The sequence below is a fragment of the Lolium perenne genome, chromosome 7 (genome assembly GCF_019359855.2).
Source record: "Lolium perenne isolate Kyuss_39 chromosome 7, Kyuss_2.0, whole genome shotgun sequence".
Classification (NCBI taxonomy): domain Eukaryota; kingdom Viridiplantae; phylum Streptophyta; class Magnoliopsida; order Poales; family Poaceae; genus Lolium; species Lolium perenne.
The window spans coordinates 8679083-8740030 of NC_067250.2; the positions used below are offsets into that span (position 1 = coordinate 8679083).

The window sequence follows — 60948 nt, forward strand, 5'->3', positions numbered from 1 at the left end:
CATATTTAACTGTCCAAACCCAAGCAAAAGCGGCGTAAGGCCTAAACAAATCTCATAACTCACCGGAACAAGTGGTGGTGCGATGGACGCCGGCGAGATACACGCGTTCGGGTGCCGGAGCATGCATCTCATGCTGCACATCGCCTCGTTCGGCCTGCTGACGAGCACCAACTAACGACGATCGAGGTCACGTGCCAGAACCTGAATATTGAAGCTGAAACCTGTCCGTTAGCAGCACCAATCTGCCGACAATCGATCTAAGTAATCCGGCACGGCAGCTAACGCGGGAGATAAAAGGAAAGGAATCGCTCCATGGGATGACCTGTAGTACTGGATCTCAGAGATCGTCCGCAATCCTTTCAAACTTGTCATACACGATCTCAGATTCTTGCCTTTTCTCAGCCTTTAAATACCAGAGCATCATTGATTGCCCTGCATCAAATCAAAACAATCTAATTCTCTCCGAAGACAACAACGTTGAGATCATGCATAAGCCGGCGGCATTATCGCATCCACCACATGATGTGATTGTGTCGAGAAATTGACGACGACGGGGGATTTCACATTGGGGCAGCCAGAGGATCGAGCGTGAGATACCGTTCTTCGGCATCACCGCATCAGCGACGGCATGATCCGCGCGGCGCTGTCTTGGCCGCCATCATGGAGCTTCGACTTGAGGATGCTGGGTATGTGTGCTTACCGACCTCTGTGGCGTCTGGGCCGCTCCCAGAATCCAGCCTCCTAATCTATGGGTTGAGACCGCCGATGCGGTAGAATCGGCAACTCTAGTAGCATGTGCAACCGGCACGCAAAGCAGGCTTAATCCAGGAGCGATATGTCTAACAGCATAAACTGAAAGATCGAATGATAAGTAAAATATGAGGCAGTCCTTTAGTTATCCAGAGCAAGCTAGATCACCATACACATATAAAGAGTATGCTTCAGCCATACCTGGCCATGGGCAGCCCGGCCCGAGGCCCGGCCCGAAGCCCGGCCTGAAAAACTTGGGCCTGGGTCTGAAATTGTTGGCCCGACAGCCGGGCCGGGCCTGGGTAGCCTGAAAACACGATTTTGCACTACGGCCCAGCCCGCGGCCCGACGGCCCGACAGGCTTGTGGGTATTTGGTTAGGTCAGGCCGGGCTTGGGCCTATTTTCTCAGCATCGGGCTTTCCCCGGCCCGGCCCGACACATGCACAGGTATAGCTTCAGCTACCACACGAATTATTTAGTGAAGTATTCCCGAGCCCACACATTGACGACCTAGGAGCTGGTTTGTGTATTCATGTTTGTTCACACCATTGTTTCTTTTTAGCTTCCATATGAACCGTACAATATAATATGTAGATCTTTTTTAATCTTTGCAAGATATGGAAATAATGATCCGCAAAGTGATTTATTCGAGAAAATGACATAAACAAAATGCCAGTTCATAAGAAATTATGTAGTCATTATCGTTTCCAAACCATAGTCGTAGTTGCTCCGGCATCTTCAACTTCAAGAGCTTAATCATCGAATATTATTTTCAATTTAGCCCATCTCGCATTTGTAAATTTCATTAAAGGTAACATATCCTTGTTGTTGGTCAAGGATTAAAAATACAATTATAAAGATTGAAACTAATAAGTATAACAAACTAAAGTAACATTTGAATTATTAACGATTAATGATTTATTTTATGTAATTTTTAGTGTTATATGAATTAGTATTTTTGATTTGGTAGTTACGAAAATTAATTAAATGTAGATCCGTGAAATATATAAAATTAGAATTAGAGTTGCAATTTTTTTCAAAGAGCTCTCTCCCAAAGGACATAAATTTCTTGCTTCACTTGGCCTTGATATAAGGAGAGAAGCCACCACTCGTCCTATGCTCCGAAGAGTTTTTGTTGCAATTCCGTTGGGCGTTGGCTAGGTGTGGTGACCCAGCATACCACTGCATGGTGTAGTATGCAAGTCGTTGACATAACACTAATGAAACACTGTTCCACTACTATTACATCCCTCACAGTGGTACAACAGAAACATATACGGATCGAAGGCATGTCTATAGAATTACAATACAAACTCTTCACAGAAGATCAACACAGCCTCCTACTTTACAATGAGGTAAAGCTGCAAATAAACTCTAGAAGAATAACTCGTAGTCTAATCTATCACGAACTCTATCTAGAGAGGTACTTGGCTTATTACATAACTATAGATCAACTCTATCTATTTAGGTTCTAGGATTAGGGAAAAGATTTCCTTCTACTGTTAATCTAGGTTTTCGCCAAGGTGGATGTGGTGTTGGACTCCTCTGGCAGGATCCTGTCTCTTGAAGTAATTGGTTGACTCCTCGGTCTTCGAGACCACTGTAGATCCTCCTTTAATGCCTTCAGATCTAAGCAGGGGATTTTAAAGAGGGATGAGTACGAGCGTATTCAACAAGTTTATTATAGGAAATAGGTGTTTAATGCACTAGCTACAGCCATGAACCAGAAAGTCGTAGGCAATGCAAGTTTTTGTAAACATTTCTTCAAAAGGTTGCTTTTATTCTGAAGAACTATGTCCATCAGCCTTCACCGGGTGTCTAGAACTTTATGGAGTTCCTTTCTAGCGGCGTTCGCAGTTCCAAACCCAGAACATGGAGTGACAAGCCACAATTTGATACACTCTACAGAGGTGTGTTTCTGTACCCATAAAAGATCTTATCCTTATTGCTCAACCAAGTCATGAGCTTGTCCACACTTCCTTGGTATGGGGCCAGGTATAAGTGAGAGTGAAAGGACACGGATGTCGCCTAGAGGGGGTGTGAATAGGCGGTTTAAAACTTTTACGAGATGGGCTTAACAAACGCGGAATAAAACTAGCGTTTACTTTGTCAAGCCCAAAGCCTATATGTTATGGTTCACCTAAGTGCACCAACAACTTATGCTAAGCAATACAAGCAACTATGTGATAACAAGATATATAACTTCAAACACGATGGCTATCACAGAGTAAAGTGCATAAGTAAAAAGCTCGGGTATAGAGATAACCGAGCCACGCGGGAGACGATGATTTAACCCTGAGTTCACACTCTTGCGAGTGCTAATCTCCGTTGGAGAGGTGCGGTGGCTTAGTGCTCCCGAACGCCACAAGAGGCCTCACCTTGAGGTGTGGTTGCTCGATGCACACCAATGCCACAAAGGCCTCACCCCAAGATGCGGTACTCACACCACACACCGAACGCCACGAAGGCGCCTCACCTTATTCTCCGGTGACCCTCGCCACAAAGGCCTAGGTCACGGTTCCACTAAGGGATTTCCTTCGAGGCGGAAATCGGGCCTTACACAAAGCTTGGGGCACGCATCCACAACTTAATTGGAGGCTCTCAAGAAATCGCCACTAAGGCCTAGAATCCGTATAGGGTTCCAAGAACCCAAGAGTAACAACCTTCTTGCTTTCACTTCCACGAATCACCGTGGAGAACTCAAACCTATGCACCAAATGCAATGACAAGAACACCACAAAGATGCTCAAGTCCTTCTCTCTCAAATTCCAACAAAGCTACAAAAGCTATTGGGGGAATAAGATAGGAAGAACAAAGAGGAGAACACAAAATTCTCCAAGATCTAGATCCCAAAAATTCACTCACAAAGAGATGATATGGTTTGGTCAAAGTGTGGATCTAGATCGCCTCTCTCTTTTCCCTCAAAAGGGGGCGAGAATCATGGAGGGATAGAGAGATAGGGCAAGCTTCTCAAGATCAACAATGGAGGAGAGAGTGGGAGAAGCTCCAGCCCAAGGAGGAAGAAGGGGGGTATATAAATACCCCCCCCCCCCGAAAAATCGAGCCATTGCAGGATATTTGGGGGCGGATAATCCGGTCGAAGTGAGGGCCGAATTATCCGCCCCCCCCCCCCCCCCCGCGGAAAATCCGGCCTTCTGAAAAAGTCTGGCCAAAAATCTGGCCTGGATCCATGGGGTTACTGGGGAGCTCGCTGATACGTCCAAAACGTATCTACTTTCCCGAACACTTTTGCTATTGTTTTGCCTCTAATTTGTGTATTTTGGATACAACTAACGCGGACTAACGTTGTTTTCAGCAGAATTGCTCTGGTGTCTTGTTTTTGTGCAGAAATTCAACTTTCGGGAAAATCCTCGGAATTTATACCAATGGGCCTATTTTACCAGAAGACTCACAGAGCCAGAAGGGCAAGCTAGGTGGAGGCCCGAGGGCCCCACACACCAGGTCGGCGCGGCCCAGGGGGGCGCGCCGCCCTAGTGTGTGGCCCCCTCGGCTGGCCTCTGACGCCCCCCTCTGGACTATAAAAAGGTTTCGATCTAAAAATCGCGAGGACGAAGTCGAAGTCACCAGAAACCCTCCAGAACGCCGCCACATCGCGAAACTCCGTCTCGGGGGCCAGAAACTCCGTTCTGGCACTCCGCCGGGACGGGGAATTGGAGGAGATCTTCGCCATTATCACCACCGATGCCTCTCCATCGACCAGCAATGCTTCCCCCATCCATGTGTGAGTAATTCCCCCGCTGTAGGCTGAAGGGGATGGTAGGGATTGGATGAGATTGGTCATGTAATAGCATAAGATTGTTAGGGCATAGTGCCTAGTGTCCGTAATTGGTACTTTGATGATATTGTTGCAACTTGTTATGCTTAATGCTTGTCACTAGGGCCCGAGTGCCATGATCTCAGATCTGAACATGTTATTATTTCATCATGATATGCATTGTTTTATGATCTTACCTGCAAGTTGTATACACATGCGCTGTCTGGAACCAAAGGCCCCGAAGTGACAGAAATCGGGACAACCATAGGGGATGGTAGTGATGTGAGGATCACATGTGTTCACGGAGTGTTAATGCTTTGCTCCGGTACTCTATTAAAAGGAGTACCTTAATATCCAGTAGATTCCCTAGAGGCCCGGCTGCCACCGGCTGGTAGGAGAAAAGATGTTGTGCAAGTTTCTCATTGCGAGCACGTACGACTATATATGGAACACATGCCTATTAATTGCTTTGTACTTGGACACCGTTTTATTATTATCTGCAAATGCCCTGCTTTGATTGTTACATGAGTTTCTCTCATCCATGCAACGCCCGTCATCCATCCATGTGCCTACAGTATTTTAATCCTGCTGTTTACTATAATTACTACTGCTGTCTCTGTTACTCACTTTGTTATTTCACTATCAAGCTATCGCTATAAAACTGTTACTACTGATAAACTCTTGCGAGCAAGTCTGTTTCCAGGTGCAGCTGAATTGACAACTCCGCTGTTAAGGCTTTCAAGTATTCTTTGTCTCCCCTTGTGTCGAATCAATAAATTGGGTTTTACTTCCCACGAAGACTATTGCGATCCCCTATACTTGTGGGTTATCAAGACTGTTTTCTGGCGCTGTTGCCGGGGAGCATAGCTTTATTTGGAAGTTCACTTGGATTGATATTGTTCGCTGCAAATTCTCCATCATGGGTAAATCTCGCGATCCTAAAGTCGCCATATTACCATCCACTACAAGAAAAGGTACAACTCTGAGTACCTCTGTTACTCTTGATTCACCATCTGTGATAAGTCAACTTGTTTCACCGCCGCAAGCTTCACTTGCTGGTAATTCTGCTGAATCTGAAAACTCTCATAATATTGATAATGTTTCTGCTGTGCTTGATGATAGTGGTTCATTGGGATCCTTTCTAGATGCTACAATTGCTAGGTCTAGACAAATTGAAAATACTGAAACTCCTAATGCTGCTACACCTGTTAATTCACCTGAACTTGATTATTCTAGTGATGATCCTGATGAGGATTATGTGGAGCTTAATGATGATTTTATTAATAGATGCAATGCTACTGCTGATGCAAGAAAAATTAAAAAATTTCTCGCACAATACACTGTAAGACATAAGTTATCTCCTGATCCTAAATTTGCCACATCTCCTATAAACATTAAGGATAAAGATTATGATTTTTCTCTTGATCTATCTCATATAGCTATTGTAGAGAAAGCACCCTTTTGTGGTACTGAAAAAGAAAGTGTTGTAGAACACATGAATGAACTTTCTTCTATGAGTAGCTTGTTTTCTGATGATGTTAAGATGCGTACTTATTTCGTTGCTAAATTTTTTCCTTTCTCATTAAAGGATGATGCTAAAACTTGGTATAATAATTTGCCTCCTGGTTCTATTAAAAGTCCAGGTGATTTGCTTGATGTTTTCTTTCGGAAATACCTTCCTGCTAGTGCTCAACATGCTGCTTTACAGAAAATTTATAGCTTTGACCAGGAAGATGGAGAGAAATTGCCTGAAGCATGGGCAAGATTTTTCTCTCTCATCAGGGCTCGACCTAGACATGATTTGGAAAAGCATGATTTACTTGATATATTCTATAGTGGACTAACCGTTGAGTCTAAGGCATATTTGGATAGTTGTGCTGGTTGTGTTTTCAGGAAAAGAACTCCAGACGAAGCTGAAGAATTATTGGCTAAAATAGGCCGGAATCATGATGATTGGACTACACCTGAACCAACTTCAACGCAAATATTGAAGAAGAGGGGTTTAATTAAATTAAATGATGAAGATATGAGGGAAGCCAAGAAGTATCTTAAGGAGAAAGGTATTAAATCTGAAGATGTGAAGAATCTACCTCCCATAGAAGATTTATGTGAGATAATTCCCCCTTCATCCATGATTGAGGTAAACTCCCTTCAACGCTTTACTAGGGAAGATATTCCGTATTCAAAACCTCCTGCTCAATGCTTAGATGAGTTTGATAATTATATTGTTAAGCAAGAAAATTTTAATATGAGAGTAGAGAATCATCTAATGGAAAATTCTCAAGCTATTAGCAATTTGCATGATATTGTGGAGAGAACCTCCAATGATGTTAAGATGCTTGTTAAACATTTTCAAATGGTTCAAACTCAAATTGATCAACTCACTAAAGTGCAAAATGACTTGTTAAAAAATAATTCTAAAGAGAAACATGCTTATGAAGTAACAACTAGAGGTGGTGTCTCTACCCAGGATCCTCTATATCCTGAAGGGCATCCCAAAAGAGTTGAACAAGATTCTCAACGAATTGAAACTAGTGCCCCTTCTAAGAAAAAGAAGAAGAAACATAAAAATGTTGTAGAATCCTCTGAACCTGTTAATGATCCTAATAGTATTTCTATTTCCGATGCTGAAACTGAAAGTGGTAATGAACATGAAAATGATAATGATAAGAATGATGCTTCTGATAAAGAAGAGGTTGAAGATGAACCTGAAAAGCATGCTAAAAATAAAAAGTATACTAAAGAAGATTTTATTGCTAAGAAACATGGTAATGAAAGGGAACCTTGGGTGCAAAAGCAAATGCCTTTTCCTGCTAAGAAACTAAAATCAAAGGAAGAAGAACACTATAATAAATTTTGTGATTGGATGAAACCTTTATTCTTGCAAATCCCTTTGACTGATGCTATTAAATTGCCTCCTTATTCAAAGTATATGAAAGATATTGTCACTAACAAAAGGAAAATCCCCAATGAGGAAATTTCCACTATGCTTGCTAATTACTCTTTCAATGGCAAAGTTCCAAAGAAGTTGGGCGACCCAGGTATACCTACTATTCCTTGTTCTATTAAGAATAATTATGTTAAAACTGCTCTATGTGATTTGGGAGCCGGTGTTAGTGTTATGCCTTTTTCTCTTTATAAGAGACTTTATTTAGATAAGTTGATACCTACTGATATATCTTTGCAAATGGCTGATAAATCTACTGCTATTCCTGTTGGTATATGTGAGGATGTTCCTGTTCAAGTTACTAATAACTGCTTGATATTAACTGATTTTGTTGTGTTGGAAATGCCTGAAGATGATAATATGTCTATTATTCTTGGGAGACCTTTTCTTAACACCGCAGGGGCTGTTATTGATTGCAATAAAGGAAAAGTTACTTTCAATGTTGATGATAAGGAGCATACCGTCTATTTCCCCAAGAGGATTGATAAAGTACCTGAACCAACTTCAACACCAATATTGAAGAAGAGGGGTTTAATTAAATTAAATGATGAAGATATGAGGGAAGCCAAGAAGTATCTTAAGGAGAAAGGTATTAAATCCGAAGATGTGAAGAATCTACCTCCCATAGAAGATTTATGTGAGATAATTCCCCCTTCATCCATGATTGAGGTAAACTCCCTTCAACGCTTTACTAGGGAAGATATTCCGTATTCAAAACCTCCTGCTCAATGCTTAGATGAGTTTGATAATTATATTGTTAAGCAAGAAAATTTTAATATGAGAGTAGAGAATCATCTAATGGAAAATTCTCAAGCTATTAGCAATTTGCATGATATTGTGGAGAGAACCTCCAATGATGTTAAGATGCTTGTTAAACATTTTAAAATGGTTCAAACTCAAATTGATCAACTCACTAAAGTGCAAAATGACTTGTTAAAAAATAATTCTAAAGAGAAACATGTTTATGAAGTAACAACTAGAGGTGGTGTCTCTACCCAGGATCCTCTATATCCTGAAGGGCATCCCAAAAGAGTTGAACAAGATTCTCAACGAATTGAAACTAGTGCCCCTTCTAAGAAAAAGAAGAAGAAACATAAAAATGTTGTAGAATCCTCTGAACCTGTTAATGATCCTAATAGTATTTCTATTTCCGATGCTGAAACTGAAAGTGGTAATGAACATGAAAATGATAATGATAAGAATGATGCTTCTGATAAAGAAGAGGTTGAAGATGAACCTGAAAAGCATGCTAAAAATAAAAAGTATACTAAAGAAGATTTTATTGCTAAGAAACATGGTAATGAAAGGGAACCTTGGGTGCAAAAGCAAATGCCTTTTCCTGCTAAGAAACTAAAATCAAAGGAAGAAGAACACTATAATAAATTTTGTGATTGGATGAAACCTTTATTCTTGCAAATCCCTTTGACTGATGCTATTAAATTGCCTCCTTATTCAAAGTATATGAAAGATATTGTCACTAACAAAAGGAAAATCCCCAATGAGGAAATTTCCACTATGCTTGCTAATTACTCTTTCAATGGCAAAGTTCCAAAGAAGTTGGGCGACCCAGGTATACCTACTATTCCTTGTTCTATTAAGAATAATTATGTTAAAACTGCTCTATGTGATTTGGGAGCCGGTGTTAGTGTTATGCCTTTTTCTCTTTATAAGAGACTTTATTTAGATAAGTTGATACCTACTGATATATCTTTGCAAATGGCTGATAAATCTACTGCTATTCCTGTTGGTATATGTGAGGATGTTCCTGTTCAAGTTACTAATAACTGCTTGATATTAACTGATTTTGTTGTGTTGGAAATGCCTGAAGATGATAATATGTCTATTATTCTTGGGAGACCTTTTCTTAACACCGCAGGGGCTGTTATTGATTGCAATAAAGGAAAAGTTACTTTCAATGTTGATGATAAGGAGCATACCGTCTATTTCCCCAAGAGGATTGATAAAGTACCTGAACCAACTTCAACACCAATATTGAAGAAGAGGGGTTTAATTAAATTAAATGATGAAGATATGAGGGAAGCCAAGAAGTATCTTAAGGAGAAAGGTATTAAATCCGAAGATGTGAAGAATCTACCTCCCATAGAAGATTTATGTGAGATAATTCCCCCTTCATCCATGATTGAGGTAAACTCCCTTCAACTCTTTACTAGGGAAGATATTCCGTATTCAAAACCTCCTGCTCAATGCTTAGATGAGTTTGATAATTATATTGTTAAGCAAGAAAATTTTAATATGAGAGTAGAGAATCATCTAATGGAAAATTCTCAAGCTATTAGCAATTTGCATGATATTGTGGAGAGAACCTCCAATGATGTTAAGATGCTTGTTAAACATTTTAAAATGGTTCAAACTCAAATTGATCAACTCACTAAAGTGCAAAATGACTTGTTAAAAAATAATTCTAAAGAGAAACATGTTTATGAAGTAACAACTAGAGGTGGTGTCTCTACCCAGGATCCTCTATATCCTGAAGGGCATCCCAAAAGAGTTGAACAAGATTCTCAACGAATTGAAACTAGTGCCCCTTCTAAGAAAAAGAAGAAGAAACATAAAAATGTTGTAGAATCCTCTGAACCTCGTTAATGATCCTAATAGTATTTCTATTTCCGATGCTGAAACTGAAAGTGGTAATGAACATGAAAATGATAATGATAAGAATGATGCTTCTGATAAAGAAGAGGTTGAAGATGAACACGAAAAGCATGCTAAAAATAAAAAGTATACTAAAGAAGATTTTATTGCTAAGAAACATGGTAATGAAAGAGAACCTTGGGTGCAAAAGCAAATGCCTTTTCCTGCTAAGAAACTAAAATCAAAGGAAGAAGAACACTATAATAAATTTTGTGATTGGATGAAACCTTTATTCTTGCAAATCCCTTTGACTGATGCTATTAAATTGCCTCCTTATTCAAAGTATATGAAAGATATTGTCACTAACAAAAGGAAAATCCCCAATGAGGAAATTTCCACTATGCTTGCTAATTACTCTTTCAATGGCAAAGTTCCAAAGAAGTTGGGCGACCCAGGTATACCTACTATTCCTTGTTCTATTAAGAATAATTATGTTAAAACTGCTCTATGTGATTTGGGAGCCGGTGTTAGTGTTATGCCTTTTTCTCTTTATAAGAGACTTTATTTAGATAAGTTGATACCTACTGATATATCTTTGCAAATGGCTGATAAATCTACTGCTATTCCTGTTGGTATATGTGAGGATGTTCCTGTTCAAGTTACTAATAATCGCTTGATATTAACTGATTTTGTTGTGTTGGAAATGCACTGAAGATGATAATATGTCTATTATTCTTGGGAGACCTTTTCTTAACACCGCAGGGCTGTTATTGATTGCAATAAAGGAAAAGTTACTTTCAATGTTGATGATAAGGAGCATACCGTCTATTTCCCCAAGAGGATTGATAAAGTACAGAACCAACTTCAACACCAATATTGAAGAAGAGGGGTTTAATTAAATTAAATGATGAAGATATGAGGGAAGCCAAGAAGTATCTTAAGGAGAAAGGTATTAAATCCGAAGATGTGAAGAATCTACCTCCCATAGAAGATTTATGTGAGATAATTCCCCCTTCATCCATGATTGAGGTAAACTCCCTTCAACGCTTTACTAGGGAAGATATTCCGTATTCAAAACCTCCTGCTCAATGCTTAGATGAGTTTGATAATTATATTGTTAAGCAAGAAAATTTTAATATGAGAGTAGAGAATCATCTAATGGAAAATTCTCAAGCTATTAGCAATTTGCATGATATTGTGGAGAGAACCTCCAATGATGTTAAGATGCTTGTTAAACATTTTAAAATGGTTCAAACTCAAATTGATCAACTCACTAAAGTGCAAAATGACTTGTTAAAAAATAATTCTAAAGAGAAACATGTTTATGAAGTAACAACTAGAGGTGGTGTCTTTACCCAGGATCCTCTATATCCTGAAGGGCATCCCAAAAGAGTTGAACAAGATTCTCAACGAATTGAAACTAGTGCCCCTTCTAAGAAAAAGAAGAAGAAACATAAAAATGTTGTAGAATCCTCTGAACCTGTTAATGATCCTAATAGTATTTCTATTTCCGATGCTGAAACTGAAAGTGGTAATGAACATGAAAATGATAATGATAAGAATGATGCTTCTGATAAAGAAGAGGTTGAAGATGAACCTGAAAAGCATGCTAAAAATAAAAAGTATACTAAAGAAGATTTTATTGCTAAGAAACATGGTAATGAAAGAGAACCTTGGGTGCAAAAGCAAATGCCTTTTCCTGCTAAGAAACTAAAATCAAAGGAAGAAGAACACTATAATAAATTTTGTGATTGGATGAAACCTTTATTCTTGCAAATCCCTTTGACTGATGCTATTAAATTGCCTCCTTATTCAAAGTATATGAAAGATATTGTCACTAACAAAAGGAAAATCCCCAATGAGGAAATTTCCACTATGCTTGCTAATTACTCTTTCAATGGCAAAGTTCCAAAGAAGTTGGGCGACCCAGGTATACCTACTATTCCTTGTTCTATTAAGAATAATTATGTTAAAACTGCTCTATGTGATTTGGGAGCCGGTGTTAGTGTTATGCCTTTTTCCCTTTATAAGAGACTTTATTTAGATAAGTTGATACCTACTGATATATCTTTGCAAATGGCTGATAAATCTACTGCTATTCCTGTTGGTATATGTGAGGATGTTCCTGTTCAAGTTACTAATAACTGCTTGATATTAACTGATTTTGTTGTGTTGGAAATGCCTGAAGATGATAATATGTCTATTATTCTTGGGAGACCTTTTCTTAACACCGCAGGGGCTGTTATTGATTGCAATAAAGGAAAAGTTACTTTCAATGTTGATGATAAGGAGCATACCGTCTATTTCCCCAAGAGGATTGATAAAGTACCTGAACCAACTTCAACACCAATATTGAAGAAGAGGGGTTTAATTAAATTAAATGATGAAGATATGAGGGAAGCCAAGAAGTATCTTAAGGAGAAAGGTATTAAATCCGAAGATGTGAAGAATCTACCTCCCATAGAAGATTTATGTGAGATAATTCCCCCTTCATCCATGATTGAGGTAAACTCCCTTCAACGCTTTACTAGGGAAGATATTCCGTATTCAAAACCTCCTGCTCAATGCTTAGATGAGTTTGATAATTATATTGTTAAGCAAGAAAATTTTAATATGAGAGTAGAGAATCATCTAATGGAAAATTCTCAAGCTATTAGCAATTTGCATGATATTGTGGAGAGAACCTCCAATGATGTTAAGATGCTTGTTAAACATTTTAAAATGGTTCAAACTCAAATTGATCAACTCACTAAAGTGCAAAATGACTTGTTAAAAAATAATTCTAAAGAGAAACATGTTTATGAAGTAACAACTAGAGGTGGTGTCTCTACCCAGGATCCTCTATATCCTGAAGGGCATCCCAAAAGAGTTGAACAAGATTCTCAACGAATTGAAACTAGTGCCCCTTCTAAGAAAAAGAAGAAGAAACATAAAAATGTTGTAGAATCCTCTGAACCTGTTAATGATCCTAATAGTATTTCTATTTCCGATGCTGAAACTGAAAGTGGTAATGAACATGAAAATGATAATGATAAGAATGATGCTTCTGATAAAGAAGAGGTTGAAGATGAACCTGAAAAGCATGCTAAAAATAAAAAGTATACTAAAGAAGATTTTATTGCTAAGAAACATGGTAATGAAAGGGAACCTTGGGTGCAAAAGCAAATGCCTTTTCCTGCTAAGAAACTAAAATCAAAGGAAGAAGAACACTATAATAAATTTTGTGATTGGATGAAACCTTTATTCTTACAAATCCCTTTGACTGATGCTATTAAATTGCCTCCTTATTCAAAGTATATGAAAGATATTGTCACTAACAAAAGGAAAATCCCCAATGAGGAAATTTCCACTATGCTTGCTAATTACTCTTTCAATGGCAAAGTTCCAAAGAAGTTGGGCGACCCAGGTATACCTACTATTCCTTGTTCTATTAAGAATAATTATGTTAAAACTGCTCTATGTGATTTGGGAGCCGGTGTTAGTGTTATGCCTTTTTCCCTTTATAAGAGACTTTATTTAGATAAGTTGATACCTACTGATATATCTTTGCAAATGGCTGATAAATCTACTGCTATTCCTGTTGGTATATGTGAGGATGTTCCTGTTCAAGTTACTAATAACTGCTTGATATTAACTGATTTTGTTGTGTTGGAAATGCTCGAAGATGATAATATGTCTATTATTCTTGGGAGACCTTTTCTTAACACCGCAGGGGCTGTTATTGATTGCAATAAAGGAAAAGTTACTTTCAATGTTGATGATAAGGAGCATACCGTCTATTTCCCCAAGAGGATTGATAAAGTACCTGAACCAACTTCAACGCCAATATTGAAGAAGAGGGGTTTAATTAAATTAAATGATGAAGATATGAGGGAAGCCAAGAAGTATCTTAAGGAGAAAGGTATTAAATCCGAAGATGTGAAGAATCTACCTCCCATAGAAGATTTATGTGAGATAATTCCCCCTTCATCCATGATTGAGGTAAACTCCCTTCAACGCTTTACTAGGGAAGATATTCCGTATTCAAAACCTCCTGCTCAATGCTTAGATGAGTTTGATAATTATATTGTTAAGCAAGAAAATTTTAATATGAGAATAGAGAATCATCTAATGGAAAATTCTCAAGCTATTAGCAATTTGCATGATATTGTGGAGAGAACCTCCAATGATGTTAAGATGCTTGTTAAACATTTTCAAATGGTTCAAACTCAAATTGATCAACTCACTAAAGTGCAAAATGACTTGTTAAAAAATAATTCTAAAGAGAAACATGTTTATGAAGTAACAACTAGAGGTGGTGTCTCTACCCAGGATCCTCTATATCCTGAAGGGCATCCCAAAAGAGTTGAACAAGATTCTCAACGAATTGAAACTAGTGCCCCTTCTAAGAAAAAGAAGAAGAAACATAAAAATGTTGTAGAATCCTCCGAACTCGTTAATGATCCTAATAGTATTTCTATTTCCGATGCTGAAACTGAAAGTGGTAATGAACATGAAAATGATAATGATAAGAATGATGCTTCTGATAAAGAAGAGGTTGAAGATGAACCTGAAAAGCATGCTAAAAATAAAAAGTATACTAAAGAAGATTTTATTGCTAAGAAATATGGTAATGAAAGGGAACCTTGGGCGCAAAAGCAAATGCCTTTTCCTGCTAAGAAACTAAAATCAAAGGAAGAAGAACACTATAATAAATTTTGTGATTGGATGAAACCTTTATTCTTGCAAATCCCTTTGACTGATGCTATTAAATTGCCTCCTTATTCAAAGTATATGAAAGATATTGTCACTAATAAAAGGAAAATCCCCAATGAGGAAATTTCCACTATGCTTGCTAATTACTCTTTCAATGGCAAAGTTCCAAAGAAGTTGGGCGACCCAGGTATACCTACTATTCCTTGTTCTATTAAGAATAATTATGTTAAAACTGCTCTATGTGATTTGGGAGCCGGTGTTAGTGTTATGCCTTTTTCTCTTTATAAGAGACTTTATTTAGATAAGTTGATACCTACTGATATATCTTTGCAAATGGCTGATAAATCTACTTCTATTCCTATTGGTATATGTGAGGATGTTCCTGTTCAAGTTACTAATAACTGCTTGATATTAACTGATTTTGTTGTGTTGGAAATGCTCGAAGATGATAATATGTCTATTATTCTTGGGAGACCTTTTCTTAACACCGCAGGGGCTGTTATTGATTGCAATAAAGGAAAAGTTAGGAGGATTGATAAAGTATGTGGAGTTAATACTATTTCTAATGTGAGAACTATCAAAGTTGGAACTATCGATTGTCCTATATATGAGCCTAAAGAAGGATATCAAAATCTTATGATTAGATCCATATCAATACAATTCAAGGTAACATGATTGATTTGAGGTTTATTTCTTCTTATGCTATGTAAAATTTATTTGGTGGCAAGACTTGATCAACCTTGTTAACAAATACTTTTTATATGCATAGAGGAGGTAAACAACATCTCTTTCTCCCTCCACTTGTTTTACTTGCTGTAGCACTTTTGATTTGCAAAGTTTCTTAGTTAATTAGAGATTTCAAAATTTTTCCTGTCCAGTAATAATAAACTTAATACCCAGAAATGTGCATTTTTCAAAGTTTTCAAAAATTCACAAAAATTATACTGTTGGTCCTATTTTTCGAAAATGCACCTGGGAGCACCTGGGGATGACCAGTGGGGCACCCCAGGGTGGCACCCCACAGGCCGGCGCAACCAGCAAGGGGGACGCGCCACCCTGGTGTGTGGGCTCCCCCTTGCCCCACTACTTCATCTCTTCCTCCCACACTCTTCTCTCTCCCGAAAAAAAATCAGCACCAGCTTTCTCTCGCTCGTGTTTTTGCTCAAGAACTCAAGATTTCTCGATCTCTTTGCTCAGCCCAGATTTCTGTCTGAAATTTGGCACATTTGCTCTCCGGTATGTGACTCCTCCGATTATCCAAGTAGAATTTTGTTTGGTTGAGTATATCTTGAATATTTTGCTGCTGTAGGTAACATGTTTAGTGAGCTTGCATGCTTGTTCTAAGTTGTAGAAACTAGTTTTGATGCATGATTAGTATTCTAGCAAGTTCCTATAGTAGTTTCCCTCAATTATATGTCACCAAATCAAATTTTATAATGTTTGTTGAAAAATTTCAGAAAAGGAAGATGGATAATTTCAACTTTGGAGAAGTGTTTGAGAGAGAGACGACGAGCACCGGAAGGCCCTCTAGGACCGCCACCCGATTCAGGCGATCCTACAATGAGCATGTCATCGCGCCAAGCTTCGAGCCCGAAGAAGACAATGGAGTTCCTAACGCTTCATCTTTCCCATGTTATAACTTTTTGAGTAATGCAGGGTTGCTGGATGATTTCTTGACCCTCGTTAACAAGGCGGGCTTAACCGCCTACATGGGAGATGAAAGGGAGCAATACTTCATGCTCACCAAAATCTTTGTTGAGAGCTTCAAGTTCAACAACAAGCACTATGGCCCGACAGTTGCATTCAAGATTTATGGTGATCCTATTACTATGAAATTGGAAGAATTTTGTGTTGCATTGGGTATTGCCCCTGTAGGTACAGCAAGGAAGATTGAGGACAACCCCAGGGTCTTGTTGGACCTCTATCGAGGGATCACCAATGATGATTGTCGCACCATTCAGCGTGGCAAGATAAGAAACATCCAACTCCCCGCCATTAAGTATTTTGCCTATTACATTGCTACTAGCATTCTTGGTAGGGAGAACACTAGCAATATTTCTAGCTACCATCTTGCTTTCTTAATTGCTGCACTTACTGGAGAGACACCTTATCATCTTGGTTCTCTTATTGCTCGCCGCTTGTCTAACAGGGGGCCTATTTTTGGAGGAATTATTGCATCACGCATTTTAGCATATCTAGAACTTCCTCTTGACCCTACTGATGTGCAATTAACTCCTATAAGGCTTGATATTGCTGCTATGAAGAGCCATCAATTTGTTACCGCTGATTCTACTTCAGATAATTTGGTCTATAGAATGTTGTTTGCTGAGGGGATGAGAGGGAAATCCCTTTGCCCCAGCCAGATTTGTTCAGTATTGACAGGGAACCATGGTCGCGCTCTAAGGAGGAGGTGGAGGAGAAAATGAAGATACAAGGCTTCCACCAGCAGCATGACTCCAAGGACGCCGAGCCCTCCTACGACTACACCGTCACGTATCCGGGTGCTTCTTCTAGCACATACCCGGAATATGATCCATCTTCGTCGTACTACGGAGGTGCTACTTCATGGGCACCATGAGATTGAACTCCACTTAGGCCAAAAGCCTAAGCTTTGGGGGAGGTATACCGGCATCACTCATTCTTTGCATATTATGGTTTTTGGATACTTGTATATACTTGTTCAGTTTCTTTGAGTGGTTTTCTAATGAGAGGGAGATGATATTTGGGGAAGTGCTGCCTGAAAACAGATTCTGGACTGTTACCAAAAAAATTCTCAAAAATAGCCAGAACGATATTTTACGAAGCCAATTTTTGTGCATGTTCCCCAGGTTGTTATCTAACTTTCATTAGTTGAACACTTTTCGATTTGAGCAGTGTAAGAATTTCTTAAAAATCGATTACTGTACTGCTGTCAAGTTTGACGAATTCCTGCTGCTTTGTGTTTATGTGACTTTTCTAGTTTGCCTTTTCTTGTTTTTGCTTTGTTTCTTTCCTAAAACACAGAAAGACCAAAAATATTTCTGTTGTTTCTCTTCACCATTTGCTTGTTTTGGTTTCTTGCATTTATTTTGCTTTATTTGCTATTGTTGGTTTGCTATAAGAAAATCCAAAAAGATTTTGCTTTGTTTGCTTGTTTCCCTTTGTTCTTGTTTCCAATTCGAAAACACCAAAAATATTTGCTGTTCTTCTTTGGTTTGTAAAGTTCATTATGAGTTCAATGGTCTTCGGTGGCTGGAGCGTGGTTTTCATTTCATATTATCCAAGCTACACAAGTGAAAGGCAATAATGACGATATACGACAATTCGAATGTGGTGAGAGGCTGGTATGAACTCTATTTGTTTTCATTTTTGTACATATACTCATCCATGTGAGCATGCTTAGTTGGTTCATGTGAGGTATATGTCATTTAAGAAAGTCTAGTAGTTCATGATCTCTCATGTTTAGCTCCAATTTATTAATATGAGTAGCATGTCATGGATGTTTGCTTGCATTGTTTTATTCATAAGTAGGTATGATATTGTGGTATCCTCCTCTGAATAATTCATTTGAATTAACTTGGCACATGCTCACGCATGCATATGACTGAACAAAAGTCAATTAAGCCTCTATGATTTACATTGCTTCAGAGTTCTTGTATCACCTTTATGCCTCAGTTAATTTATTTTGCCGCAAGCATGATTATGACAGTTACTGTTCTCTTGATTTGTCGCTCCCTAGTCTATTGCTAGCCTTCACTTGTACTGAGCGGGAACGCTGCTCGTGCTTCCAAACCCCTGAAAACCAAGTTGTTCCAAAGTGTCCACCATAAATACCTATGCATGGCATTTCAAACCATTCCAAGTAAATTTTCATGCGCTACCTTTAAACCTTCAAAATGCTTCTCAATTTGTGTTAATGTTTCATGGCTCATGAGGAAGTATGTGGTGTTTATCTTTCAACCTTGTCATTTACTCTTGACGGACTTCCATTATGGACTAGTGGCACATCCGCTTATCCAATAATTTTGCAAAAAGAGCTGGCAACGGGGTTCCCAGCCCCGATTAATCAAACTTCATTAATAATTCTCTTCACATGTTTTGCTCTGATTCATTAGTAAGCAACTTAATTTTTCAAATAGACACTCCTCCATGGTATTTTATTGATGGAAGGCACCCGAGGATTCGGTTAGCCATGGCTTGTGTAAGCAAAGGTTGGGGGGAGTGACGTCCATAATAAAACTAAAATACGTGTGTAAACAAAAGAGAAGAGGGATGATCTACCTTGCTGGTAGAGATAACGTCCTTCATGGGAGCCGCTCTTGAAAGTCTGGTTGGCGAGGTAGTTGGTGTACCCATTACCATTCGTTGACAACAACAAACACCTCTCAAAATAATTTTACTCCTGTTTTAAAAATGAAAAGCTCTAGCTCATGTTAATCCCTGCTTCCCTCTGCGAAGGGTCAATCTTTTACTTTTATGTTGTGTCTCCATCCTTTCTTTGAGCACTTTCTTGAGAGCACAACTGTCATTCTTAGTATAATATGTTTGTCTCAAAATATGATTGATTGTGGTATAACTTTGATGCTTTTATCTTTGACAATCTCTATTTCTAGTCTTTCTATGAACTTCAGAGGTGCCTGAGCATTTATGTTTTGCTGATCAAATATTGGCAAGCGAGATACCACTTTATCATACTCTTTTATGAACATTTCAATCCTGCTTATAGACATGATTCATGATGCTTATTATTAATTGTTGGTACCTTTCCATGATTGACATAGCTATTAGATGATCTTATTTGCATGTATCTTATTATGAACTGCTTAAGTGTTAGCCATATCATGAGAATATTTACATCATATGAGCAAATGTGTTCGTGAAAGTTCTTTTATCGCACTCAGTTGTTAACTGAATTGCTTGAGGACAAGCAATAAGCTAAGCTTGGGGGGAGTTGATACGTCCAAAACGTATCTACTTTCCCGAACACTTTTGCTATGGTTTTGCCTCTAATTTGTGTATTTTGGATACAACTAACGCGGACTAACGCTGTTTTCAGCAGAATTGCTCTGGTGTCTTGTTTTTGTGCAGAAATTCAACTTTCGGGAAAATCCTCGGAATTTATACCAATGGGCCTATTTTACCAGAAGACTCACGGAGCCAGAAGGGCAAGCCAGGTGGAGGCCCGAGGGCCCCACACACCAGGACAGCGCGCCCCAGGGGGGGCGTGCCGCCCTAGTGTGTGGCCCCCTCGGCTGGCCTCTGACGCCCCCCTCTGGACTATAAAAAGGTTTCGATCTAAAAATCGCGAGGACGAAGTCGAAGTCGCCAGAAACCCTCCAGAACGCCGCCACATCGCGAAACTCCGTCTCGGGGGCCAGAAACTCCGTTCTGGCACTCCGCCGGGACGGGGAATTGGAGGAGATCATCGCCATCATCACCACCGACGCCTCTCCATCGACCAGCAATGCTTCCCCCATCCATGTGTGAGTAATTCCCCCGCTGTAGGCTGAAGGGGATGGTAGGGATTGGATGAGATTGGTCATGTAATAGCATAAGATTGTTAGGGCATAGTGCCTAGTGTCCGTAATTGGTACTTTGATGATATTGTTGCAACTTGTTATGCTTAATGCTTGTCACTAGGGCCCGAGTGCCATGATCTCAGGTCTGAACATGTTATTATTTCATCATGATATGCATTGTTTTATGATCTTACCTGCAAGTTGTATACACATGTCGCTGTCCGGAACCAAAGGCCCCGAAGTGACAGAAATCGGGACAACCGGAGGGGATGGTAGTGATGTGAGGATCACATGTGTTCACGGAGTGTTAATGCTTTGCTCCGGTACTCTATTAAAAGGAGTACCTTAATATCCAGCAGATTCCCTAGAGGCCCGGCTGCCACCGGCTGGTAGGACAAAAGATGTTGTGCAAGTTTCTCATTGCGAGCACGTACGACTATATATGGAACACATGCCTATTGATTGCTTTGTACTTGGACACCGTTTTATTATTATCTGCAAATGCCCTGCTTTGATTGTTACAAGAGTTTCTCTCATCCATGCAACGCCCGTTATCCATCCCTGTGCCTACAGTATTTTAATCCTGCTGTTTACTATAATTACTACTGCTGTCTCTGTTACTCTGCTGCTGTTATTTCACTACTGCTACTGCTATAAAACTGTTACTACTGATAAACTCTTGCGAGCAAGTCTGTTTCCAGGTGCAGCTGAATTGACAACTCCGCTGTTAAGGCTTTCAAGTATTATTTGTCTCCCCTTGTGTCGAATCAATAAATTGGGTTTTACTTCCCACGAAGACTATTGCGATCCCCTATACTTGTGGGTTATCACTCGCCAGAAAGTCCTTAGCCGAATTTTGGGGGCCGGATATTTTGCAAATATCCGGCCTGGTGAAACTTGTAAAATCAATATCTAAAGATTGGTAGCTCCGAATTGAGTGAAACCAGTGGGGGGTGATTTTCTATTATTTTTAGAGGTGCAACACCTCAACATGAGAAACCGAGAAAATCACCAAACTCGAAAACGCAACAAGTGATCTATGCAAAATCCGTTTTCGGTGAACTAGAGCTTATCATGAGAATAAGCACAAGGTCTAAAACATCACATGGATAAGATCCAAATAACAACCAAGAAAGATGATGCAAGGATGCAAAGGTTTGAGCTCTCTCCGAACGATACGATCGAGTTACTCAGTCGAGAGCCCTCTTGATAGTACGACAACTAAACTATAAATCGGTCTCCAACTACACTATGAGACCGGTGAGAAAGAAACCCTATCAAGAGAATACCTTATACTTGCGCATTCCACTTGAGCTCAATGATGACGATCTTGACCGCAACAAGATGGAACGCCTTTCTTGATTGTGCTTACTTGACGAAGTCTTGTGGATTGCTCCCCCATAATCCACAATGGGAGAGCTTCTTCTTCGGCGCAAGTTCACATATCCATGATCACCATATGGATGGCAAGCTTCAAGCATATGATCTCTTCGAGTTGGCTCATCTTGAACTTGCACTTCATTTCTTCATGGCAAGCTTCAAGCATATGATCTCTTCGGGTTGGCTCATCTTGAACTTGCACTTCATTTCTTCATGGCAAGTTTCAAGCATATGATCTCTTCGGGTTGGCTCATCTTGAACTTGCACTTCATTTCTTCATGGCAAGCTTCAAGCATATGATCTCTTCGAGTTGGCTCATCTCATCTTCAAGACATACTTGGCACTTGATATTCTTCATCAATTTCTTCTTATTGCAACGTTGAAGCCAACATATGGTTCAAGCATTGCCTATGGACAATTCCTACAAATATAACTCTATGCAAACATTAGTCCATAGGGATTGTCATTAATTACCAAAACCACACATGGAGGCTCCATGCACTTTCAGAGAGCCAGTCACTGGGACTTCCCGCGACCCCACATACCCACCCTTTTGTAATCCACTAGCCTCGATCGACTCCTTGAGCAATCCCTGGGCCAGCCCATTACAATCCATCATAGATACAACCCGCAGTAGAAGCAATCGGTTGATTCCCCGGGGCTTCCTCCCCGCCTAAGTATCTGCATACTGGCCACCTGCGGTTGTATCCATTGGTATGCGAGAGGGAAAAGAACAGCTGACTACTCCGTCCCACTCCAGATCTTATAGTAAACACGGATATTACGGCGCAAGAATCACTGAATGACATTTGTTGTTAATCCTATGTGAATATAAACCCATTGCAATGGAACCTCCACCGAACTCATACCATGGTTCCATTGCCCACCACATAGTCATATTCATAGTTATGAAAGTAATTTTTTTTATGCAAGAGTGATAAGTATAGTACTTTGCAAATAATTTGGTAAATATACTCAAGGTGGCATGAGCAAGCGATGAACTTGCCTTTCTTAACTGCAAGATTATGCAGTCAAGGACTTCGATACGGGATAACTCCAAATTCTGAAATAACATCATCGTTCGGTAAGGATAATGTTTAAAAGATTGGCAAATATGCTGTAATGCATAAGTATGAGATGCAATCGCTCTAAACGTGACCTAACCCCGATGATTTAGGATTAGTGAGTTGGAATGATTGGTTTAGGGTGTGTTGCACTTTTAGAGTGATTTCACAAACAAGGTTCTTATTAGGTTTTGGTTGCCTTAATATCATAAACAAATGGTATAATGCATAATAACAATCATATGCACTAAGGAATAGTAGTTGCATAATAAGTAAGTAGCAGTTGTCAATTTTAAGTCTTATAGTGCATGGTTGATGATTACTTATATATTATATACTTCAAAAGAATAACTTTTGAAGAACATGTTAATTAGGTAATAATAAGTATTTCAAATAGAAATTATTTTCTTCTATGGTTTACTATGGCTCTCAATTGAGTTTCCTAATTAAGTATTATATGGATCACAACAAAGTTGGATTGAGTTCCTAGTCATGTAATGGTTGCATGGTTTGAGTTAAGCAAGAGCATATTAAGCAATTGATCATAAATGGTTGCTACCATGGTTGGCTATATCTTACTGGTGATAGATAGCTATGGTCTATAGGTTCTATTAGGTAGGGTTGATGACTATTCTTTAATTACTTCAAAAGAATAACTTTTGAAGAACATATTACTTAAGTAATAAGAAGTATTTCAATTAAGGCTTATGGTTTCTAGGGTTTGCTCTTGAATTCACTAAGTAAGGTTAGCTGGTGCCTAAACTAGATGGTTCATAATTCTTTAGTATTTGCAGGGTTTAGTTGGATATGGATAGGTGATATATAAAATACTGGACATGGTTGCTATTAGGGTGGATCATAATGGTTTGATACTAATCATGGATAGTTAAGGGTGATGACTTAGATAATAGGAACTAGGGTTTATATTTAGGGGGTCCTAATAGATCATATAGGTTTTATTGGTAGGCATACATAGAATACCAACTTACTAGTGATAGGGCTTCTATATGCTATGTGGACATGGACATGTATTGAGTTACTAATTATGTACCTATAATGAATGTTGAGGTAGTAGGATTACATTTCATGGTTTCTAGGGTTTTAAGTTTCACATGAAATTACGGAGCTAGGGTTCCTAATAGAATTAGGGTTTTAGGGTGCTCACATGAAATTATAAGGTTATAGTTCTCTTTATAATGGATTAGGGTTTCCTATTTGTGATGGAAGTCTTAAGGTAATAACTTGGTTATAAAGTTGAAGTTATTAATGACTTTGAAATAAAAATAATAATGGACTTAGCATTTTATTATTTCTAAAGGATTAAAATTAAGATAATATTATTTAGGGTTTAAATCCCTCTATTAAGGATTTACTAAGATAATGATAAAAGAAAATTATTTTTTGTGTTTTCTTTATTTACTTACTGGTTTTTATTTAATTTAGAAAGTTTTCCTAAATTATTGAATTTTAATTGAATTTAGAATAAAAGAAAAGGCTTACATAATAAGAGTTAAACAATTAAATTTTTATTTAAAATAAAATTTTCAGATTATATTTTTATTGGATAGATTTTATTTTTGTGAGCATTTTGATATATTATTTATATTTTTCTGAATTGAAATGAATTTTCTATAATTTGGCAAAGTTACAGCAATTTTCTGGGGTTTAAATTTAAAGCTGATATACTAAACGTACCCAGGCAGACATACCCACAGTCAATGACTGATGGTCCAGTGGCCACGTCGTCTTGACCGAGTCAAAATTGATGACTGGGCAGGGGACACGGTGGCCAGCGGGACAGACGTCGTCGGCGACGACGATTCCGGCCGCGCGCGGACGAGCGACTGGTTCCATTCGAACCAGCTCGTCACAAGGAACCTAAAGGTGGCGGCGCCGCTTCGGTTAGGTCATCGGAGCTTGGTCAACGGCGAGGCCGAAACGGCGGTCCGTGCAGGTGAGTGGTGCGGCGGCGCTACATGATGCTAGCGAACATGCCGAGCACACGAGGCAGAAGAGAAGCTCACCCTGAGCACGTAGGGCTTGACGGCGAGGCTTGCGGTGGTCTGGTTCGCCGGAATTGATGGCTCCGGCCGTCAGAGAAGATGAGCTCGACGGGGACGCTCCAGGACGCTCCGGCTCGATTCCTTGCGTGGGCTGAGCAAGAAGAGGGTGGCGATGACGACGGCGGCCACGGCGGTGCTCGGGGATGCCCCAATCGACGGCGATAAACGGAGGCCGGCGAGCTAGGGTTTGGGAATTTAGAAAAAAGAAGAACACGAGCGAGGGAGGCTTCGGCTGGGTATTTATAGGGTTGAGGGCCGTCGTCGACGGTCACGCGGTCAACAACGGCGGCCGGGACGTGGCTCAAGTCACCGCCGTGCCGTTCTCCCGTGCGTGCAGAGGATGAAGAAGCGAAGACGACGACGATCTCCTCGCTGGATGGATAAGCGAAGGGGTATGGTGGGCTGGGCCGTGACTGGGCTGCTCCTTGGGCCAGTGCTGGTGGGCTTGCTGGGCTACTGCGGCCTGGTAAGGCTTTCCTCTCTTTTCTTTTATTTATTTCATTTTCTGTTTTGTATTTTCAGTTTTAAAATCTAGTTTGGAATTCAATTCTGTTTTGCATATATTTCTTATTTGAATTTTACCAAAATTCATCTAAGATACTTTAGAGATTATTGTTGTGTATTAGAAAATTTAGTATGGATACTAAAACATTGGTTTATTAATTACTATTGGGGTTTGAATTAAATACCCCAATAGGTAGGATTTTGGATATCCAATTTGAAAGATTTAAATTGTATTTCAAAAGGCCTTTCTGATTACCTAGTGATAGGTAGGACATTAAGTGGGATTTCTTTGGAAGAGTTAATTTACAAAGTAAAGTTTATAATTCAGGTTCTTATTTAAGAATGTGATCACTTGCCTATTATTTTATGTGCTCATTTATCTGATAAGGACTTGGGAATTAGGTTAAATCTATTCCAAGTTTACTACCATTATTATCTTTAATCTAGCTTTAAAATATCTAGAGTGGCTATGGTTCCCATCATGGTTGCCTTTGGTTATAAGGGTGAATGCTTATTCACACCATATTAAGTATAGGGTTTGGCACTAAGGTTTTCATTGGGATCATCCAAGTGATGCTCAAGTTAAGTTTGGGACATGGAAATATAGTACCATGGGTGTGCTGATGTCATGCTACGATTACTAGGGTTTTCCTTATGCTTACAAATTGAAGCATAATTGAAATGGGAAGGTGGTCTAGGGTTTCCAAGTATTAAAGGACATGGGAGTTACTGGATATGTTGAGGATATGCTAGGGTTTGCTCTTCCTCACCATTGATAGGATAATATCTTTAAGATAATTGTAGGCTGGACATAAGTTCTTGGCTAGGTAGGGTTCTATTGTCATTCATTTAGTTCTTTCTACTAAGGATGTTGAATATGATCTAAAGTTGTTTACTAGTAGTTTCCCTATCATTTTATGTGATGGATGATATCTACTTATTATACTAGGTTTAACTTATGGCTTATTCTCCTATTTCTCTAAAATTAAGCTAGAGTGTAGTACCTCTCTTGTACTCAAACGATTTTAGTGGCACTGCCGTATGAGGGAGACTGGGATTTTGCGAGCGGTTGGTTTCAGTTTAGGACGGAAATTATCGACAGTTCTGTTTTAGTATTTAACTGGTTCAGGATTCAGCTTGCAGAATTTAGTTTTGCTTGCTTGATACTAGTCGTTGCTTGTGAGCTGTGACTGCTAGCTGTGCCTCAAACGGATACTCTCGTCGATTAATCATGTCACAAAAAGATGCGTCCGGCAATATATATCGACCAATATGGGAATATCTGAATGCATTGAATGAACGGCTTGAGAGAGGTGGAGAGCACTATCTGTAATTCATATAAAATTTCAAATGTTCTTGTAAAAGCCCTGCAATAATATGCCTTGAGCCCTACATTTACGTCTAGCTTTCCTCCCCTTTTAGATGTACCTGGTGCTCACGAGATGGCTGGCTATTACCCTCGTGAGGAAGAGAGGGCAGGATATGCTGCCGTGAGAGAAACACAGGCTCTTAATGCTTCCTATGAGCGTTTTCTACGTACCGGGGTATTGATCTTCATTTTCTTGCATAATGATTTACTAAACACCACTCTCAGCTAACATGTTTGTGAACTTCAGCAAATTCAGTCCTATGGTGCTGGACCTGCCGGGGGATCTATTAGGCCTACTGCGGGGGCTAATGCTGGTTACCAAGCTGATGATCGTCCAGTGGTGGCTGCTGGGGGTATGGATGGCAGGAATGCTGGTTTTGGTGGCGGAATTTCAGAACCTCCCCTTCCGCCAGATGCCTCAAATACCTTATTCATTGAAGGCATCCCTACTGATTGTGAACGCCGAGAAGTTTCTCGTATCCTTGTACACTCTAGGATTATACGTTTTATGTGTCTCTCAATCTAAACCTTTGTGTTCTTAAATTGCATTTGTTTTCCTTCTTCCCTTATTTTTATAGCTATTGGTCCTTCACTTCTCCATCCAGATATCTTTCGACCATTTGTTGGTTTTAAGGAGGTGAGGCTCGTAACCAAAGACCCAAGACATGTAAGTGAACCTATTGGGTGTTTGTCAGGCCTTGCCTCATATTCGATTTTCATTCATTCTTCTAACTCCTTTGCTTCTGACAGCCTGGTGGTGATCCAATCGTGCTCTGCTTTGTTGATTTTGCTAATGCTGCTCAAGCAGCTGTTTCCATGGAAGCTTTGCAAGGTAAGATATATTCTGTTCACCCTAACCATTTGCCAGTCGTTATTCACGAATGCTTCTGGTTGCATTAAGTCTTGTAGCTACTACCTTGGTCCTCAAGTTGACAGCTGTGACCACACAATGTGCTACGTTGGTCACATCAGCACCAATTTGGCATGAATATCTTGTGTTGGATACTGGTTTGTTCTGAACTAGTGTGTTTTCTTTTCTTTTCCCTGGAGTGCTAGTTGTGCGATAAGACAAGCATAAACTTGAAACATGCGTATCTCAATATCCATATGGCTGTTTGAGTAGTGGTGGTAGTTCGAAGCCTCTGGGCAAAGTATCCTTTGAATAGCTACTTGTCTACTATTATCCCAATCATTTTAGCAAAGCTATGGATGCCATGTAATTATTCATTGGACACATTTTTCTATATCGGTAGATGTAATCAAGTGACTTAAATGTCGAGGTAATGTTTGATAGTTATGCATGCAAGAGTTTTTTTTATGTCTGAAGGCATTTTCTGAATGGATGGCTATACAAGCTTATCATGGTATGCTATTCTGCTGATCTAGTCATCATTCTGAGAGAAGGTGCTATCTGTTTGTTGTGAATCTGCTTAGAATTTCTTTTGCACATCTTTAGCCGAGTTTTACCCATATGTTTGCCTGGTCGTTTGTTAATATGTTGTTCTTTAGATGCTAATATCTGCACGTGGCTACCTAACATTGGATCATGAACATCCTGGGCTGGTTTTGCAGGTATATAAGTTTGATGAACACGACCGGAATTCACCTCACCTGCGGCTGCAGTTTGCTCGTTTTACGGGTCCGAGGGGGCAATCAGGACCTGGGGGTGGTGGAGGTGGTCGTGTTAGGCGTTAAGTTGTTGGCCACGTCATTTGTGAATCTACTCGGTCCAGATGTTTGTTGACCTAGCTGGAGGTTCTTGGTGCGACGATAATGTCAACTAATATATTTCTAGTCACCTTGTTTAGCTTGACCACATCGGCTGCTGATGTGCGATGCTGATATTTTCTTGTTGTATACCGCATATGTTTCTCCTCATAGAAATAGTGTTGTAGTGTTCCAACTTTGTTACCCTGGTCTTGCAAAATGTTTTTTTTTACAAAATTAACTGGTTAAAGATGGGAGATGAAAAGGTTGCAGCTGTAAGCAATGTCTTAATCATGTACATACTGTTTTTGCTGACTAATGCTTTTTGGGGTTGAGAAATTCTGTCCTGCCCGCTCCATATAATGTTGCTATGTTATTCAGCTTTGAATTTTCCTTGTCAGTATTGATCCATCACATCTTGTAATCAAAGAGTTGGAAACAATTGAACGAATGTGTAGTTCTGTATATATTACATGGGGCTGAAATCTGTATTCTTGCAGTTCATAGTCTACCAGTTCTTGGTCGAATTTCGCTGCTGCAGTGTCAGACTTACAGTAGCACATGTCAGACTTGATTCAGTGTCTGCCCGTCAACTAATTCTGGAAAAAAGCTGTGTCAAGTAATTTGAAACGGAGGAAATATTTCATATGCCACGAGCGATAGAATAAAAGATCTGAACCTAATTTATAGCGTTTTTAACTGTACAAATGGCATGGCTATTGTGTGCAAGTCCTGCAAAGTAAATTAAACTAACATCTAAAACTATATGGCACCTCATCAGCGACGGTAGATTCAGACGCGTGTGCTAAGTAACTGCTCATCTAGCGGCCTATTCTTCTCGAGGAGCTCCAGCAGAGCAGATGGGCATCCTGTCTTGAGCTTCTCAAGACCATCGGGCGATGCCAAGACCACATCCAGGTTACCGGGAGAAGAGAGGAACCGCATGCCCGCCTTCCTCAGCACGGTGCAACCATGACGCTCGGCCAGCGCCAGTGCGGCGGTCACGGAGCTCGTGTCGATGTTCTTGCACAGCGCCTCCTCGCAGGCGAGCTTCAGCTCTTCCAGCTCGTACCTGTTCGCCGCGACGAGGAGCCGCTCCGCCATCGCCTCGAGCTCCGGCGGCGGCGAGTTGGTGTACATGAACCGGAGCAGCGCCTTGCACACGTCGGCGTCCATGTCGCCGACGCGTAGCTCAGCGACGGTGTCGTTGGAGGCGAGCGCGAGGTCCGCCTTGAAGACGGGGGATCCGGCCTCGAGCACCCACCGGTGCGCGGCGAGCGTCTGCCCGTCGCCGGCCTCGATCTTCACGTCGGGTTCCTGCCTGTTCCAGATAGCTTCCGCGATGCCATGCACGGGGAACGGCGGTGGCGCCTTGGTGAGTTCCTCCGCCGCAGCAACCTCGTCCGTGTAGTCCTCGGTGCGCAGCCCCGTGTCGACGGTGACGTCGCAGAGGACGGACAGGCAGTCGTCCTGGAGGTGCTTCTCCTTGTCCAGTTCTTCGAGTTTCATGAATTTGTCCCAGCCCCAACCCCTGCCCATGAAGTGGTGTTCATCTGTGGACCGAGTACGGGACGGCTTCCAGGACTTGTCGAGTATGCTCAGCTTGTATCCCGCCATGGCGTCGCCAGTCTTGGCATGGCTGGCGTTCTGGAGGTAGAGGGAGATGCATCCCCGGTCCTCTTCGGCGTTGCCGTTCGGATAGCACTTGACGCGCCAGTCGTGGCCGCCGACGCCGAACGTGCCTGACTGGATGGCCGCGCCATTGGCCACCTTCTCCCTGACCTGCGTGAACCTGTGGATCCTCAAGACGTGGGAGCCGGTCGCCTGCGTCCTCGCGCCGAAGTTGGAGGCGGTGATCTGCTGCCGGCCGCCGACGCGCAGGGCGGACAAGAGCGCGGACGTCGACATGATGCCAACGGGAGGGTGGACGATCGCGGCTTGCAGACGTTTACAGGTGGTACATATATGTAGGTCAAATCAGGGCGCCCGTGTTGTTTATGGCTACTTCAACAACGCATATAGTGACCCTGTTGATACCGGCACATGTAACACTTCCTCACTATATGACATCGTGATTTCTCTGGCCTCTGGTACGTATGCAACCCAAACAGAGTCGTTACTTGGGCTACAATCAATCAATTGACACCTTGGCAGACATTATTTGCTAGACGTTTTAAAAGGGAACATTTTTCTGTGACATTTTATTAAAATCACACAGCGATTATATCGTTCAAAAGTGTTTCTAAAAGAAAACTTGGAGGATCAACCTCCCAACTACTAGACAGTTTACTACTAAAACACTCACTAGCTATTACATGAGCCGATTTATTTGCATCCATCAGACAATGTTTAAAAGAAACATTTCCAATTGAGACAACCGTGTCGATGCAGTCCGCACAAATTCCCGCTGAATCACTCTACCACACCTCTTCCCCAGAACAAGCTTCTACAATTTCTGTAGAAGTTTTGTCATGCTTTCTTGGTCGTTTTGCTTCTTCTTTGGACCACGGTCCTCCATCTGTAAACTTGTAATATAAAACATGCAGAGTTTTATATAAAAATTTGCATTTCTTTAGAGTGGGAATCTGCTCGTTGCTCACCTTCCGTCGCCGCAACCACCATAGATACCAGCTCGTGACCACCACTTTTTGGTTGATATGTCAGGTTCGACAGTCATTTTCAGTTAACAGAGAAAAGTCAAAACTTAACGTTAAAGGGATGGACCCACTGGACCAACGTTCAGGGCTTGATCTGTACGTGACTTGTTCTCGTATGTAACAAACGCACCCTGATCGGGGGTGCCAAAACCAACTCGATGGTTTTGGTCCCCTGTTGCGCTGTGCCATATAAAGGGGTGGAGTCTGGCAGAGATCGATACCAAGTTAACGATCTAAACATCTGCTTCCCCCACATCCCAAAACTCTACCAATCTAGAGTGGCCAGAAGCAACGGAAAGACTGGAACCTCGCCGTGCTGTGCCAGGGCAGTGCAGGTGGCGCCCGGAGGGGATCAGGAGGATCTCCAGATCGGCATCGACCACAAGTTCGTCATCAACACCGCCACACCAAGCCTGCCTCACGCAGGCGTCGATGGGATCGTCAGTGCCCAGTAATGCAACACATCTACTCTCTCTGTTTATGATCATTAGGTGTTCTAGTGTCTGCTTTTGCGATCTTGTGCTACTCATGCTTTTTTTAGACCTAGCAATGGTATCAAAGCCTTGTGTTGCTAGCACTAGAACCCTAGTTGTGATTAAGATCATGTTTTAGGCAATTATGTTACTCAGATCGGTTAAATTTGTATCGAATTAGAACCATCTGCAAGCAATTATGAACCCTAAATATGGATTTTGGCTCATTTTGGAGGATGAGAACCTCACCTTACGCCGCCGGGTCGTTGCCTCTCCCTTTCGGGGCCCGCCGGAGCAGCGATAGCTCCGGCGAGGGCAAGGATCCCGCGCCGCCGCTCTCTCCCGACGGAGGAGCGCGGATGGACGCGCGGTAACGCGCGGAATGGCTGCCGGCCTCGCCGGTGAGCGCCCTCGCATGACGGAACGGCGCCAGTCGCCACGCTCGACGGAGGAGCGCGCCGGACATGGTCCGTCGCACGCTGATCCGGCGAGCGCCGCCACCGCGCCGGCATGATGAAGGGCGCCTCTGGCCGCCGGGCAAGGCCGCCTCGCGCGCCTCGGGCCGCCGGGCGTGGTCGTCTCGCGCGCCTCGGGCCGCCGGGCGTGGCCGCCTCGCGCACCTCGCGCGCCTCGCCGCGTGCCGGCCCCTCTCCGTCGTGTACGGGTGCGGGTGCGGCAGAAAAATCGGTGGAGGAGGGCGCCGCTCTCTCTCGCGGAAAAATCGGGGGAGGAGGAGGATTTTTTAGGGTTAGGGCTCCGGCTGCCCTTTTTGATCCGGCCTTGAATGATCTTGGCCGTCCGATCCACTGGACGGTCCAGATCGAGGCGGAGCAGCAGCCGAGCCGGGGGTCCTTTTTGGGCTGCATCTGAGAATGGGCTTCGGCCCAGGTTGTCGACAGTCCATGAAGTTTTGGGCCGCTGAACGTTTTTCTGCCACTGTTTCTGTTTTTTCAGTGCATATAAATGATTATTAAGTTGATGTTTTCATGTTTTTTGCACTGTTTTGGACAGAAATTAAATTGTCTAAAATAATATGATCAGCAAACATGCTATTTGCTCTGGACAGAAATGAACCAACGAGATTTTTTGTTGAGAGTATTTAGTATGTTTTTAATGTTGAATTATCAAATTAAGCATCACATAAGTTGTTCCTTAAATGATTTAAAGTTGATGTTTATTTTGAGAATGTCATGACTGCAAAAATAATTCTGACCAACGTTGTATTATTTCTGCAAGTCAACTCCCTAATGTTGTTCTAATTCATGTCATTTCTGCCCAACGGTGTTTGACATAGAATAAGAAATTTATGGCATGTTTATTTTATATGCATGCAATTTTACTAATGAATGTCCATGTCAAATTTCAGCTTCCGCTGCGATGCGTTATGATGTTGTCGAGCAGTTGACCGGCAGCAACTTTCCTCGTTGGAAGAACTCCATTGAGCTATGTTTGGCTTTCAACGAGTTTGATTATGCCTTAAGGGAGGATAAGCCCGTGGCGCCAGTTGTTGGTGCTACGGGGTATGATGAACTAAAGAAAACTTATGACTCCAAGATGGAGAAGTGGGACAAATCCAATCACGTTGCAATGCTCGTGATGAATTCTTCCATTTCACCTGAGATTATTGGGGCTCTCCCCAAGAAAGATACTGCTAAGGAATTTATGGAAGCCTTGGAGGAGCAATTCAAAGGCTCTGAAAAGGTTTATGCTCATGAGCTTTTTCACAAGCTACTTGGCAAGTATAAAAATGATGGTGATGTTAGGGGACACATACTGAGAATGATAAATGCTTCAAATAAACTGAAGCACCTAAAGTGTGAGCTCAGTGACAACCTCCTTATCATCATGATCTTGGAGTCCCTCCCTGAAGAGTTCGATCAGTTCAAGATCAACTACAATTCCATGAAGGATAAGTGGACACTTGCTGAGATATCCCCTCGGATTGTCCAGGAAGAAGAACGAATGATAAGGCAGAACAAGGATCAGGCTTTTCATGTTGTCTCCTCAAAGAGAAAGCATGACGGGTCAGGCCCTTCAAAGTCGCCAAAGAAAACCTTCAAGAAGGAAATGCCAAAGTTTAAAGGAAAGGAAAAGGAAAAGGATAATGGACAGTCTTCAGCGCCTACTGATAATGTGTGTTTCTTTTGTAAGAAGGAAGGCCATTACAGGAAGGACTGTCATGAATACCTCAAGTGGAAGATGAAGAAAGGTACAGATGAAATCACTTTTGTTGATGAAATGTTATATACAGATTTCTCTTGTACATCATGGTGGATTGATTCAGGTGCAACTACTCACGTTGCTAATTCTATGCAGGGATTAAATTTGATCCAAACCATAACAAGCGGGGCAAGACGACTTAGAGTTGCAAATGGAGTTGAAGTTGATGTTGAAGCTGTTGGGTCACTCACCTTGGAGCTCCACACCGGCTTTCACCTTCATTTAAATAATGTTCTTTATGTACCTACTTTAAGTAGGAATTTGATTTCAGTTTCTTGTCTCGATGATAACATGTTTGAGTGCAAGTTTGGTAACAAACAATTTGTTTTAAATTATTGTAATAATGATGTTGGCCTCGGTGTCAGACGAGGCAAACTATATATGTTATCTATGAATGATTATGTTTCGCATGTGAGTAATGTTTCGAATGTTGAGAAGAAATGGAAGAGTACTAGTACTTCTTCGAAATTGTGTGTCGTTTGTGCCACATTTCGAGGGGGGAGAATGGAAAGACTTATTAAAAATGATGTACTCCTCCCATTAGACTTCTCCGATGCGGACAAATGTGTTGATTGCATCAAAGGTAAATATGGAAAAACAATTAAGAAAGGAGCGGTAAGAGCCACGAGTGTCCTCGAACTCATACATACTGACATATGCGGACCTCTTAATGTTAAGTCTATAGATGGTTTTGATTCGTTCATCACCTTCACAGACGACTTTTCCCGTTATGGGTACATTTACCCTATACGTGATCGATCGGAAGCTTTGGACAAATTTAAAGTGTTCAAAGCCGAAGTTGAGAACCAACTGAATGCAAAAATTAAAGTTGTACGATCTGATCGCGGGGGAGAGTATTACGGTAGGCACGCTCCTTATGGGCAAATTCCAGGATCTTTTGCTAAGTTCCTAGCTGAGAATGGAATTGTTGCCCATTATTCAATGCCTGGTGAACCTCAACAAAATGGTGTGGCTGAGCGCCGCAATCGCACGCTTTTGGATATGGTGCGTAGCATGCTCAGTCATGCAAGTTTGCCGGTAAGCCTATGGATGGAGGCATTGAAGACGGCTGCACATATTTTAAATCTTGCTCCCACTAAGTCAGCACCGAACACACCTCACGAGATGTGGACGGGAAAGAAACCGAGCTTGAACTATTTACGTGTGTGGGGCTATCCTGCTGAAGCTAGAATTTTCAATCCACAACTTAAGAAGTTAGACCCAAAAACGGTTAGTTGTTTCTTCGTCGGATACCCGCACAGGGGAAAGGGATATCGTTTCTATTGCCCAGGTCATACCACTAAGTATGTGGAGACCCGGCAAGCGGTATTTTTTGAGGATAATGAAGTTAATGAAATAAGGAAGATCGATCTTGAGGAAAAGTGGGTGTGTGCTCCATCCCCGATTATCCAAAAGGTTGTTCTACCAATGCAGAGGAGAATCACTTCTAATGTTGAGACTGAATCTCACAGTTTTGGTCCTCAACCTGATGGTGATCCTGAAACTAATGATAACACAAATCCAGAAGGTGAAGAAAATCACCAGTCGGATAATGAAGAAGATCCTCATAATAATAATGCCCCTCCACCACCATCGCCTGTGAGAAGATCACATCGAGAAAGAAGAAAAGCCATCTCAGATGATTATATCACCTACATGAGTGAGGATGTAGATGATATAGGAAAGGTGGAGGATCCAACCTCATACAAGGAGGCCATTAAGAGTTTGAATTTGTCTAAGTGGCAAATCGCCATGGAAGACGAGTTGAAATCTATGAGCTCAAATGATGTTTGGGACCTAGTAGAAGTTCCTAATGACGCCAAAAGAGTAGGCTGTAAATGGATCTACAAAACTAAGTACGACCCCAAAGGGAACATCGAAAGGTTCAAAGCTAGACTTATGGAAAAAGGTTTCACACAGAGAGAAGGAATCGATTATAATGAGACTTTCTCTTCTGTGTCATCTAAAGATTCTTTTAGGATCGTCATGGCTCTGGTAGCTCATTTCGACCTAGAATTGCATCAAATGGACGTTAAGACGGCATTTCTAAATGGTGACCTTGATGAGGACGTATACATGACTCAGCCGGAAGGTTTTGTTGTGGAAGGAAAGGAACATTTAGCATGTCGTCTGAAGAAATCCATCTATGGCTTGAAGCAAGCTTCAAGACAGTGGTACCTCAAGTTCGATAAGATTATTAGAACTTTTGGTTTTACTGAAAATGTTAAGGACAACTGCATTTATGTTAAGTTTAAGGGCAGTAGGTTCACAATATTAGTCCTGTATGTGGATGACATATTATTGGCCTGCGGTGATAAGGATATGCTGCACGAGACCAAGAATTTTCTGTCTTCCAATTTTGATATGAAAGATCTCGGTGAAGCTTCATATGTCCTCGGCATTGAGATTCATCGAGATAGGTCTAAAGGTGTGTTGGGACTATCACAAAAGGCATACTTTGAGCGAGTACTAAAGAAATTCAATATGCATAAGTGCTCTGGCTCACCTGCCCCAGTAGTCAAGGGCGATAAGTTTGGGACATTTCAATGTCCGAGGAACCAAATTGAAACTGATCAGATGAAGTTGGTTCCTTATGCTTCAGTTGTCGGAAGCATCATGTATGCACAAGTTTGTACACGCCCTGACTTGGCTTTTATAACCGGCATGCTTGGTAGATTCCAATCAAATCCAGGACTAGACCACTGGAAGGCCGCAAAGAAAGTCTTGCGTTATATGCAAGAGACAAAAGGGTACATGCTTACGTACAGAAGGTCTGATAACCTACAAGTTGTTGGTTATTCAGATTCTGATCATGCCGGTTGTGTGGATAGTAAGAAAACCACGCCAGGTTATGTATTCACACTTGCCGGAGGAGCTATATCGTGGAAAAGCTCCAAACAAACTATAGTTGCTTCATCTACGATGCAAGAAGAGTTTATAGCATGTTATGAGGCCACTGGGCAGGCTGTATGGCTAAAGAATTTCATTCCCGGACTTAAAGTGGTCGACAGCATTTCAAAACCACTTCTATTGTACTGCGATAATGAACCCGCAGTTTTCTATGCGAATAACAACAAGTCAAGTGATGCTGCCAAACACATTGACATTAAGTATCATGTTGTGATGCATAGGATCCAGGATCAAACAACTAATGTTAAGCATATAAGTACGACTCGTATGCTTGCGGATCCGCTAACGAAAGGCTTACCACCCAGAATTTTTCGTGAGCATGTTGCCGGCATGGGATTACTGGAAGCCTTATGATTCTGGAATAAAGGGACCATAATAAGAACCACTCCCAATAAGTATTATGTTATCCATTTCAAGATAGGCTGGTATGCCATAAGTGTTGAGGTTCAATAATTTCATTGGTTGTTGTAACACCTCACTTTGGTTTATTATTCCTATGGAGAATGGGCAAATGATGTTAAACCTAACGATCAAGGGGGAGAATGTTGGTTGATCTGTCAGGTTCGACAGTCATTTTCAGTTAACAGAGAAAAGTCAAAACTTAACGTTAAAGGGATGGGCCCACTGGACCAACGTCCAGGGCTTGATCTATACGTGACTTGTTCTCGTATGTAACAAACGCACCCTGATCGGGGGTGCCAAAACCAACTCGATGGTTTTGGTCCCCTGCGCTGTATTGCCATATAAAGGGGAGTACGCGAGAGATCGATACCAAGTTAACGATCTAAACATCTGCTTCCCCCACATCCCAAAACTCTACCGATCTAGAGTGGCAAGAAGCAACGGGAAGACTGGAACCTCGCCGTGCTGTGCCAGGGCAGTGCAGGTGGCGCCCGGAGGGGATCAGGAGGATCTCCAGATCGTCATCGACCACAAGTTCGTCATCAACACCGCCACATCAAGCCTGCCTCACGCAGGCGTCGATGGGATCATCAGTGCCCAGTAATGCAACACATCTACTCTCTCTGTTTATGATCATTAGGTGTTCTAGTGTCTGCTTTTGCGATCTTGTGCTACTCATGCTTTTTTTAGACCTAACACCACTGTCTCCTATAGTTTTGAGAGAAGAGAGACCCGACACAAAATTCTCTAGCAACCTAAGAATATATTCCAACACCCAGCCTTGTCCACTGTTATTAAATGTGAGATGATATCAAGAAGACCAAGCTCCCGCCATATTTCTTTCGCCGTCATACATGTAAATAAGATATGTAGAGCATCCTCAACTCCTTGACTTCAGATCGGACAGGATCCACTCTGGCCAATATGCCTATTCACCAAGATGCTCTTCAACGGGATTATACCATGCAGTGCCCGCCACGCAATTTTTTATAATCTTGCTAGGTACCTTAAGCAGCTTCCACATCGTCTTCCACACAGGATTAACAACCAACCCTCCTGACAAAGCAAGCTGATTCGCCTGTGGCCCAAACTGATGCTTCCATTGTGTGTAGTACCCTGATTTCACCTTTTATATCTTCCATGGTTTGTGAGTCCCCGGACAACAAAGTCTTCAAATCCCCTATAATTCAATGGTATTTGAACGATTCTCTCAACATCCAATGAGTTAAAGATTTCATAGAGGAGATGCTCATCCCATCTTCCTGTAATAGGACTAATCAGATCTAAAACTTTTGTATACGCAGTAGCCCCTCTCAATGTAGTTACCCTTTTATTAGGACTAGAAGGAATCCAATGATCATTCCATATATTTATTTTTTCTCCATCTCCTACACGCCAAACATAGCCTCTCTTGAAAGTTACAAGGCCTGCCACAATACTTTGTCAGCCTTCTTTCGATCTTGCTTTTACGATATCACTATTTGAATAATACTTTAACTTCGGAGGTGCCGTTTTGGCTCATATGAGCAAATGCTTCCATTATATAAAATAATTAAAAAATAATTTTAAAAATATTAAAACAAATTGACATAATTTTTTTGGTGTACATCGTGACATTCTATGTTAGTGCACACGTTTCCATGGAGAAACAACATTTTACGTGGTGTGTACAAAAAAGACAAAAAAATATCATGTACGCAGTCATGTTATAGCATCAAAATTTGTCTTTTTTACAGGAGCCACAATTTTTTTTAGTTTTTTTTTAACTTGTATATGAACATAAAATATGTAGATGTACATGAAAAATTTTACTTTAGAATTTTTTGACACTTCGAAGTGTAAATTCACACAACGGGAGCAAATGCTCCTATGAGCCAAAGTGAATATCCCTTTAACTTCAGCTTTTTAGCACATAAGGAATCAGGGTTGCTAATAAATCTCCACACCTGTTTAGAAAGCATGGCTAGATTAAAGGACTGGAAATCCCTGAACCCCGTACCTCCCTCCTTATGGTAACAAAGTTTCCACCATGCCATTCAATGCATTTTGTTGCGTTTACAAACTCCTTTAGTTATCGGAAAGATAGACATAGCATAAACTAGGATAGCTTGAGCAACCACTTTTAGAAGAACTTCCTTACCACCAATAGATAATTGTTTCTCCTTCCACTCAATTATTCTTTGTATGATTTTTTCAACAAAGTGCAGAAAGCCTCTCCTTGGCCAAGGGCTTGTACCAGCAGGGTCAGGGGATTAAGGGGTACCTCCAGGACATGCTGAGGTGAGCCAGAGGTGAGAGGATAGGGGGTTGGCATGGTGTTTGACATGGTGATTGGCATGGGTTTGTCTTGGTCAATTTAATCAAGGAACAGTGGTGCACTTGCATAGCATTGTCCACAGGATGCAAAGAGGAGTGAGAGGTGACCAGAGCATGGATGGTTTAGGCAAAAATCCAATGGATAATAGAGTGTGCTCAAAGTCAAATGGTGCACATAAGGTGTTTGATAAAATGGCCGAAAGAGATTCAAATTTGAATTTTGTCAAAGTACTTTATGGGTGTGATTCAAATAAGGTTTGGCACCTCTTGATGGCCTTGGTTTGAAAAGTGAAGTTGATTTGATGAATTTCAAAATTGAGGTGATCTTAAATCTGTTTCAAAGTTGCCACTTTGGATGCTATTCAAAATCATTTGAATTTGAATCAGCAAGGTTGGACAACACCAAGTTGTTCAGTTTTATGTGTACTATAGATTTGGACAAAAAGATGATGAGGTTTGGTTTAGAAAAGAATAACCAAAGGGGCTCAAAGTAGGCATCATGCTAAAATTGTCACAAGTGACCATTATCACATGTGCCTTGTCTTTTTTCATTTTTCATTTTAATTGTTTTGCTTTTCACCTTTGATTTGGCTTGGTGAGTACTATGTTGGGTTTATTAAGGTTTTCAAACCATTTAAATAAAGTAAACATGGCATAGGCCAAGATTTGCAAATATGGCCATAAGCTCCTATTTGCCTCTACTTCTATTTTATTTTATTTTCTTTGTTTCTCTTTGATTCAAAAGGGGCAAGGTTTAGGGTTTAGAAACATGTTCATCACTTCAAGCAAGCAATCATTCCCTCATTCACCTAGTAGAAAAGATTTGGAAATAGGCAAGTTTTTGTTGACTCTAAATTTTTGATAAATGGAAATTGATTCTTCTTTGTTTTGAAATTTTGGGGTGTTACAGACGCACTGTTCGGAGAGATATAAGGCATGTAGAGCACGATGTTCTATCAGAGGAACCAACCGGAACTAAAGGCTTTTCGGCGGGCCAACCTTTAGTCCCGCTTGGTGGTTCAACCGGGACTAAAGGTGGATTTTAGTGCCATCTAACAAAATTGTTGGTGGGACAAGGATGTGTGGGTCGACGCACTGCTCGGCGAGATAAGGAAAGTAGCGCACAACGTCCTGTTGGAGGAACAAGACGAAGGAGGAAGCGGCGCAGTGTCTATAAAAGGATCGTCGGTAATCACAAGCAGCTCAACAAGCCAACCAAAAGGTAGGGAGCTTCGTCCCCATGGTCGGGGGAAATGGTTGGGAAATCTTTCGTGGCGGATCTTCTCAAAGATGTCATTGGTGTGCACGCCATACGACATCTTCGATGAGTTCGCCCCGGGAAAATTTCCCCACAAGCCCGTAAACGCCTCTATCTCCATTATTGGTCTATTCCTATCAACAGCCTCTTCCCCGTCCTGCAACCTCTATTTAACTAGCAAAAATAAGCCAACCAAGAAGGTAGGGAGCTTCGTCCCATGGCCGGGGGAAAGGGTTGGAAAATCTCCCGTGCAGGAGCTTCTCGAAGATATCGTTGGTGCGCATGCTATACGACATCTTCGAGGAGCTCGCCCTCGGAAAATTTCCCCACAAGCCCGTGAACACCTCCATCTCCATTATTGGTCTATTCCTATCAACAACCTCTTCCCTCTCATGCAACCTCTATTTAACTAGCAAAAACAAGGTAACCAAGAAGGGAGATAGCTAGAGTGAGAGGAGCACCTTCTCAGTTCCTCCCAGTTCATATAGAAATTAATGGACAGTGACATCACACTAGAGGTGTTGCCATGTTAGTCAAGTCATCAACTATAAACCGGAGCGTGGGCTTGGTTAATGGTTTGAATAGTTAGATTACTTATTTTACAAAACAGAAAATGGTTTTGGATTGCTTCTCCAAATTCAAATACTTTTTATGTTCAAAGTTTGTTCACATTCGAAAGTATGCAATAGTTATTCAAATTCAAATTCATATTCAAACACTTATCAAATATTCAAAATTATTAAAGATATCAAAAAACAAGTTAGTTTTGACGCAAATAAAAGATCTTTAGTCCTAGTTGAGGATAGCAACTGGGGCTAAAGGTGCTCACGGCTTACCGCACCCAACGCAGAACCTTTAGTCCCAATTTATGTCACCAACCGGGACCTACCGTGACTAGATGTGATATGCACGTTGACTCGTTTTCTACCAGTGACGTATGTAGGCCTGTGAAGTAAAGTTAACCCTATGTTGTGAGAGGGGAAATAACATCAAGCAATTCAGCATGGTCGGAATAATATTATGCATAGTTAGGATCGAAATAACGTTACACATGAGTTTGCAATGTTTAGGGATATCTTTTGCACATTTTCTTGTTCTTTAGTACAACACTAGAATGGGTGCCAACCACTTAAACAGAGATTATATATACATAATGGCTTCTTAATATTGATATATCCCCTTTGTCAAAAAAAAGTTAGTTCCTTCTGGCAGTATTTATCTTTTCTGGACCACGTAAGGCTCAACCTCTAATCTACATGTATAATCTGTATACGTAAAATCTATATACTTAGGAAAAAGTAAGTGAGTTGTTTGTTTGGCTTTAGTTCTCCAGAGACGTGTCACACGGAAGTTAATAAAAAACAAGAACTCGGTCATCGTCTTGAAATTCTTGAAAGCCCTTCAAAGATGGGCATCTCAAACCCCGAGAAAATTACATGAGCTGATCAGTTTCCTCTAAAATCTCAAGTAGCACCTTTACTCTCTTTGTTTAGTTTAATGCTTAGCTAAAGGCATGTTTGGGGTGGGCAGGATTCCATACCATAGGCAGAGGAACACACTGATTAGTGCAGACATCAAGGATGATATATCACACTATATATATTGAGCCCAACACGAGAAATTTAGCAAGGATAGGTAAGCATGCGGCCAGTATGACAGCGAGTTTTACAACGCATGAGCAGTACCTCTAAGGTATTTGTTTGTTACTTCCTCCATTTTTTTTAATTAACTCTAATTTAATATAACTTATATTAAATCATAGTTAATTAGAAGGGAACGAAGGAAGTAGTAGAATTGTTGTGGGGATTATCCCACCAAATCCTATGTCACCGCTTACCAGTACAGGTGTGTTTGATTATAGTGTATTGGTTGGTTTAATCCCAATTTTCTCTACTTATATCCACCTTTTTAGTGTATTTTTCTCAATCTTCTACGCTACCTTCATCTAGTGGATTGAGTATTAGGGTTTTATAGAGATTTGAGGGGGTCTGGTGAAGGTAGAGCGAGGTTCAGGATCGTCTTACGAAAAACTCTAGTACCAAGCAAGGGTTAACTAGGGTTAATTTTGGTTTTTGGACTACATTCCAAAATAAAAAATCGCTACATTGCAGTGTCCAGCGTGGACACGTATTACGGCCGTAGAGAGAGCCAAAGTGCCAGCACTTGCTTCCCGTACTGTACCTTAGCCAGACACACATCTTGTCAGCGTGTGCCACGGCATTGAATGGAACACACACGGCACGCGTGCGCGTCCTACGTGGCGCCACAGTTCGGCGACCGCGTCCGTCCGTGGCGTACGACCCACGCGATCCCGTCCGTCCGTGGGACGCGGGCCCCACGCGGTGGGAGCCCAACGGTAGGAAACGGGTCACGTGAGGCGCACCTGACGGGCCGCCTGACGCCGCGGCCCCACGCTGGCAGCGACTCAACGGTCACATTGACCCCAAAGCGAGGCAACGGTCACATCGTCTGCACCGTCCGTTCCCCATCCGACGGCCCAGCGCGGCGCCTCGGGGTTCCCGCCGACTGCCGAGACCGTTTCTTTTTGCCCGGGCTTCTTCTTCTTCCTCCATAGGTAGTAGAGAGGGAGGTGAGATCGTCAGTCAGAACAGAGCCACCACCACCACCCACCGTGAGGGAGAGAGATAGGGTAGAGAGAGCGAGAGGATCGTCGATGGTGAGGTAAGAACAGTGATAGGATAGTGAGGGAGAAGAGCAAGAACACCCATCCAACACCCATTCCCCCATCTGCATCGCATCTTAGGATAGGATTTCTTCTTCTTCTTCTTCTTTGGTTCTTTGGTTTGCTGCTGATCTCTTCTTGACAAAGAAAACAATGGAGGTGTTGGGGGCGGTGCGAGCTCTGCAGAGAGTGAGCATCCCCGGCAGCATCTGATCTTCTTCTTCCTCTTTGTAGATGTTCTGTTAGGCCATTCTTTGTTCCTCCCTAACGATTCGTTGATTCTTTTGTACTAAGCAGGCATTCTGCAGAGTCCAAAACCACCACCACTAAAATTCTTTCCTGCATATACAGCAGCATACACAAACATTACATTCTTTTTTTCGGTTCCTTTTCTTCTCTCGTTTTCGTTACTGGCCCAAAGGGAACTGACAAATTCCTTCCAAGAACCAACATTCCTCTGTTTTTAGCGACTCCATTTGGTTTTCTTCATCGATCCATTCGTACACTCCACCTCACTGACCACATACCAGAGAGAGAGAGAGAGAAACACACACTAGAGAGTGAGAGAGCAGAGTGTGATCAGCAGAGGAGGAAGAAGAAGAGACTACACCGCTGGTGACGCTTGTCTCAGGGATGTTGGCAGGCTGCTCGTTCTCGTCCAGGCATCAGATGAGCACAGCGCAGCGCCTGCCATGCGGATTCTCCAAGCGAGGCGGCCGCGGCGACACCGGCACCGGCGCCGCCCCGCGCGGCGAAGGCAGGGGAGGCAACGGCACCTGCTCCTTCCGGCCTCACCCGGCGCCGCCGGTCTCCCAGGCGGTGTCCTGGGGCGCCAAGCCGGAGCCCGGCGTCGCCGACGGCGGCTGGGACATGAGGAGTAGCAGAGCCGTTAAGCGCCAGCACGAGGAGGAGGAGGAGGAGGAGTATGGCCCCGTCGTTCGCGCCAAGCGGACGAGGGTGATGGGTGGCGACGGCGACGAGGTATGGTTCCATCAATCCACTGCAGGGGACGCCATGATGCAAGCGGCCGCCGGAGAAGGAGGAGAGGAGGCGGAGGAGCAGAAGGTCTTTCTTGTGCCCAGCGCCGCGGCGTTCCCCCACGGCATGGCGGTCGCGGGGACGTCGTCGCTGGCCCCGGCCAAGCAGGAGGAGTACAGCAAGTCGCCGTCGTCCCATTCGTCGTCTTCGTCGGGCGGCACGGACGGTGGCTCCTCGGCAATGCCGCCGGTTCTTGAGCCCGCCATCACGAGGAGCGTCGTGCCGGAGGCGGAGAGCCAAGCGCTGGAGCTAGTGGGCGCGCTCACGTCGTGCGCTGAATCCCTGGCCGTCTGCAACTACGACGCCGCGAACTACTACCTGGCGCGGCTCGGCGAGACGGCCTCGCCGGCGGGGCCCACGCCGCTGCACCGCGTGGCCGCCTACTTCGCCGAGGCGCTCGCGCTCCGCGCGGCGCACATGTGGCCGCACGTGTTCGACGTCACCCCGCCGCGCGAGCTCACCGACGGCGCCTTCCACGACGACGACGACGCCATGGCGCTCCGGGTGCTCAACAGCGTCACCCCGATCCCGAGGTTCCTCCACTTCACGCTCAACGAGCGCCTCCTCCGCGCCTTCGACGGCCACGACCGCGTCCACGTCATCGACTTCGACATCAAGCAGGGGCTCCAGTGGCCGAGCCTGCTGCAGAGCCTCGCGGCGCGGCGTCCGGAGCCGCCGTCGCACGTGCGGATCACCGGCGTCGGCGCGTCGAGGCAGGAGCTGCAGGACACCGGCGCGCGGCTCGCGTGCGTGGCCGCCGCGCTGGGGCTCGCCTTCGAGTTCCACGCCGTGGTCGACCGGCTCGAGGACGTGCGCCTGTGGATGCTCCACGTCAAGCGCGGGGAGCGCGTGGCCGTTAACTGCATCCTCGCCGCGCACCGCCTGCTCCGCGACGAGACCGGCGGCGCCATGTCCGACTTCTTCGGGCTCGTGCGCAGCACTGGCGCCGCCGTCCTCCTCCTCGGCGAGCACGAGGCGGCCGGGCTCAATGCCGGGCGGTGGGAGGCGCGGTTCGCGCGCGCGCTGCGGCACTACGCCGCGGCGTTCGACGCGGTGGGCGCGGCCGGCCTGCCGCCCGCCAGCGCCGCCCGGGCAAGGGCGGAGGAGATGTTCGCGCGGGAGATCCGCAACGCGGTGGCGTTCGAGGGCCCTGACCGGTCCGAGCGGCACGAGAGCTTCGGTGGGTGGCGGCGGCGCATGGAGGACGGCGGGTTCCAGAACGCCGGTATCGGCGACCGTGAGGCGATGCAGGGGCGGATGATCGCGAGGATGTTCGCGCCGGGCAATTACGGCGTGCACCCACAAGGCGACGGAGAGGGGCTCACGCTCCGGTGGCTGGACCAGCCGCTCTACACCGTGAGTGCATGGACGCCGGCCGGCGACGGCGCAGGAGGTAGCACGACGGTGTCCGCGTCCACCACGGCGTCACAGTCTCTGCAGAGCTGAACATGAAGTGAAGAAGAAGAAAGAACTGATCTTTTTCAGTGGTTCTTTTGCTGCTAATGATTCATTCAATTAGTCCATAATACAAACTGACCATTCTTTTACACATTCATTCATCATCGGAACAAGTAGAAGAAGCATAGAAAATGTAGCTTTTCTCTTTTATTTTACATGATAGGAGCAAAAATATTCAATTGTTATTAGTTATGTAATAATTCTTTATTCTTTTGGCTGCTTGAACCAGCTGCAATGTAGAAGAAGCAGGGACATTTCACAGCATAATATTACATTACATTCTTTTCAGCCATTATATGTAACTTGTAATCTTTGTTCAGAGTCAGAAATGAAATTGAATCACAAGACTATTTCATCCATCCTTCATGTTCTTTGTATCAGCTGAAATGTGTGAGTTGGATGGGACGTTTCATTCCACGTTTTCTGAATTTGTTTAGTTACGAATTATATCTGTATTGAACACCTAGTGCATTCCATGTAGCTGTAGCGAATTCGTGTGCGTCTGTGTGCAGGACTCATCCAGAATTCAGACATATAAAAATGAACAAATTCATCATTTTGGTTGACAACTGAACAGATTCAGATGACTTCACTCTTGATTTTCAATCTCAGATTAAATACTGGCCATTGATATTTAAAATGGCAGCATGTTACAACTTATTTCTGAAGCTATCAGCAATACTCAAGATCAAAATGACAGCAAGAATAGCGGCAAAAGTGGCGAAAACTCATCGGCGTTCTTGAGCACCAGTGGCAATTGGTCTAGTCTACATGCTGGATTTTATTACTGGGATCGCTCTGACCGTGCATAACTACGATGAGGTTGAAGCTGATGCAAAGGGAAAGAGAAAGTAATTCCACAGCTGCTCAACTGGAATGACAGCTCATGCTTGTTTTATTTGACCATCATGAACGAAGTCCATTTTCTTAAAATTTTGGAAATCACACTTTTTGGTCTGCAAAAAATTACATAACTAGATATCAGTGTGTCACATTGGCAAGTCCTCCGTGTGTGTTTAAGTGTATAGAGCGAGCCACCCACATGATCATTCTATGATACTTATCCCAACATGTAACAATTTATCAACTGAAAAAACTCACTAGATGTACATATATATATTTATATTTTAGAGAATATTTCATTGACCAAATAATAAGAAATCATGCTCGTTGAACAATCACAATTTTTTAGGTATGGGCCTTCGGATCTTGCTTCGCCAGATCGATTTTGGATCTTTTGTCGTTGTTGCCGCGAGGAGGATTATCCTCGCAGTTTTTGTCCCGGCTGCTACGTCCTCGACAATGGTGATTTGTACTTTCGGCTCTCCATCGACGACGACAAAGCTAGTTGGTTATTATTCCCTGAGATACTGGTGTTGGTACTTTTACCGATTTTGTATGACTGTTTTAATGGTTGCGTGCATGCACGCAGCCTTGACACGTGCATGCACGCAGCCTTGACATTGCGTCTCAAAAAATTATGGAAGAACTTTCGTCGGTATATACAGGTCTATGGTTCGTTATCTATTTTTGGCTGCCTTCAAAAGAGTATAAGATTGTGTTCTGGAAGAAAAAGAAATTGAAGACCTCGAAGATTTGTTACTATCTTTTAGATTTTATTTTGTAATTGTTGGAGTCAATTCATGTATCTCTACCATGTACTATTTGTTGCTATGAATATATGTGGTATTGATTGTAAAAAAAAACATGCTCCATACTTATATTATTTTCTTTTTGAACTGTATTAACGACCAAGCAAACAGCAGGGCGAATAACAAACAGCTCCTCCTACAGCACTTTCCTCTTACTTTTTGTCATTTCTTTTCTTCTTCGTTTCACGAATTTGTGCTGGCATATCAGCATTTCCCATAACATAAAAGAAGTTTTTCATTGTAAACTTCAAAATTGTGAATAATCAGATAAGCAAATCCGAGACGGAAAAAAACGCCAAGAGATGATCAGGAGAAGACATCCTTGATACAATCTGCAAGTGCGTGTGGTAATCACAGTGGTACAGCACATACGAACAAAAAGAACTGAACTATCAGTACGAACCCAACAAACGAACAAAGAGGCACACAGAAGATCTCCAGTCACAGGAACCATCAACCTCAAGAATAACATCAGCCGATTGATTACAAAACAATAATACAGAACAGAACCGAGGCGAGGAATGTGTACATTACAAAGGAAACCGGGTTCTTCTACTTTAACATCCGTGTCCGTGGGCGCTTTCATCTCCAGAGATTTTGATGGTCGCTAATTTACACCGATGGAAACTCCCAAGCTTTTCAAGAAAGCGGTTTGCAAGATCATATACATCGCTAACCAAACTATCACTCAGGAACAAATATGAATCCGTCAGGCTTTGCGCAGAGCAAACCAAAACTAATTTGAGAGCTGGAACCTTCCTGTCGGTTTCCTCTTTCGCCATCCCTGGAGAAAGATACTCGTTAAATTAAGCAAGCTAAACTTTGACTGAATTTGTTCCGATCTAGCTGAGTACTTCGAATGAAAAGACTTACAAAAATTGCATAGTAGAACAGTGTGAGTATGGCAAGAGCAACAAAGCCATACTGGAAGACATTGTACCTGCATATTCGAATGTTCAAAATAAAGTATGTATTCAAAGAGACTCTGGTATCTACAAAGACATAGATTCAATTCAAGCAAGAAATGCAGGCTGATAATTCTACTGACTTCATGCTAGTTAGACTTACTTGTAGAGATACTTAATTCCACGCAGAGACTGCAGTGTGTGGCCAAAGATCTCCTGAGCAGCAGTTGCTTGTGCGTAGTACGCAAAAGCTGTTGCGCAGAACTGAATCACACTGCATAAAGACAATAATGGAAATTCTATTGAGAGGACTTCTAAAGAACAATAAAAGGTGGAAAACATACTTGATGAAACCAACAAAACTCAGGTTCATGCAGAGGTCATTATTCATCTAATATAACAGAACATAGGCCCAAAAGCTATGTCAGTACTACATGGTTGCTAGGATGTGCATTCCGAGTTTGCATTATCACCAACAAATAACAGAAACTACAGTCCTGACATATAGGCATATAGCGACACATTTCCTCTGATTACAATACAACGCGTCAACGCACTTCTAAAAGAAGACATGGGTACCATACCTGATGGAACAAAGTAGGATCAGTCCAACGTTGAACAGGAACGAATTCATCAGCGTTCCTCCCCATCTGAAATAAGTTAAATGGCTGTTAGTGAATACCAGAAAAAAAAATGGACTGAAGAAAAGAGTGGCATGGAATGAATCAACTACTTCATTGGGTGAATGGTGATGAAAACTAATTTCAGGCCAAGCATCATTTCCCCAGCAATCACTGCGATGAGAAGATAGAAGCAGAAGAATGCAAAGGCAGCAGTCCCAAGCAGACCTGGTACAGAGAACAAAAAAAAGTCAGTTTATTCTTTTTTTTAGAATGTCAGTTTATTCTTATAAAGAGGATAAGTTAAAACATTGTCAAGGATCAGAAATGTACCCCAAACATCGTCCAGCTTTATGAAAATCTCATTCAGGAAAGAAGATAGAGGAGGATCAATCAACAAGTATATGACAATATGTGCAACCCAAGCAATAGATATAATTAACCTAAGAGCATAAGAAACTGTCAGACAACTGCACTTGCAAATACGTTTAAATAACAGAAGTAAATTTCAGAGATATATTTACACTTACCCAATAACGCCGAATACGAGTTTTCCGAGGTAAGCAAGAACTGTAAAAGCCCAGGTAGCTTCAGCCTGCACCATAATGGATGTCAGACAGAGCAACTGACAACAATAAAAAGAACAAATATGGGAACTCGCGTGCAATTACCTTTTCTCCTTGAGGGTACATCTCTTCTAGAGCATTCATGTCATTTTCCAGAAGTAATAACTCCTGATGATTAAAAGAGCAAATATGTTAATTACAATAACCGAACAGAACATCACACAAATATGAAACAACATATTGAAGAGGAAATGCTTCATGCAAATACATATATTATACAAATGGTACATAGCATGCAAATATGGGCACCGGTTCAATGGTAAAATCTCATCCACGTAACATTATAAAATGCATTGTCGTCCTACTCCACATAATCCTCTAAGATAAGTTTGTTCACAGAATAAACGAAGCTAAAGCTTCCAAGGAATATCATGTCATTTGGAGGACAGGCATACCTTCTCGACAGCCTTCACATTTTTGCGCCATTTTCTGCCCTTGCTCCCACTCCTCTCTTCTTGGTGAAGGGCTTCAGCTGCTTTCTTCAATTCCTTAGCCTTCTTACCCAATTCAGTTGCTTCCTGAAGGAAACACACTCAACATCAAGGTCAGACCAATATCCAAATCACAAAATAACTAGATGCAACATAAACTTTGGCTCTAAACAGTAGGAGCAAACAGTCTTCATGACTGAAATAAAGCATATAAGAACATACGCACCTTTATATATTGTGAGCGTGTAATGACAGCTTTTGGACGCCGGACAAACGAGAATATAAGGCTCAATGGGAGGCAAGCAATGCCGACACCACCAAATATCTATCAAATAAACAAATAGAGTTATTAACAGACACCAAGCCAGAAATAGAGCAGCAAGATTGGATGTAGCAGTTGGATATTGGAATACATGCATAAAATTGTCTCCCATACAGCTTTGTCCAGCACATAAACGAAATTTACCTATGGCATGCTAGTTCTACAAGAACAGTGATAAAGCTAATTGCGAAGGTTGAAGTAGTAAAACTCACAGTGAAGAGTACAGATCCAACAATGGTTGTAAGGGCCACCACATATTCAGGGAATGTAGCACGCATCGTCCAAGTCGTTTGAGAGTTGGCAGGTGCAGTGTTAGCTGAACACTGATGGAAACAAACGATAAAGCAGCTTAGCCACCAAATAAAAATTAAGAAATGATGATGAGCTGCAGGAAGTGAAACACAGGAAAGCATAGTTCCATCGGCGGGTAAACCTGACGGGTCAACGGAGCGATGCAAGGTTGGTTACTTGAGAATCCACTGAACTGGCTTGGAAATGCCTGAACTGATGAAGAGAGATGCCTGACAGTGAAGTCCACCTTACCAATAACCGCTGAAGCAACAAATTGAGAGTGCAGTCAGATGAAGTGTAGACATCAAGGAACAATCAGTGGAGGTACAGTTCATTCCGTGCAGGTACAAACATGAAGGATATGCCATGCAAACGAAATTTCCTATAAATATATCATGTGCAGGCCTCCAAAGTAAACTTCACAGTATTTGATACATGTGAGGACTGAGCATAGATGGCATAGCAAACATGAGAAGGACAAAATTATAATGTTGTTTTCTACGTTTCCTAGGTTAAGACAGTCCCAATGTATAAGCTGCAACCTAGCAATAGAAAACAAACGGTGACGCAGACAATCCAGATGTCTAAGCGGGCAACACTAGATACATACACACAGGACGTATGAACCCGGAAATGAATAACAACATGAACTCGGTCTCAGATCTGGCAATAGAGCATTGAGTGCTCCTGGGGGTAAACGTGAAAAAGCTTGAGGCTCCAATTTATTTAGACCAAAATGCAAAGCGACACTTGCAGTTGCCTCAATATTCATGTGAGCAGGGCCACATTTGAAGCTCAAATCGGTTTGATTGCGGATGAGCATGAGAAAAATAGAGGCAGGCAGAAGACGAGGGCGGGCGATCCGCGCGCACGCACCGTATAGGATGCCGAGGATGAGGCCGCATACCACAGCGGAGGCGACGACCCAGATGAGGGCGGTCTTGAGCCTCTTCCCGACGGACCTGGAGGCACGAGGACGGATCCAAATCAGCGGAGCAAATCATTTCAGTTGAATCGGAAGGATTTACGGAGCAAGCAGCAAGCAAGGGAAGGGAAGGTGGAGTCGAACGAATTACTTGTCCTGGTCGCCCTCGTAGTAGAACATGGCGAATGGGATGACGAGGAAGACGAGCACGGCGTCGAGGATGTAGATGAGGAGCCAGAGCGTCTTCATGGGGAGCGTGAGGGAGCAGGCCCCGTTGTAGACGGCCCTGCGGCAGGCCTGGCGGTTGGCGACGTCGGCGGGGAGCATGAGGATGGAGAGGACGGCGACGGTGATGCCGAGCACGACGACGAGCTTGGGGAAGTAGGCCTGGTTGGCGTCGTCGGGGTGCTGGTAGTTGACGAGCAGGTAGACGCTGACGAGCAGCACGAGGACGCTGACGACGACGGCCACGATCACCAGCGCCAGGTTGAAGTCCCCCATCGCGGCGGCCCGCCCGCCTGACGGGGTCAGGTCAGGTCAGGTCAGATCTCCCCGCCCGCCCGCCCGCGCGCGCGCGTGGAGGAGGGGGAGGAGGGAGCTGGGGGCGGCTAGGGTTTGGGTCGGGGGGGGGGGGTGCTGGGTGCGGCGGCGGCGGCCACCGGCGGACGGGATCTGCGGGGCGGCGGCGGGGATTTGGGGGCGGGTTGACGTCGCCGAGGCCGAGGGGAGTGGGGAAAGGGAAAGGGAGAAGAAGGTGGGCGGCGTGGCTGGGCTGGACTAGGCTGGCATGCGCAGGGCGGCCGGCTCGGGTTGGGTGGTTTTGGCTTGCCTTTGTTTGGTTGGGGTTTGAAAATTGTGACGGTTTCGCTGTCCTCAGGCTCGTCGTCGTGGCAAAACTCATGGTTTTGTCTCCTTGATAGCTGCCTGGCAGCCTGGGAGTTGGGATTGGTGGATGGAGGGGTCCGCCGTTTGGTGGAACTGGGTAGCTTTCAGTTCAAGTCTTTGGCGATTTCACCCAAAAAGAAACTGCAAAAAGAAACAGGAAAACCTAGGAGTACATGGGATAGTAGGAAAGGAAAATATCGGCCAAAAGTGTCTTTGGCAAAAATAAGCACCAGTGTTCCCGGTATTTAAAAACACATTTTATAATTCCAAAAAGTCTAAAATTAAATACCCACATACATATAAATAAACATTCTAAAGGTGCGCTGTGAATTCCGAATGAAAATATCTTGTATATTGAGCTACACTTCTGACGAAATTCTAAATTTTCCGTTCCTACACACAGCCACAGATTTATTATTTTTCCGTAGCTCAAAATACGACGCAGTTCCTACCTACACTTTTGCACGAGTATTCAGAACATATGTAAGTGTTCATGAAATAAAAATTTATGGTTTTTGAAATACCAAAGTATAATTTTAAATTATTATGAAAATTGGGAGCACTGGTGCTCGGATGCACCAAATCTACTCTCAAATATCGAGTGAAGACTTATCAAACAAGTCGGTCCCACTCGCTGCTACGATATTGTTGCGAGTGAGATGATCCGGGCGCCTTGTTTGGTATGTAGTATTATCATATTATGTTGGACTTTTTTAAAATATCATCAAATTGTTATGTTGGATTCTTTTAAAGTATCATTATTTACTCTAAAATTGTACCATTCTTGTCAAACATGTGTGCCTAGTTGTACCACACATCCACAATGCTCCTACGCTAGTCGCTAGCAAAGTGTCTGAATTGTCACAACAATTAGTTGCAACAATGTGTCTTGCCAATTATACTCTATATAAAAGACAATCAATCTACCGCATCTCACATTCACTGATGCACTGTAGATAAGCTATTTATCTCTTCTTCATCAATTCATTCCGTGACGCGTGGAGTTCTTTCTTTGTATTTGATCGATTGGATGATAAATTAAAATTTGTTGTCCTTTTTTCTAGGCTGGAAGGCTACCGGCTACCGGTTACTAGACCTGACTTTTCCCCAGATCCTTTCCTCCCCACCTCCCTCCCTGACCTCCATCTCCACCGGCCTCCCCCTGGCGTCTCAACAGCTCACCTCTGGTCGTCACCCATTGTCGCCACGCCTAGGAGCTGCGCAAGGAGGCCAGCCACATGGGGGAGTAGGGATGCGGAGGATGACGGGCACCTTAGATTTCTCCGGCAGTCATGCATAGAAGCAAAACGGCGTCGTCGCGGTGGTGAATCGGCGGACGAGACCGGCGTCGTGATCTTCCGATGACTAAATGCGCGGGAGGAATTCGGAGCTCGCCGGAGTCGTGATGACGGCGACCGCCTCAGAGGGGAATCAGCGAGGACACCGGCGCGGTGCCGCCAGCGTGCAGCAGCGAAGGAGAGGAGGTCCGAGATGGTTGGATTCGTGGCGCAGGGGACCTCCATTGTGGGCGGCGACCGTGAAGTGGGTCGGTTCATTCGCCGGCGTTGCAGCCATCGCTGAGATACTCCGGCTTTGTCGTCACAAATGTTCACTTGACGGCAACGATGCAGTAAGATGCTTCTCCCCGTGTATCCTTCCTTTCTTAATGCAGATCGGAAATAAAGAAGTAGCAGCACTGATGCATGCACAGGGAGCAGCGGCAACGGAAAACGTCGGGTCTGACAGCATGGAGGTTGCTGCAGTTGGCGTGCGAGGGCGCGTGCAAGGCCGGCAACCTTTTTCCTGCATCCAGGATCTCATCACCAGGTGCGCCCATCGCTGAACCCTTCCTTTTTCATCACAATTTTTGTGATCAGTAAACAACCTCTTCATTTGCCTCTCACATTAATTAACTGCTCTTTACCTATTGTCCACAAACTGATTAAGACCGTATTTTATCACTGATTTAATGTTTTGGCAACTGAAACTTGGTCTTCTGTTCTTCACATGAAACATGCTAAAATCTTATCTATACAGTAAAAACTTCGAACATTGTGTGCAACAAATCTATTGTGATAACTAGCAGCAAAAAAACATTGCATACTGATTAGCATTAACCTGTTGAACACACGCTTATGTCCGTTAAGCTTATTTTACCGTGTCCTGAATTATATCTGAAAGAGCATGACTGAGAGATACTGTTTGGTACCAGAATGCACATCGGAGATTGAGACCACTTGCTGATAAATTGAGCAGGTATAGTGCCTTGAAACCTCTTGGATTTCGTTTGGATTGCGATGTTTTTCCCTTTTCTGTATCTTGGATGTGAACTTAATTAGAAGAATCGCCATATTCATTTTTTGGTTCCTGGCCTGCATCTCTTTATAGCTGTCACTTCGTGGATTGTGATATGCGGGGTTCAATTTTTATATATTCATCCACAACACATCAGAAATGATATATGCTCATTCACCTGTAGCTCCCAATGAATATTTCTGCATACTCATGTACAGTAATATGATCAATTCATATTCAGATAATTTGCTTATCTTTTATTATTTCATAGCCCATAGGGCCATAGGTCAGTCAAGGCAGTGGTTCTAGGCAGGGTCCAAGGCACAAACATGTTTTGCAGCGTCAGGCAGTACCCTGTGGCATGTCAAACACTAACTGTATAAGTCATACGCATCGATACATCTTTCGTATGCTTCATCAATGCAACTTTTATCAAATAAATTTACTAATGATCACAGTAAGAAAACCTCACTTTATTTTAAAATCAGTGTAAATTCTTAGATAGATGTTATTCATCCAGGATCATAGAACGAGACATCTAATGAAAAAGCGAGGGAAAGGGTGCAGTCAGTTATCCTTGACATGTCAAGTAAGTTTCTGCAAAGAAGTTCATGGTTGCTAGCTGATAATGAAAACTCATAAATATGTTTGATTCATGCTTCCGTTCTACAGATGTGGTAAACATCGACACTTCAGGACTTGTGAGGTTGAAGTAAATACACATCGACCTGTTGTCTATGGGCATACATGTGAAATGATGAACTGACAAGCATACTTATGTTTTGGCAAGTATTTCCAGTTTACTCTGTATAAAAATTCTAACTCGAGTGTTCAATCATTATCTGCAGATTGCTATTGCCAGTCAAAGATGGAAAGGTTACAATATCTGATACCGAAGTGCATACACTGCCGGTCATCCATATGAGCTCTCTTATAATTTGTTTTGTTTGCACGGTGCCTTTCATCGCTTAATTTTTCGGAGTATGATGTTTGCTCAGTGCTTGGTCATGCGCAGGCATGTTAGTTCGTATGTTTGCTTTTTTTTTCTCCTGCATATTCTATGTACGTACTCTGCATACCTGTTAATTAATATATGGCCTTTTGTTTCTCTGGTTTCTAGGATCAATCCTCAGAATCAGTTTGATACGCAAGACAACGAAGATTTTACCTATTCTACTACTGCACGCAGCTGCTATATGTTAAGTTTCTGGAGCTGGTTCTGGAGTGCAAGCACTACCCTAGCTTTTCATTGAACTATTTTGTAACTACGCAATCTGCGTTTATAAATGCAGATAAGTTGTTTGAAATTCAGTATTCCAGCTTGAGCTTAAATAGTGTTTGCTACTGAATTTATCATCTATCGACGAGCCTTCGGAGGTCCTTTTGAATTCCGGCTTCCCTGTGTCACCCTCCCCAGCAACATAGAACAACTTCTTGCACGAGTTGGAGGCGAAGATCCCCTCTGACAACTCTGCACACCTTGCTCCAATGGCTGACTTCTTCGCACTGTCCTCTACACGGACAAGGAACAACAATGTGGCCTACCAGTGCTAAAGAGGGAAACAATCATCATCCTCTCTTCCGACGAGGAGGCTAATGACGCAAGGAAGTGACAGGTTGCAGAGCTGGAGACCAGCTACATCAGCTCTGTCTCGCTTGCTATAGGCGAATGTGTGTCCTATATATGCATCAGCTTCCTTAATATTTTTACTTATCTTTTTTTTTTGAACACAGGGAGGGGTCTAGAAGACCCCAAAGATTCATCCATTAAAGTGGCACGTACATGGTTTTATAGAAAGCCCCTTATACAACACTCACACTAAAAACCTATTATTTGAAGAAAGGAGCTTGCACTTTACAAAAAGAACACCCTACAAAGATCTTCAGAAACACAATCAAGGACCAGGGTGTCTCTGCCACCGTTCGTCGGCGTCCTCCAGGCGTCGCCGCCGAGAAACAATAGCAAGCAGCTCGTGGGCTCTCTTCCGGCATAGATCTTCTGGCAACGGCCGTCGTCAAGCCACCGGGGACAAGACTTGGCGTCATCGAGCTTCCGCAGTAGAAGAGAGGGAGGCCTCCACCATGGAGGTTGAGCTCGGGCCACCATTTCAGACAAAGATCACAACGTCAACCATGGACGCCATGTATTCCGCACAAAGGATCAAAATTGATCCGTGGCACCCAGCAGGCAGATGCGAGGCAGAACCTCAGGAGCAACCACGAGATTGTCTGATCCCTCCTCGCCACCATGGCAGGACAGGAAAGATCGCATCGGGCAGGTACTCAAGCAGGCGCAGCAACAGAAGGAGAGGCAAGTTCTCCCTTCTGGATCCAAAAACGGCACATCCTTCCTCAACACCTCCTCACCACCACGGCCGGCCAGGGGAGAAGAAGCAAGGAGCCTTGCTGAAGAAGGATTTGGCTCTCCCATGCCTCCACGGCCGGACGAGGGCTCATCCATCTTGCAGCAGATTTCGAGGAGAGAAGATCTTGAGGTCACCTTTTTCTTCTTGGAGACAGTGTAGCCGCTTCCCACACCTAGCTTCAACCAGAGAAGCACCAGCACGATCCGAAGCAACCCTAGAAGCGCCATGGATCCGGCGACCGGGATCCAGAGCTCCACCTCGACTACGGGGCAGCACGCCCAAAACGCCGCCAGAGGCCGGAACTGTAGGATAACGTAGCATAGAAAACAAAAAATTTCCTACCGCGAACACGAAATCCAAGCCAAGATGCAATCTAGAAGACGGTAGCAACGAGGGGATGATCAAGACTAACCCTTGAAGAGATTCCAAAGCCTATAAGAGTAGGCTCTTATTGCTGCGGTAGACGATCACTTGCCGCTTGCAAAAGCGCGTAGAAGATCTTGATCACGATCGCTTCCGGCGCCACGAACGGGCAGCACCTCCGTACTCGGTCACACGTTCGGTTGTTGATGAAGACGATGTCCACCTCCCCGTTCCAGCGGGCAGCGGAAGTAGTAGCTCCTCTTGAATCCGACAGCACGACGGCGTGGTGTCGGTGGTGGTGGAGAAATCCGGCGGAGCTTCGCTTAAGCGTGCGGGATGTGGTGGAGGAGAGAGACCGCTAGGGTTTGGGGAGAGAGGGGGGTTGGGCGCCGGCCCTCTAAGGGGTGCGGCCAAGGCTGAGGCTTGAAGTGGTCAGCCCCCTCTCTATGCCCCTCATTATATAGGTGGAAGCCCCAAGAGTTCTAGTCCAAGTCTTCGAATAAGACCCCAACACTAAAACCTCCCAAAAGTGGGAAACCTACTCAAGGGGGGAGTCCTACTCAAGGTGGGACTCCCACCTTTCCTTGAGGTGGGGCTGGCCGGCCACCAAGGTGGAGTCCACCTTGGACTCCTCCCCTTTAGGGTTTGGCCGGCCATGCTAGTGGAGTCCCTCCGGGACTCCACCTTCCATAGTGCCATTTTTCCGGACTTTTCTAGAACCTTCTAGAACCTGCCATAAATGCACCGGATCATTTCCAAACTTGGAATATGACTTCCTATATATGAATCTTATTCTCCGACCATTCCAACTCCTCGTGATGTCCGGGATCTCATCCGGACTCCGAACAAATATTCGAACTCCATTCCATATTCAAGTTCTACCATTTCAACATCCAACTTTAAGTGTGTCACCCTACGGTTCGTGAACTATGCGGACATGGTTGAGTACTCACTCCGACCAATAACCAATAGCGGGATCTGGAAATCCATAATGGCTCCCACATATTCAACGATGACTTTAGTGATCGAATGAACCATTCACATACGATACCAATTCCCTTTGTCACGCGATATTTTACTTGTCCGAGGTTTGATCTTCGGTATCACTCTATACCTTGTTCAACCTCGTCTCCTGACAAGTACTCTTTACTCGTACCGTGGTATGTGGTCTCTTATGAACTTATTCATATGCTTGCAAGACATTAGACGACATTCCACCGAGAGGGCCCAGAGTATATCTATCCGTCATTGGGATGGACAAATCCCACTGTTGATCCATATGCCTCAACTCATACTTTCCGGATACTTAATCCCACCTTTATAACCACCCATTTACGCAGTGGCGTTTGGTGTAATCAAAGTACCTTTCCGGTATAAGTGATTTACATGATCTCATGGTCATAAGGACTAGGTAACTATGTATCGAAAGCTTATAGCAAATAACTTAATGACGAGATCTTTATGCTACGCTTAATTGGGTGTGTCCATTACATCATTCATATAATGATATAACCTTGTTATTAATAACATCCAATGTTCATGATTATGAAACTAATCATCTATTAATCAACAAGCTAGTTAAGAGGCATACTAGGGACTTCTTTGTTGTCTACATATCACACATGTACTAATGTTTCGGTTAATACAATTATAGCATGATATATAAACATTTATCATAAACATAAAGATATAAATAATAATCACTTTATTATTGCCTCTAGGGCATATCTCCTTCAGTCTCCCACTTGCACTAGAGTCAATAATCTAGTTTACATTTGTAAAGATATAACACCTTGGCCTTATGGTGCTTTATCATGTGCCTTATGGTGCTTTATCATGTATTGCTCACGGGAGAGGTTTTTAGTCAACGGATCTGACACGCTCAGAAACGTATGTATTTTGTAATTCATTTGCGTCTCAACGCATCACTCATTTCCAAATGAGTTGGCATTAAATATGTTTGATCTTATGGTGGAACCTTAATTCCGCGGTCTGAAATAAGTCACTAATATTGTCACATACAATATAGCTTCAAAGTTCTGACACTATCGGAACTACACCAAGTTCTCAAAGAACTTCTTGACTCAACATCCTCAGTAATTTGTCAAAACAAATGACATACTCTGCCTTCGTTTTGTAGAATCCATCACAATATTTAGAACTCTTCTAAATCTAACATAGACAACTTCTAGTTCATTGTGCTACCTTTAAAACAACACTTAGTCTAATTTGAGATTGAAATTCTATTTTGATATGTGACAAAATAAATATCGGTGTAACACCTTACAGCGATTTGTTTGTCATTTCTTCATACAAAAATATATATGTATATCCTTAGTTCTTCTAAAGTACTCAAGGATATTCTTACTGTCGTCCTATGATCATCTTATGAATCATTCCGGTATATGCTCATAACATTTTAGAGCACAAGATATCTGATTTTGTACATTTTATTTGTGATCTAAAATCACTCATGTATTTTTACTCATCGAGTGTCAGATACACTCAAGTCTTGTTAAACCTTCACATGACAAGAACATTTTCTTGATATTTCTATATTGAACTATTTCAATATCCATTCTATGTACTTTGACTTAAACTTATTATGTGTTTCAATCTATCTTCATAGATCTTGACACTAAATATGTTTTAGTCCATATCCTTTCATTGAAGTTAATTTTCAATGAAACCTTTTAATCAAGTATGTAATTACATTATTTATAACAAACTATATGTCTTCTACATAAGTATTATAAATATGTCTCAGCGCTCCCACTTAATTTCTTACAAATGCAAGCCTCTTCATCGTCTCTGATGAAATCAAAAACTCTTTGACTATTTCATCCAGTGAAGATTCAAACTCCGCGATACTTACTTCATCCAATTGAAGTTCGTATACCTATCTAGTATTTCACGGACCAGCAAAACTCTTGGTTTGTATCTAGTATACACCTTTAATATACACTTCTGTTAAGTAGTGTATTTTGCCATCCTACTAACATATCTCATAAAAGAAATATGTAGTGATTACTAGAATAATCCACATAGACTATAAGCATTGCTACGGAAGATCTAATCTTATCGTAGTCAACTCTTTGAACTTTGTCGTAAACAACTTTTCAATAAGTTGAGCTTCTTCAAGGATATTTCATCCAAGTCCATCAATTTCATAGATCCATTTACTTTCAAAAAGTATTCATCTATCTTGGATTTTATGGCGTATAGCCATTTTAACGAAGTCAGGGCCCATCATAACTTCTTTGTTTGTAGTTGGTTTATCATTGTTCAAAATCAATCCTTTGTCCACAAATCATTTATTTGATCACAAAGTAAACCATACCTACAAGGTTCAATATGTACTTCGATCTCCATGGCTAAAACACTTTGTAGTCATGAGAGCCATGATCGTCGTGGCCGCTTAGAAACCAATTCCGATGCTGCGCTACTCTGATCATTATTCATATGTTAATAAAACTTTTCAAATTATATTGTCCTCCCACTCAAATA

The 60948-nt window shown here is 42.6% G+C and overlaps 4 protein-coding genes and 1 long non-coding RNA gene across 5 annotated transcripts; 3 read left to right on the top strand and 2 right to left on the bottom strand.

Annotated features, from left to right (window-relative positions):
* Window positions 1–26670: 26670 nt before the first annotated feature.
* Window positions 26671–28333, top strand: LOC139833497 (protein MATERNALLY EXPRESSED GENE 5-like). Its single transcript, XM_071823794.1, has 5 exons — window positions 26671–26813; window positions 26886–27114; window positions 27244–27305; window positions 27389–27484; window positions 28211–28333. The coding sequence occupies exons 1-5, from the start codon at window positions 26712–26714 to the stop codon at window positions 28331–28333; spliced, it is 612 nt and encodes a 203-aa protein (XP_071679895.1). The 5' UTR covers window positions 26671–26711.
* Window positions 28334–29137: 804 nt separating this feature from the next.
* On the bottom strand, window positions 29138–30253 carry LOC127316266 (BTB/POZ and MATH domain-containing protein 2-like). Its single transcript, XM_051346669.1, has one exon. It carries the CDS (start codon window positions 30251–30253, stop codon window positions 29138–29140), a length of 1116 nt encoding a protein of 371 aa, XP_051202629.1.
* A 12896-nt stretch (window positions 30254–43149) lies between these two features.
* Window positions 43150–46119, top strand: LOC127311515 (protein DWARF AND LOW-TILLERING). Its single transcript, XM_051341948.2, has one exon. The coding sequence runs from the start codon at window positions 43898–43900 to the stop codon at window positions 45746–45748; it is 1851 nt and encodes a 616-aa protein (XP_051197908.1). The 5' UTR covers window positions 43150–43897; the 3' UTR covers window positions 45749–46119.
* A 1752-nt stretch (window positions 46120–47871) lies between these two features.
* Window positions 47872–52096, bottom strand: LOC127311514 (LIMR family protein Os06g0128200). The gene is made up of 14 exons (XM_051341945.2): window positions 51684–52096; window positions 51484–51569; window positions 50750–50868; window positions 50529–50639; window positions 50221–50319; window positions 49959–50081; window positions 49609–49671; window positions 49468–49532; window positions 49271–49380; window positions 49051–49165; window positions 48902–48967; window positions 48481–48591; window positions 48286–48352; window positions 47872–48196 (listed from the first exon to the last, which is right to left on the bottom strand). The coding sequence occupies exons 1-14, from the start codon at window positions 52031–52033 to the stop codon at window positions 48149–48151; spliced, it is 1533 nt and encodes a 510-aa protein (XP_051197905.1). The 5' UTR covers window positions 52034–52096; the 3' UTR covers window positions 47872–48148.
* Window positions 52097–55012: 2916 nt separating this feature from the next.
* Window positions 55013–56100, top strand: LOC127311513 (uncharacterized). The gene is made up of 2 exons (XR_007857728.2): window positions 55013–55301; window positions 55385–56100. It is a non-coding gene; the product is annotated as an uncharacterized lncRNA (long non-coding RNA).
* Window positions 56101–60948: the final 4848 nt, after the last annotated feature.

Bases quoted from the DNA above. Each gene is read 5' to 3' on its own strand.
- LOC127311515 (XM_051341948.2), top strand. From the start codon at position 43,898: ATGTTGGCAGGCTGCTCGTTCTCGTCCAGGCATCAGATGAGCACAGCG.
- LOC127311514 (XM_051341945.2), bottom strand. From the start codon at position 52,033: ATGGGGGACTTCAACCTGGCGCTGGTGATCGTGGCCGTCGTCGTCAGC. The intron at 51,570-51,683 runs GTAATTCGTTCG...TCGTGCCTCCAG, and splicing joins TACGAGGGCGACCAGGACAA to GTCCGTCGGGAAGAGGCTCA. The intron at 49,672-49,958 runs GTATGCCTGTCC...TTTAATCATCAG, and splicing joins ATGTGAAGGCTGTCGAGAAG to GAGTTATTACTTCTGGAAAA.
- LOC139833497 (XM_071823794.1), top strand. From the start codon at position 26,712: ATGGCTGGCTATTACCCTCGTGAGGAAGAGAGGGCAGGATATGCTGCC. The intron at 26,814-26,885 runs GTATTGATCTTC...TGTGAACTTCAG, and splicing joins AGCGTTTTCTACGTACCGGG to CAAATTCAGTCCTATGGTGC. The intron at 27,306-27,388 runs GTAAGTGAACCT...TGCTTCTGACAG, and splicing joins TAACCAAAGACCCAAGACAT to CCTGGTGGTGATCCAATCGT.
- LOC127316266 (XM_051346669.1), bottom strand. From the start codon at position 30,253: ATGTCGACGTCCGCGCTCTTGTCCGCCCTGCGCGTCGGCGGCCGGCAG.